The sequence below is a fragment of the Ictidomys tridecemlineatus genome, chromosome 8, assembly GCF_052094955.1.
Source record: "Ictidomys tridecemlineatus isolate mIctTri1 chromosome 8, mIctTri1.hap1, whole genome shotgun sequence".
NCBI lineage: Eukaryota > Metazoa > Chordata > Mammalia > Rodentia > Sciuridae > Ictidomys > Ictidomys tridecemlineatus.
Window position 1 is genome coordinate 117544691 of NC_135484.1, and position 72089 is coordinate 117616779.

At 37.6% G+C, this 72089-nt stretch overlaps 1 protein-coding gene and 2 pseudogenes across 1 annotated transcript; 2 read left to right on the forward strand and 1 right to left on the reverse strand.

Annotated features, from left to right (window-relative positions):
- Positions 1-10246: 10246 nt before the first annotated feature.
- LOC101958566 (HLA class II histocompatibility antigen, DQ beta 1 chain-like) lies at positions 10247-15335 on the forward strand (annotated as a pseudogene).
- Positions 15336-26966: 11631 nt separating this feature from the next.
- LOC101958279 (eukaryotic translation initiation factor 4E pseudogene) lies at positions 26967-27725 on the forward strand (annotated as a pseudogene).
- Positions 27726-30121: 2396 nt separating this feature from the next.
- LOC101957991 (HLA class II histocompatibility antigen, DQ alpha 2 chain-like) lies at positions 30122-36007 on the reverse strand. The gene is given in 5 exon segments (XM_013366267.2): positions 30122-30288; positions 30521-30802; positions 31375-31455; positions 31458-31622; positions 35932-36007. Coding segments are annotated over 5 exon segments (771 nt in total).
- Positions 36008-72089: the final 36082 nt, after the last annotated feature.

A 72089-nucleotide genomic window follows, 5' to 3' on the forward strand; every position in this document is an offset into this window, starting at 1 on the left:
TGTTATTTTTTATGTCTTTTTTTAAACTCATTTTTTTGGTAAATTCACCTTTGTTCCATGTACCTGAATTAATATATTTTTGTTCTAATGAGTCTTGTTTTAATGTAACTGAAGTTTTTTAGTCCTATGTGTTATACTGCTGTCTTTGTTCAGAGGCTAATTATTCAAAGGTGAATTCTCAAATACACCAGAAAAGGAAAGACCCCTGTAGGACCCCTTCACATGGTCCTAAAACAGAGAATAAACAGTGATGATATTGATATAGATCTCCCTCATGGCTGGACAAGTGGCCATCAGAACCATTGATTCAGTGTCCAGGTGTGATTGATGGACCCTGTCCCAGCCATCCCCAACTGTGCAGGCCTCCTCCAGGTCTATGCCCTTTATTCTACAATATATTGATCACTGTCACACTGAGGACATCTGTGACAGGGTTTGTTTTAATTTCTGAAGGGTTAATTTGACATAAAATGTGTAATAAACACCTATAGATCTTTTGTCAATTATCTGTGGGGAGCATATACATGGCAAAAAGCTATGTAATCCCCTATTTACTATTTGATTTCATGTAGGTTTGTGCACCCCTGTCTATTCTATACTATGTCTACACACATGGTGTGTCTATGCATCATTTATATGCTACCCAAACTGGCTTATAGACATATGATCTAGTTTAAAGAAAAATTTTTAAAAAATTGATTCAAATGACTTTTAGTTCTAATGTCTTAAATATACTTTTAACAAAAGATCAATATAAATTACCCAGAAATATAAAAGTACAAATGTCTTAAAAATTACTAATCCACATGTTTTTCTAGGTGGTCAGTGAATTAAGAGTGTTGGTTTCTATAAAATGTTTAAAGTATTGTGTCCAGTGCTTTTAATTTTTTTCTTTGTCATAAAAAGGTGGCTTGAAACATTAGCATTCATTTTCATTGACAATCAAAAGTTAATAATTAAAATGGTAAACTAGATTTAACATAAATGATATAAACATTTACAAACGTGTTTGTTAGAGAAGATATTTGATTAATTTGCAAAGTTAAAATACAGACCATCAACTTCTAAATATAATCTCAAGTAGTCTTGGCTTATTAGCTTCTTTAACAAATATCTGTAAAGTCTTTTAAGTCATCTTTTTTATAACTCTGGCTCTCTTTATGGCATATAATGTTCTGTATCTGAATAAAGGTAACCTGTCATCAATAAGTGATTTAAAAATTTTATGTCACTCTTTTCAGTGGGATGTAAATTTAAGTTTATATATATTTTTCAAATAGTAATAGGAGAATCTGATTCATTGAAAAGTTTTGACTATGTGGAACATAAAATTATTTTGTCACTTATTTCCACAAAAAAAATTAAGAGTGCTCAATTCTGCTCTCTTCCTGCTTCAGATATAATGTCATGTTATGTGAAATTATATTCAGATAGGCTCAGGAAACAATATATGATAACTTTGTAGAATCATATTTTAAAAGAGGCAAAGATCAGCTTCAAAAATAAAAAAATTTAGGAATCTTCAAGAGCCTTGTTTCACCTGAGATATGACTCTGCCTCTCATCCTAATAAGATGAGACAAGTTGAGATGACTCCAAAGTAGACTAGAATTAAACTCATTTGAAGTTATGTTCATCTTCACAAAACTTGGAATGGGACCACCATTTGACTCAGTTATCCCACTCAAATGACTTAAAATCAGCATACTATAATGACATACCCACATCAGTGTTTATAGCAGCTCAATTCATAATAGCTAAGCTATAGTACCAATCTAGGTGCCCTTAAACAGATGAATGGATAAAGAAATGTGGTATATATACACAATGGAATACAACTCAGCCATAAAGCAGAATGAAATTATGGCATTCACCAGTAAAATGGATTGAACTGGAGACTTGCCGCAGCCCAGCTGGCTGGGCAAACTAACCAGGGGGTGACGAACAACTTGTGTACAGTGATACAGCAGGAGTGGGAGCCGTTTATTGTAGGACAGGAGGGGTATATATACATCACTGAATACACAATTTATCTTAATTAACATAAACTAGATACAGCAGTCAACCAATAAGGAATCTCTACACTTAATGGCTCGCTGGCATTACTTCTCAAACCACTCCCTCTGGCAAAATGCCAGGCGTCATCTTGACTTGTTTACAGACTCTAACAGAGACTATCATACTAAGTAAACAAGCCAACCTTCCAAGCCAAAGACTGAATGTTCTCTCTGATATGTGATGCTAACACACATGGGGTGGGGAAAGAACAGAAGTTTATTGGATTAGACAAAGGGGAGTGAAGAGAAGGGAGTGGGGAATGAGAATAAGAAAGACAGTTGAATGAACTGGACATAACTTTCCTATGTTCATATATGAATATCTGACCGGTGTAACTCCACATCATGTACAACCACAAGGATGGAGAGTCATATTCTACATATGTCTAATATGTCCAAATACACTCTACTGTCAAGTATATCTGAAAAGAACAGATAAAAAAGTTAAACTCATAAAAAAATATAGCGTATGTTCAAAAGATATAGTTTTGTTTTGGAGATTACTGAGATCTCAAAATAAAAGGGGATATAATACAAAATTAAGTAAAGGTTTTGGGTAAATTATGAAAGGTATTTAAAGTTTGTAAAGGATTAAAATAAAGAAAACTTTGTAAAGGATTTTTTATGTGACTGAGTTGATAAATATGTGGATTTTTGTAGAATAAATACATGGGTCTTTATGGAGGATTGGTGAAACTGGCCTATTGGATATTTAAAATAAAAATTTGAAGACAAAAGCCAATGAAGCAAAAGGGCAAAGGAAAAAGCAGTCAATATTTGACCCTTGCCCTCTAAGGTCAGCTGGGACCCAGGGAATGATGGGAATACTCTAAGGGACATCAACTCTGGCAAGTCACCTGACCTCCTGATCAGGGAGCTCTGAGGACCCTAGAGAACAGGAAGCAACCAGTGAATATTCTGCAGAGAATTATTGGAGAAGGAGATGTCCCTGATGCTTCCAAAGGAAGCCATGAGTGGTCAGCAAGAGTCTGACCCATCCTGGCAGATGAAATGGCTGGTAGAGGAAAGCTAAAGAGGCCAAGCTTCTTCTCACAAGTTCCCAAGAGTGATCCCAGAGGAATCTCAATGGCCCTGAGTGTAGTACAAGGTCTATTTTTGAACAATTTAGTCTTAAGTCCTGGCCGTCAAGTATAACCAAAGCACAGCCATTACATGGACATTTAAAAGGAAAGACAATCTTGGGATGTATACTTGCATCAGTCCTCCTAAAAGCCAGTAAACTAGGTGGTTATAAAGAAAGGGTTCTTGTGCAGGAGAGCCTAATAATTACCACAAAGGACTCTAGTAGAGTGACAAGTTTGTCCTGAGTCCGTTTGAGCCTAATCTCACAAATTTACCAAATTTCCTCACCTCCTACATAAATAGATTAGACCTGTGTTTCTGGCTTTCAATCTCGCCCCAAGCACAGCATCCATCATAGCTAAAAGGGCTATACCACTCATTCCTCTTCTAGTAGGATTAGGAATAACTGCTGGGATGGATACAGTGATAGGAGATTTATCCACCTTTCTCTCCCGTCATCTAGATTTATCTAAAGATCTTTGTGTTAGTCTAGAGGAAACAGCCACAGGCACAATTACCCTGCAGAACCAGGTGGACTCACTAACAGCAGTCACTCTCCAAAACTGGAGATAATCAGATCTATTTACCACCAAGAGACTGTGTCTCTTCCTGGAAGAAAGATGGCATTTTTCTGTAAACCAATCTGGTATAGTTAGAGCTGTAACAAAGAAATTAGCAGACTGTCCCTCCAGGATTAGGCAGCAACCTTCAGATTCATAAGAATCATGGTCAAAATTTACAGTTGGGTGTTTTGGTGCCATCCTTGGTGGGATTCTTTCTGACGTTCCTTCTAGCTCTGCTGCTTGGATCCTTCCTGTTAAATCTACTGTCACAGTTGATCTCTTCTCATCTAGAGGCTGTCAAACTCCAGCTGGTGCTGCAGCAGGGCTTCAAACCAATCCCACAAATGGACCCAAATGCCCTGCTGTGTCTTTTTGACAGGGCGAGAGGGTCATGGTTCCCAATTAGGCAGGAGAAGGACCTCCAATGTGCCTGAATCAACTACAGGAGGTGAGACCTCCAGCTCCTCAGCCACCCAAAAAGAATTTTGGGATCATGTCTCTCAGGGGAAATGGGGTAGGAGTTTAGGGGTGTTAAGATAGTGGAAGGTAGAAGAAAAATGTGGGTTGGAGTACAGTATGGCTGTGTTATGGTAATAAGTCCCATTACCATGACAATCTCTGCTCTGGAGGGCTTATTGCCCATAGCAACTCCCATCACAGGCTCTGTATTCTAATTAGATGCAAATAAAGTTCCCATTGGGAACCAGCAGGACTTATTCTTCAATCATTCTGTGCAGAGAGAGGATCAATGCACAGCTCAGCATGTAAGAGAAACTCACCAGACATTGAGACCTTGGGTCCTGCTCTAGCTTGGCCCACTCTGCTCTACTTTCGAAGTGTTACTTTCCCTTTCCCTTTCAATATATCTATGCTCTGTTATTTTTGTTTTTCTTGCTCACTTGTTTGATTGGGAAGCCAAGAACCTGGGCCTCATCTGGACATCCCACTAGTAACAGTTTTGAGTCATGATTTTTGGTGGATTGTCAGTGATAGGGATTCCTGGTCTCCAAGACCACATTTATTGCTTTTCAGCAGTGATTGATTTACATCATAATCTTAATAATGTGTGGGTGGACCTAGATCTTCTACATTGTCCTTTCTAGCCCTTATGCCTGGTGATTAGGTCCATGCAAAACAGGAGGGCTCTTACATCTTATCCAAATGTTTAATACTATTAGTATTAAATACATATTCAGTATTAGACATAATCACTATTCTGTAAACTGCCCCTTTCATCTTCTCTTAGAGCAGTTATTCAGCAGAGAACTGAAGAGGGTATTTTCTTTTGTTTTTGGAAAGGTCTCACTTGAGTTATGTATATTTCCTTTCTTCCATCTTGACCAGATTCATTAGAGTCCTCTATCTCTTCCTGTCATCCTGGTGTTTAATACGTCACCAGATAGAATAAGATTCTGTAAACTGCCTCTGAGAGCAAAGATGTCGTTCAGGATTTGGCTTGAAGGTGTACTCTGTCAGCTTATTTCATAAGAAGTTTTCATTTTCATCATTAACCCAGGGAGGTGTGGGGACCTCTTAGGTTTCTGACCCAGAATGTGCCTTGGGAGGAGGAAGGTAAGGTAGAGGAGAGACTGTAGCAGGTCTTCTTTGGCTGGTGTTTTGGGGGGTATAAAGATCTCATCTCTAGTATCCTTACATGGCATATGAGCTAAAAGAAGACGGTTTTCCATGTCATAATGAAGGGCACAGTCAAGATGCTAGATGAAATACTGAATAAAATTCCGGATGAAAGAAGTTTAGAAACTTGGGCTAGAGGTGTAGCTCGGTGGCAGGGTACTTGGCGAGCATGCCTCGCTTGGATCGTCAACATCTTAAAAAAAAAAATAAATAAAAAAAATTCAGAAGTCTAGTCTTGCTCTTGAGTCCTGCTCTGCTGTGCAACTTCCTAGTCATTGCTCCGGGATGCAATGACGCACTTCGGCCAACAGATGGTGACAGAGACCGAAGTTTAAGCTGTTTTTCTTGGGGGGGGGGGGGGCGGCGGGGAATCCGCGTGGAAACCCGACTACTCATAGGGGCTCTCCCCACGCAGCCTTTGCCTCTCTCTTCTTTCTCACTTTACATCAATCTGCGAGGTTCTGACAGCGGTGACGGTGGGATATGGAAAACCAGGGACAAGAGAAGAGGTGATGGGCAGCTTTCCAGACCAGCCCTTGAAGCCCTCCTGCTTCCCGCGGACCCAATTGTAGGGCGTCAGGCTAAGGAACAAGTGTATGACCTGGGTCAGTCCGCGCATCCTGTAGATCCTACTGTGGTCCCCCTAGAGCTGAGCTCCACCCAGGCAGGAATTCGGCTCCTGCGCCGGATCCCCCACCTTTTCTCCACTAATGTATTATCATCACCTAGTGCAGTCCCACTGAAAAAACATTTGTTGAATGAAAGAGCGAAGTAGAAAATTGAGGCCATGCTCCTCTAAACTGTTTATCTGGGTTCCTTCAGGCCCTTAGTGGCAGGGCCAGGTCTAGAGCTCAGGGTTTTTGATTTCTGGTTTGGTTCTCTTTCCACCAGTTTGTATACTCCCATCGTATTTCCATTTAGACTCTTTTAGTCCGAATTATTGAATGAAATACTTCATCCTCCCTTAGAGCAGTTATCGAGAAGAGTACTGCACAGGGTATTTTTTGTTTGTTTTGTTTTTTGGAAAGGCCTCACCTGAATTATATATTTTTCTTTTCCTCCATCTTGACCATATTCATTGGAGCCCTATATCCTTTGCTGTCGTCTTCCCCAGATGAAGAATTCAGGTTCTACATCTTAACTGAATATTCATCTTTCACCTGAAAGTTTATGTGTGTGTGTGTGTGTGTGTGTGTGTGTGTGTGTGTGTGTGTCCATGTCCTAAGATTTTTCTTCTTCTTCTTTTTTCTTGCATCATAATTTGTCATAAAGGTGGAATTCATTGTGATGTATTCATACGTGCATGTAACATAATTTGGTTGATTCCCTAAGGGTTTTCTTAACTCCTAGAGTATGAATCCTACCAATCTGAGAGACGACCAGCATTTGTCTTCTCTGACAAAATGTGTTGCATATTCTATAGCAAAAGGTGGGGTCGGAGTCAGAATTCTCTGTTTGTCTCTGGTTCAGAAAATATTTCGAGCATGTGATTTGAGGAACAGAATGGGCACTACATAGAGGAAACTTCTTGATGATGTGATACAGTTTGGGAGACATGAGTGCATGGCCTTGAAAGGGAAATGCATGGTGATTTTTTATTCCTGATTTCTTTCCCCCTGCTTTACTTCTCTTCAGTTTCTGCTCTTAATTACACTTAATAAGGTTCTATCTCCTTGTTATTGAGAATATAGCCAGGTGCAGTGGCACACACCTGTAATCCTGGCAATTTATGAATTTGAGGCAAGAAGATCTCGAGTTTGAGGCCAACCTCAGCAACTTAGTGACATCTGCAGCAACTTAACAATACCTTGTCTCAAAAATAAATAAATAAATAAATAAATAAATAAATAATAATAAAAAGGAATGGGGATGTGGCTCAGTGATAAAGTGCCCCTGAGTTTAATCCCAGTACAAAACAAACAGATAACCTTCCAAAAAACAAACAAAAAAATTGAGAAAAAGGGGGGAACTAGAAAAAAATACATAGTTTGTCTTAGAAGAAACAACAACAAAACCAGAAAAAAATGCTGTGAAATTTTTCATATTTCTTTATGACTTTTATAAAATGTGACAGCCATATTTTAGGGTAGAAATATTTGATCTAATTACCATTAGGAAGACATTACTCTGTTCCAACTACACTCTCCTTTTTCTTCAAACACAGGACGTACTTGCCGATCATGCCTGGCTTGGATTGCCAACATCTTAAAAAAAAAAAAACAAACGTTCAGAAGCCTAATCTTGCCCTTGAGTCCTGCTGTGTTCTGCAACTTCCCAGTCATTGCTCCGGGACGCAATGATGCACTTTGGCCAACAGATGGCGACGGAGACCTCTCTTGCCTCTAATGCTCTTCTCTGAGATCTTAACACAATTTAAAAATACCTATTTGTCACATTTGTTCAAATCTAAGCTCCATGAAGCAGGGACTGTGCTAGTTTTTCTTCTATGTTACTTTGTAATCCATGGTAGAGTGGTAATGGGAGGCCAAATATTTTATTTAAAAAATATTGTAGCATGTGTATCCCAATGGAATAATACACAGCAGAGCAACTCTTTTATCTGTATTTTCAGCAGGTAGAGAAACACATTTTAGGCATTCAGTAAATTGTTATTAAATCCATATTGAATTGTTCGCATTGATTTTTGAACATTTCAAGTTTGAAAAAACCAGAAAACCAGAATGCTATAGGTAATAGGGAGGGGACAAAATCAAAAGGAGACTATGGACAGGATTTCCTTATCTAAACCCCAAGTTTATCCAGATACAATAGTTGTACAAGGAACATGTCTGATTAACCAGCGTTCTCTGTTCTCCTCAGTGGATTTCCAGTCCTTTGCCATATGTGATATATAAAGAATGAATAAATTTGCCAAATTAATTAATTCAAAGACTGACATGAAGATTTTATTTGCTTAATAAAAATTTAAAGGAATTACTCAGTAATTCGTTAGGAGACTGCAACTGAGGGGGTTAAAATATGAATGTTTGTCTCATTTTCAAACATTATAAGTACTGTGAAAGCACTTGTTTTCTTCTCAGAGAGGAGTCTTGCTGTGCTGCCCAGGCTGGTCCTGAACTTCTGGGCTCAAGCCATTTTGCTTCAGTCTCTTAAGTGGCTGGGACGACAGGTGTGTGCACCTGGTTTGAAAGCTCTTAAATCAGTTAATACCTATCATTAACTAAATTCATATTTGATATTAATATTATCAGAAATTAAAATTTGTTGTTATTTGCAGGACAATTATAGTGTATTGTGGTCACTGTCACTCTTCCAGTTCCATAGATATTCCTCAGGCTTGTTCTTGGTGATGTATTTGATGGATTTACACAAGTTGTGTTTTTTGAAATTATGCGATTTCATTGTTTCAATATTTTGTTCAAACGTTATTAATATAAATGATTAAAGTATTTATATGAAGTTTAAGACCGATAATCAAAGGCACATATTTAAAACAAATGATAAATTGTGATGTTGGGCAAGTTACTCAGACTGAAGCATGGTTTCCTTATATGAAAAGTCAGATAATAATAATCACCCTATAGTCTGTTCAGGTTACTTGTGTCAAGATATTTTAAATGTGCCGTGTCAGGCACATATTAAGATTGAAAAATAATAGTTGTTATTGTTTATACTAATAGAAACAATTGTTATAACTGTAATAATGATTACATATCTATTCTTCTCTGGATTAGATTTAGAATTTGAAAAACTCTTATTAACTTTCAGCTTAACCTGATCTACTCCCTGCTAATGTATGTCACCTTCTGGTTGCTGCTGGAAGTGGGGTTTCAATAGGCTCAGAGGTGTCAAGTCATCCTTGTGCAGCTATTTCCTGAAAGGCTTCCTCTGAATGCCATGTAAAATACATGTGTTATAAATAACTCAGTTGATTAAATAACCCAGGGAACATTTCTCAACTATTTCCTCATCACAGTCTCTGTTTTGTCCCCTTTACAAACACATAACATGGCTTTGTCTTGGGGTTCTAGCTCTTTGCCAGGATCTGTAATTAATATGTCATATCTATAAAATTTTATTTTCTCTGAATATCAATGGTGTCAAAGAGAAAGTATCTACCTGTTAAAGGTACAATGACTGAGGCTAATAGAGATTATGTAATCTGTCCAGAGTAAAAAAATCAATAAATTCTTCAACCGTGATACAAATACATTTTCTTTAAAATCTGTTTCATTTCATATTTTGTATCTTAGTGCTCGTAGTGTTAAGTCAGGGGGAAAAATGAAGAGCTCTTAGATAATAATTTTATGTCTCAAGGAATAGTATTCCACTTCTTCCTGCCTCTGGCATCCTTAGCCACCATAAAACCCCAAACATCAGAAACAGAATTTAAATAAATGTCACAAGAAGACATGCCTTGAGTCATGTACTTGGTTCTGAATCTTCCTAACATATCTTCAGCATTTTACAAAGTTCAGTGATATTTGAAGATGATCTACTACTAGACACTTAGTAGATGATCAATGGATAATGTTTCTACAATTATTTTTTTTATTTTTCATTTATTTAGTTTTTAGTTTTTAATTTTTCTTTTTAGATATACCTGACAGCAGAGTGTATTTTGATATATTATACATACATGGGGTATAACTTATTCTAATTAGGATCCCACTTTGAAGTTGTACATGATGTGGTGTTTACTGGTGGTGTATTCAACAGGAATATTTTTTTGAGTTGAGAACTTTCATTAAAAATGTTTACCTAGAGACAAATGAGGACTTAAGTCATAGGGTTGATTGGTTTATTCCTTAGGAACTGTCCAATCCTAAAATTCATAGGAGATTTCCTACTTTCCATCTCTGTGAAGTGAAATGTCAGGTCAATTGGTAGCAGTTGTGCTGAATGCCAAGTGCTTTTGTTAAATTGCTTCTGTTCCACGTTTGAAAAGATGACTGTGATAATCCCCAGGACCCCTTGGAGAGAAGCTGGAATTGTGATGGTGGTTCTCATGGTGCTGAGGACTCCCATGGCTAACAGAAGAGATTCCCCAAGTAAGTGCAGGACAGCTGCTATTCAGAGCCCAGATTTGGAAATAATTTCTTGGGGGCTCTGGAGCTTAAGCTTGGGTCTGTTGTATTTTCAACAAACCACAGGTAGAATTTGGAAGGACTCTTACAAGAGTCCTGATTTCTCCTTCTTAGAGTTTTGCTAGATTCCTTTTTTCGACCTCTGCAGTGGAAGGGAGCCAATATCTCTAAAGGACTTTGGGATCTCAGATTTGGAAGAAAAAGACAAAGTACATTTCTATACCAGACACAGTACAAAATGCAAATGTGGTACTTGAGAAGCATCAGGTAAGTTAAAAGAACTGGCCACTCTGAGGATTTTTCTGGGCCCAATAGTATTCATCTACTTGGGGCCTTGGGATCAGACAAATTCAGACCAGAGCTATAGTCTCTGGAGCTTCAATACCTGAAGAGCACAATTAATCACCCATGCCTTGGAGGTAAGCAGTGGGGTCATGGAGATGACACTGTGGGACTTGGGAGGAAGAATGGGATAAGGACAGGCAGTTAGTAATTCTGGGTTAAATAGGACTTGATTCATCATTGATGGTGAATGGGTGTTATGACAATGGTTAAAAGAAACTCCAGAATTGATATTTATTTTGCACCCATTAAATCCCAAGCCTGTAGTGATAATGTTACATCAACTGTCACACTCGGTCTTTCTAAAACACACACACAGATACAAATTGATGACTCTGCGTTATGTATTATTATAGTGTATTTTAAACTAATTATTAGGAAAATAACACAACAGATATAATAACACATGCACAACAAAAATTACAAAGAAATATCCAAATAACCACTAATCAAGTTGAACATATGTGAATATTACCAATTCTCCAAATGACTTCTGTGTACTCCTTTCCAACCGGACCCATTTTCACCTTCCAGAAGTATGTTATATTGTTACTCTTTTAATCCTTTTTTTTGCTCATTGTTACAGTTAGCATATATATGAATGTATACTTAAACAATATATATTAATATTTCCTCCTCTAAATGTTCTATAAATGCTGTGCTCTGTCTTGCTTCCTTTCTCAATATTATGTCTGAGAAGACTTGCCACAAATCTCTGATGCAACATTCATCCATTTTCGTTTTTGGGTAGTATATTCTATTTTATGAGGGCAGAGAAATGTAGTTAAACTGTTCTTATGTGGATGAAGGTTTGGGCTGGTCTTACTTAAAAGAAAATGTATCCTGGAATCCTGGAACCTTTGGGTCTGCATTCCTCTAGACTGAAATAGATACTTCAATTGGAACGTCTGCCTATCTTCAATCTGACAAGACAAAGTCCAAATGTTATTCACATTAGTTGTCTCATGAGCTGTTCATAAGAAAATCTAATTCTTGACAGTTTTTGGTATCTTAGACTATTTAATGTTTCCCTGTCTTGTAAGTGTGTAGTGTTATGGGAAATTCAATTCTTTTCCATATTTATCTTTTTCTCATTTATTTCAAAAAGATAAAAAATATACTTCAAATCAAGCACATCATCAGTATGTGCTTTGCAAATATTTGTATTTTTGGCCTTGTGTAAGTCTTTTAATGATGTCTCTTGATAACAGAAGCTGTTAATTTTAATGAATTGAATTTATCAATCTTTTAAATTTATGTTTTGTGCTTTTAATGATTTAAGAAATCTGTCACAACTCCAACATCATGAACATTTTCTCTAGTTTTATCTCTTAACAGATTTGTAGCATTTCATTCATACTTAGGTCTATGTTACATATGGTGCAAGAAGTATGCCCAATTTCTTCTGCTCCTTCTGATGTATATCCATTTATTAGAATATCATTTATTAACAAAAGTATTCATTCCTCACTGACAACCTGTTGTGCCACCCTTGTTGTAAATTTAGTCTAAATGGATGCATGAAACTTATTTTGGAATACATTGTGCCATTTATTTGTCTATGTCTGTGCCAAAAACATGATGTTTAATCATTAGGACCCTTTTGATGTATCTCATAAATTTCATTATATTCCCTTTAGAATTCTTGTATATTTTTATAAGATTTCTTCATAATTTTTCATGCCATTATAAATGGTGTAACTAACATTTGACTTCACATTTGTTGCTCATGTATATGTAGAATATTTAAAAATGGATATTGTATCCAGCCATTTGCTGAACTCTCTCTTCCATTAAATTCTTTTAGTTAGTTAGTGGATTATTTAGGATTTTTGTTATTTATAGATCCAGAATATGAAAATTCTGGCAATTTTGTTTCTGTATTCCAAACATTATTCTATTATCTTCCTTGTTTGGCATTTTTAACTTTCTCCAATAAATGATCAATGCAGGATTTGAGGTAGAGAAATCACTTCATTCATCCTGGGAATAAAATTCTGAGGGTTGAGAGCAAATTTTATTTAGTCACTGGTCTGTGTTGTGATGTCCCTTTACCCCCTGTCTCCCTGAACCAAACACAGGGTTGGTTAGGATGCAAATCTGAGCTAAATTTAATGTGGCCTGGTTCTCCTGCAGAGGATTTTATGTACCAGTTTAAGGGCACATGCTACTTCACCAATGGGACTCAGCTAGTGAGGCTCGTGGCCAGACAAATCTACAACAATGAGGAAATCCTGCACTTTGACAGTGATGTGAGGGTGTTTGTGGCTGTAACAGAGCTGGAAATGTCAAGTGCCAAGAGCTAGAATGCCCTAAAAGAACCCTGCATGAGTATCGGGCCCATGTAGACACCTTGTGCAGACACAACTGTTACCAGACAGCTTCCTTTACTGTTCAGTGGAAATGTGAGTTTAGGACTGATCAAAGTGTGCTCACCTCTAAACTAATGTGGGGCAGGCAACTTTTGGGATTTTTAGGATTTTGGTAAGCTTGGGAGGGCATTTGAATTCACGGGAAAATCTGTTGAAAGACTTGGCAGGACAGCATTGGAATAGTGCATTAGTCAGCTTTGAGTTACTGTAATAAAGTGCTTGAGATAATTAACTTAAATAGAGGAGAGGTTTATTTTGATTCACAGTTTAGTCCATGGTGGGTTGATAGCACTGATTTTGAGCCCATGATGAAGTAGCACAACATAGTGGGGCAATATGGGGGAGGAGAGCATTTTTAGTAAATTATATTCTGTGAAAATCACAGAGTGTACATAAAGCAAGACAACTCGGATATCATTAGGCAGAATAATCTTAAAGGACCATGATGGTATATGCATTGCTGACATATATATTTATAAAAGGGATATTTTATTTATTTATTTTTTTATTTAAAAATCAATGTATACTATTGGTACTTATTTATGAGGTACAGTGTTGTAATTCAACACAATGATCATAATCAGACTGGGGAGATCAACATTTCCATTTACTGAAATATTATCATTTGTATGTATTGGCAACCCAAACTCTTATGCTCTAGTTATTACAAAGTGTGTAATTAATTATTGTAGACTACCCTTTGTTGAGCTGTATAACATTAAAAGTACTCCCTTCCAAGTATGTTTGATTCCCATTATTCACCCTCTCACTATTCCTTTCCTAGACTGTAGTGATTTCTATTCTACCCTCTATTACTATGTGATCAACTTAAAAAAAATCTTCCACAAATGGGTGAAACCTTTGGTATTTGTGGACACTAATATGTGCTGTTTTCTCCACTTTAGTATCATAGGAGGAACTTAAGCTCACATGAGATCCTCTATGCTGCCTCATTCTCTGACATTATTTTTTGCTGTCATTTATCCTAGTGGAGCCTATAGTTACCATCTCTCCTGTCAGGACAAAGCCCCTAAACCACCACAATTTGCTGATCTGTTCAGTGACAAATTTTTATCCTTGACAAGTTAAAGTCAGATGGTTCCGGAATAAAGAGGAAGAGACTTCTGGAGTTGTGTCCACACCACTTATTCAGAATGGGGATTGGACCTACCAGATTCTTGTGATGTTGGAAGTAATACAACATGGAGATGTCTACACTTGCCACGTGGAAGACCCCAGCCTCCAGAGTCCCATCACTGTAGAATGGTGTAAGTGTCATTTTGTTGATACCAGAGGTTCAGCAGAAAGAAGCACAGGCAGGGAGGACATTGGGTCTTGTGGGCTTGGGGTCCCTCCTTTCATCTGCTATTGGACACATTCATACCTTCTCTCCTAAACAACCCCTAGTGTCATTTCTGAGCCTAGAGTCATGGAGGCCTAAGATCTCAAGTCAAAAGGAAAATGCTGAGTATTGACCTCCTTTCTTTCCAAGATATTATTGCTTTATGTAACCTGATCCCCAGGCTGAGATTCAGCTGGGCAGTATATCTTCTGCAGGGGTGAAATTTTGGACTTTGACATTAAGGCTGGTGTTTGGGGATGGTCTCTAGATTTTCAGATAGACCTACCCTGGGGACCCACTCTCCCTTTCCCCCAAACCCTCATCCACCCACTGTTCTCCTGGGGTCTCTGCATGCCCTTCACCCTCCTCTGTTTGGTAGTGGGGCGATTCTGTCTCTTATATCTTGGGTTGGACTCCATGCTTCTGGACGAGGACTCTGTGGGATGTGGGGACAGTCACTGATGCACAGGCTTCTATTTCCCAGGGGCACTGTCAGAATCTGCCCAGAACAAGATGCTGAGTGGCATTGGGAGTCTTGTGCTGAAACTGATCTTTCTTTGCTTGGGCCTTCGTATCCACTTTTGGCATAAGAAAGGCAAGTCACCTTTAGAGAAAATGGGGAAGACTGGTGCTAGGACTAAGTGTTTCAGTTGTAACTTTACTTATCTCAGTGAAAAGGGGGAGCCATACTAGGGATAGAAGTAGATTGCAGAAATTAGGGAGGCCATGAGTCCTTTTTATCCCAAGTCAAGTTTGCTTCATCACCGAGGACAGTGGTGGAGGGTGACTTTTAGACAGAGAAGCTCTCAGTCCATCCTTACCTATGCCAAGCCCTTTTTAACATGTGACTCCCTTAAAGATGCAGAGTCCTTGCTCACTACCTTCAGTGACTGACAAAGTGACTTTGGGGTGATGCCACTTGATGACAGTTAAACCTGAGTGCACATGGACTGGAGTGGGAGAAAAGAGCAATCTGGAATTCTTCAAATTTTCTTTTGGAACTTGAGACATAGAGACAGAGAAGCAACTCTTCTTTTGCCCAGGTTAAGCAGCTTTTCTGTCCCTTTCTCTTTTTATTCTTGCTGATGATAGAACAACCCAAAGCTCCACCCCAAGACAGAGCCCTACTCCTCTTGCCCAGAAATGTGACACATGTAAGATAGATAAAGATGTTGGTTGGGTTTGACTGGACACCCTAATACACTTCAGTTACTTTGTTCTTGGCTTCATGCCACACTCTTTCTCATGTGAGTTTGGTTGGAGGAAAATTTTGGAATATTCCACATGTCTCTGCAGGAAATTTCAGGGATTTTTCTCCAGAACAACACCCAAACTTTGGCATTGAGTGAGGCTTGCATGATGCTCTTAGAGCCCCAGATTACAGAGTGCTGCTAAGCTGGATGTTAGGTGAGGTTACAGTTCCTACCTTTCCAGTTAAGTATGTGACTTGTGCTTCACCAAAGCACTTAGACTGGTGATGGAACTGGGGCTGTCTTCCACATGCCCCTGCAGAAGCTTTGTGTTCACTTTAGCATGGTATCCTCTTTAATCAGATGCCAGGAGAGATGGTGAGGAGTAGGTAGTTGCACAAAATCACCCTTAGTGTTCTGACTTACAGAGAGGCCCCAGGGGTATTGGGCAGGGGGCTGACTTTCTCTAGGGATATAACTTATGACATTTTTTCTCTCTCCTTCAGGGCTCATGCACTGATTCTAACATGTTTCTTCCTGTTACCCCTGTTTCATAGTCTACTGCTGTCTTCACCCTTGTGCACAGTTCCTAGCCTCCCTTCTCTCAGGCCTGTGAGGAATCCACTTCTGCCAGCCCTGTCCCCCATCAAGACCTGAGTCCCACAGTGCCTGAGCAGCAGATGCAAGGCCTTTTTCTTCTATGCATGCACACACACACACACACACACACAGATTTTAGTTGTGATGCATCTTTACTTTATTCATTTATTTATATGTGGTGCTGAGAATCCAATTCAGTGCCTCACACATGCTAGTCAAATGCTCTACCACTGAGCCAAAACCCCGGGGCCCTGGCCCTCTTCTTGTCCTGGTCTTTCCTGAATTTCTGTGACTACTTTCCACCTGATGCTTGGAGCTCTTCTCCCTGTGCTGCCTGCCACATCTGTTTGGGCCACGAGTACTTTCAACATGTTTCTGATCTTGTCCTGTGTTTGAAGACTTCCCATGATTTAAATACAAATTCCTTCATCTTTCAATGTTTTTTTTCAAAATTAAATAGATTTGTGAGTCCCTTGTGTTTCTGACTCTGATTGAGTAAAAGTGGTGGTGGGAGATACTGACACAGAAAGGACCAGATTCTTGGGGGCTAGTTCAGTGGTGCCCCAAAGGGGAGGACACTAGGTGAAGTCATGTGTCCCTATACCTGGTCTAATTCAGGTGCCATGTAAGAATGTGAAAATGTATGAAAACATTCAATTGTCTATCATCCGGGGGCTTGGAGGTTGGGGTTTTGTGAGTCAGTCTTTCCTGGATTCTGCTGCAGCCTGATGCGTTTTACGTTGCTGAGCTATAGGAATCATTTTGTGCCATCATGTTAATTAACAACACCTAACACTATAAGTTAACCTACTCAACCCACAAATGTCTCCTGGCATTGTTGACTATGTACAAGCAGGCAAAAGACAATGATTTTGGGTTGCATCTGAACTACCAGATTATATACTTGCCAGTAGGAGTTTTATTAGAAAGTAATATGTTGATTGCATGTGATGGAAACTTTACTAATACCATTTTAAGAAAAAAAATAATTTTTTTGCATATAATTTAAAAGTTCATAAATTAATTTGGCTTCTGAAAATGCTTAGATCAAGGACTAAGATGAGATTCTTTTCTCCTTTGTTTCTTAGCTCCTTCCTTTCTCTCTGACCTTTTCCTCCTGTCTTTACTCTCTTCTCTCAGTGTGCTTCTTTTTCTACTCTGTAGCTCTTCATCTGTCTGTCTCTCTATCTACCTAATTTTGATCCTGGGGATTAAACCCAGGGGCACTCAACCACTGATCCATATTCCAAGTCCTATTTTGTATTTTATTTAGAGACAGGTTCTCACTGAGTTGCTTATCGCCTCGCTATTGTTGAGGCTGGCTTTGAACTCACAATCCTCCTGCCTCAGCCTCCTATATCTCCATATAGCTGGGATTACAGGCGTGCACCACTGCACCTGGCTGTCTCTTTATTATCATCCATTTTTCTGTATCTCTGTCCATCTGAGGGATCTTCTCTCTGTTAATATATTATATGATGTTTTTCTCAATTTCTTCCATTTGCATTCCCCCATGAACTTCTGTCTCACACATCTTTTATTTCTTACCTGCATTAGAATGTCTTGTTGTCTACCTCTTTTTTCTTTTCTTTCTCAATCCACCCATTGGCCTGTGCTCATGGTGCACATGGTCATTTCTTTCTGTCCTTCTATGGTCCATTATCTTTCTCCTTGTCTGCATTCCCTCTTTATGTTTATCTCTCTGCCTCTCTTTATCCGTCTTTGCCTGTGTTTCTTTCTCTCTTCCTTGTGCTCTCTGTGTTTGTCTGAGTACTACTTTTCCTGATAGTTCTTATTTTCTCCTCTGGAAATATGGGTATGTAGAGGAACATCTCAGACTTCCAGCCTATCACCTGAATAGCAAGAGACCAAACATGTCAACTCCAGTTTAACAATCTGGAGAAATCCCTGATAGAGTGACATTCCAATTTCTCAAACAATCATTTTAGCGATGGGATATAGAACTCTAAGTCAGGCATTAGTTTTGAACCAATTTCTGTGGCAGAAAGGGAGATTTTTTTCCTCAAAAAAAAAAAAATAAAGAAAAGAAAAGTATTAAGAACAAAGCAAGGCTGGATAGATGAGAACAGTAATAATGATAACACAATACTAGTCATATCAATTGTCATTCCCTCTATATATGAAGGTGTCCTTCTCTTTTTCTTTTTATACCCATTAAAAGTTTGTTGCTGAAGGAGTAGCTCAGGGTAAAGCCCTTTCCTAGCATGCATGAGGTCCTGGGTTTGATCCTCAGTCCCCAAACCCATGATGCTTCAAGTATAATTTTTGTAGTTTACATACAACTGAAGATTTATTTCTGCCATTATAGAAAGAGAATTTAAAATCATATCAGCCTCCAAATCCAAGCTCTCTGGTTATAGGAATTTATCTTTATTTGCTTTGGTTATTTTTATTGACCCTGTAAATTATGGTGAAAGGATAAACTCATCTACCTTCAAAACATGAGGAAAAAATAGCATAATAACAATAAAAGTATAATCAGAAACCACTTTTGCTCAGCATAAAGTGGTATTTGATAATCTGGGTGAAGTCAGTTTCCTGTTGCTTATTTATGCTGCCTATTACCAGATGAGGAGGAGGGAAGCCACTGGGATACAAATGCAGGAGCTTCTAGAATTATATGATAGAACATCCCACACTCATTTTCAACATATATCTGCTACAAGTATCTACTTTGGAGGGGTCATCAGGGGAAATTAAGTTTTCAACGTTAGGGCAGGTATTGATACATTTGAGATTTCATCTGTCCATGTAAGTCTGATGGTAAACATTTACAGTATGGATCCCCAGGATGTCCTGCTTCTTGGGTTTTTCTAAAAAAGAGATCATTAGTAGCTCAGGTTCTGCAAGTCCTGCATTATTTATGTTTAGTTAATCAGATCACATACTTTTGAAATGCTGTGTTCTATGGTATTCAGTAAATGCTCAGTAAATATTTGCTGGTTGCCCATGAAGACGGCTATTTCATGGGTTGGCTTATTCCTGGAATCCTTATACATTTTTATCATACACTTTGAAATCTGTATTGTCTCCTTCCCTCACTCATGATGGCAAAATTGTCTTGGTTATTTTTTCACTTTGACGCATATAGTGGTAGTGATGGTGGGGTAGTATCTCCATACAGCAGGATTTTATTTTTTATTTTTCAGCGTTAACTTTTGTGTTTTTATATTTTCCTGTTTGGGGATATGCAATATATTTTTTTAATCTACAAAATATTTCATTCACTACCTCTACTTTTAACATCCTTTGTGTACTTCTAAACATCTAGGAATACTAGATATTTCAAATAAGGCCTTAAATTTGTCCACTATGTACACAGTAGTGTTGAATAAACTACACACACGTAACAATGGTTACATCTGAAAGTGTATTCTAAGTAGGACATTCTGGCCTAGAATCCTTCATCTCTTCCAGTTCTATTTCCTATGTCACATGTATCATATCTGAGTGTCATATAATGTGATATTACAATTTCACTTCCAAAAGGCCCTTTCAGAAGACTGCCTTTCTATGAATTTTAACGTAACATGTACAAATGTGTTAGTTTACTAACTCTACTCTTGTTATACATTGGCAACTTCTTTAATATTTAAAGGCTAGATACTATAAAATCAGGACTCCTTTGTCCAGTATATACAGAACAGCAAAGACAAATGAAATGCACATTGCAGGGCAATGAGTAAGCTGAAATTGTCCAGCACACTCTAACCAAACACCTTTTACAACTTCCCTCCTGCCTCCCTCAACCAAGTGAACAAATATAGACAGTGTTCTGTTCAGAGGTGGTTTAACAATTCCAAGCACAGTATTTCCCATCAGTTTTTAAAAGCTCTTTACAAAAAGATTCATCCTACTACTTCTAAGTTCATCAAGCACTTCTAAATAGGACTAGATATTCCACATAAGAACCTGTCCATGATGCACCCAGAATTGGTAAATAAAATTGCACATATAACAATGGTTATAATTAGAGGTATCTTCTAATATTTTGTCCTGGAACCTTTTCATCCTCACTTTCTTTTCTCTAATTTTAGTCCAGTGGACAAGTAGAAGCATATGTAATGCTTAGAGCTGGTTGAACATATTCATATCCAAAAGTTTATATTTATAGAGGACAAGCTTTCCAATGAATTTCAACACAAAATGTACAAAATATGCTAATTTTACTAACTACTTGGTCATACACTCTTTAACATCTAGAGACTAAATATTGCAAAGTTGGAACTCCTTCTTCCATCACAGATACTAGATACACAGCAAAACAAAGTTCACAAAACATATAGAAAACTGATGTCTGAACATGTCTAAATATGAACACACGAACATATTACCCTTTGCTATTTTTCCCACCCTCCTCCACACCACTCAACAAGTACAGTAGTACCATCCTGCTCACAGAGGTGGTTTCACAGTTCCATTCCCAAAAGACAATATTTCATATGAATTTTAATAAAAATATATTTACAAAGTGATATTTTACTACCTCTATATTTAACATACAGTAGGCACTTCTAAACATCTAGACAGACTAGGAGTTTCAAGTAAGAACTCAATTTGTTCAGTGTGTACACAATAATCTTGAATAAACTGCACACATGTAACAATATTTCTAATTCAAAAATGTCTTCAAAATGTGACTATTTTGCCCCTTCATGGACCCACTGGGCTATAATGCTCAAATTTTCAGAAGACAATCTTTCCTAGGAATTTTAACACAAAATAGACACAATGTGTTTATTAATTCTACTATTGTCATAAACTGACACCCTCTTTATCATCTAGAAATGATGAGATTAGGACTCATTTGTCCTTTATATACACTGCATACAGAGCAAAGTAAAACAAAACCCACAGACACAGGAACAACCCTTGCCACATGGGCATGGTGCTCCTGAGGAGCAGCTAACAATCTGCACCACTCAACAAAGGATTTGGCTATTTCCCCCCAAATCATATATAAAAAGGGCTGGGGATGTGGCTTAGCAGGTAAGTGTTCCTGAGTTTAATCACTGGCAGGAAGAAAAAAATCTTTAATACTGTGTTTTCAACAGAAATAGCATGATTCATCATATAAGATCTTGAAGTCAATAATTTTGCTAAACTCTTATAAATCTCATGAGCCATCTTTAGAATTGTTTGCATTTCCTGTATCACATTTATACTGTCTGTTGAAAAGGTTGTTTTGTTTTCTTCCTTTTCTGCTATTTTAGTTTTGTCTCCCTTTCTAACTCTCTGTAATATTGGGAGACACATTCAATAAACTTCCAAGAGGGTGTTGCTATAGCTGCCATTCTTGTTTCATTCAAAACCAGCCTATTTTGAAGTTATTATTCTAAGGCTTTCTCTTGATTATGCAAAAGGAAAGAGAAAAATGATTGTTTTCTAATTTCTATTAACCAGAGAAAGCATGTTAAAAGAGGGGTTCACTAAGATATCCTTTTCATTATTAATTTAAATTTTATGTGGACTCAGAAGACGACTAATTCTTCAATGTTGCTGAAGTCTTTCATTCAGTGATACAATTAAATACCCCAAAGCCATGTTCTTAAATGTAAAGCTCAACAAAGGAGTTCAAAGTCATAGGTACTGCAGAAGAGGGAGTTGAACTGCCATCAAGGATTTTTTCTTCTATTCAACTGATAGACATGGCATATTGGTAAAAGATCAATGACAGAGCAAAATTTTCTTTAGCTGATTAGGAAGATAAGAGTTTATTACAAGGATTAATATAGCTCAGAGAATTCCCCTAGGAATAGAAGGAGCTGAATAAGGCCACTGAAGAAGCCACTCCCTCTTCTCTAACCAGGGAACCACATTGGTTGGGACGGCCACATGGGGAAGCCCCTCCATTTAGTGTGCTGCTCTGATCAATTTGCCCTGGTAAAGGGGACTTGCTGCATGTTGCCTCTTTACATCCCTAAATTGAGTTATCAGATATGAAGATCTCTCCTCATTTTAATACAGAAAAATAAGGTAATTTTTCAGCTGAAAGAACATCTAATCATGTTTAACTCTCACCAGAATGCTTCTGATTAGTCAATCTAAATGATGCCAAAGGTTACCCAGGAAGCATCCTCTTCAGCGTTGCACCTTCTGGAGTCAGGATGAATGCACTGGAAGAGGTTGAGAGCTGTTTGATTCCAACCCAGTACATATAGGAATAGGGCACTCTTAAAATTGTTTTCACTTCTATTAGTAGCATAAGTAATTTTCAGATCAAATCTTCTTCCATGGAAATTATGAGTGATGGTCTTATTCCAGATTAAATCATGTGCAAATCAATGGCTTTTTGGCCTAACAGGCCTTTTCTATTTAATGTAACAACAACCACTCCAAAATAAATTCAAGTTAATCTTTTCCTTAAAACTCACAGAGCATTAATTTAAATTTAATTCTTTACAAGAAATAATTGACTTGCCTTGTCTTATTCTCTATTTTAATATATTTTTACGATTTGTTTACTTTAATAAATGATGTCCTTCTTCCTTTTTCATCTCTTAAACCATAAGTTCTGGTCTCAGTGGAGTCAGCATTACCACAGTGTCCCTTTGAGTCAGCTGTGGCCAGAAATTTTCAGAAAATAACAGAGTAATCCAAGTAACTTCCTTCACTTTGTCTTTTTCTGTGGTTTTACTCACTCATGAAATAGCATTCTTTTTGTTTCCCAATTAACTTAGGTATCTTGTCTCTCTATTTTTTGCTCTCATATGCAAAGTTGGTCCCTGCTTTAGGAGTTGCACTTACTGTTCTTGTTAACTGGAGTGTTTTGCTGTAGATTTTGAATAGTTGGCTTTTTCTTGTCAGTCAAGTCTCAATTTAAATAGTATATATGAGACTAGCCATACCTACTCATTCCTTCAATTATGTTTTTTTTCCTTTAGGGAGCATTCACTACCATCTAATTTGAAATATTACCTGGCTCATATTATGTAATGAAACAAATAACATATGTAGACATTAATCTCACTAAGACGTTAACCCCAATTTTAGATGACACCAATCACTATAATATATTAGGAAAAAATAAAATAAGAAGAAAGAAATGAGCATTAGAGATATGTGGGACATTATCTAATCATCTAATATAATTAAAATTGTTCTAGAAAAAAGTGATAAAGGATGCAGGAAAGAAAAAGTTAAAGGCAGAGAACTTTCTAAAACCAATTAAAGACAAAACACAGGTTCAAGAAACTCAAATTCAACCATAACATAGGCAACAAAAATATGCCTAGAAATAGCATGAATAACTTGCTGGAAACCAAAGATAAAGGAAAAACTTTCAATTGATGAGAGGGAAAAATGCATTAAAAAATAAGAGTTAGAATTACCTTTCAACAGAAAGAATGGAATCCACAAAACAATGAAAAACATCATTAAAATGCATCAAGAACATCTTTGGCCCCCCAAAAAACCTAGAATCCCAAAATCTTCTAAAACATTCTTTACCAGTAATGCTCAGAATCTTTCTGTTCTGGCCAAGTTGGAACACAGCCAACTATAGTCTCTCTTTCCCAGTAATCATAATGAAAAATATTGAACAGAACGTGTAAAGAGTCACCTATGGACCTTGAAAAGTAACTGGTAGCAGGAGGGAAGTGGAACCTGAAGAAATGGCAGTCAGGGAGGGGGTTCCTGGTTCTTTTCTATTTTCTCTCTTGGCTTTGATGGGGGTAATTGTGGTCATGGAGCAGACAGAGAAATCTCCAAAGGCACTTCCTGTTTCTATCCAGAAGATTGGAAAGGGGAAAGATAAAGAGAGTATGTGGGAAATACACATTGTTTGTTTTTGCTTTATTTTCTTTTTTCTTTTTCTATTCTAGCTCTGTTCTGGGCATGGCCAAAACTATGAAGCTGCACTCAGTTTCTGTAATGGAGGCATTAAAAACCCTGAGAGCAAAACACAATTGATGACCATAAAAACTGTGATTTACAGAGCTTGTGGGTATTTCCACATTATTTTTCTCTATTTTATTTTGCCATTTTGCCTCAAAAGCAGCTATAATTGGGAACTATTACTAGAAACTACTTTGGGAGAAGCTTATCTTTCTGGACTGAGAAACTAGTAAAGGGACCTATAGGAACTGGAGTGTGTGGAGAAATGGCACAGAGGGGAGAGTCATTCTATGAATTCTTCATCATAACTCTTCGGTACCCCAGGCTCCCCAAGCTGCACCTGATTGGCACAGTCTTCCAACAGCTCACCAAATGCATGAGCAAGTGGGCTATGAAATAAACCACCATCCAAGTGCCAGACAAAACACTGAGTGCCATATGCTCAGGGCAGGTAGAGCAGCATTGCAAAGGATTCAGAAACTATACTGACATCAATACTACCATCCACAGAGATGAGACAGAGCTTGCCTTTTAATCCTGATAATGTTAGTTGCCTGCTAAAGCAAAAATTTCAACATTCTCCAGAGGATTTATTAGGACACAGAGCCCACATAAATATTCAAAATGTTCAGAATATAATCCAAACTTATTTGGTACACAAATAATCCTGAGGAAACATGACCACTTCTAGAAGTTTTTAGCAGGGAAACACACCACATTAAAAACATGGAGCTGGGTGTAGTGGCACATGTCTGTAATTCCAGTGGCTTGGGAAGCTGGGAAAGGAGAATCACAAGTTCAGGGGCAGCCTCAGCAACTTATCGAGGCCTTAAGCAACTTAGTGGGACCCTGACTCTAAATAACAAATAAAAAACTGACTGGGGATGTCGCTTAGTGGTTAAGTGTCCCTGGTTTCAATCCCCTATATCCCCCTCAAGTGTAATTTGGAATAAAAAATGACCTAAGGAAAATAAGAAATCACTGACAGATTCAATAGCACAATGGAAATGACAGGCAAAAGCACAAATTATTTTGAAGATGGGTGAATATTCAGTATACAATTGGTAAAACAAAATGAGTAATAAAGAATTGGACAGAGATTCAGGGTCATGTGTGACAATATCAAAAGGTCTAATGTTCATGTCACTGGAGCCCCAAAGAAGAGACGAAAGGTATTAGTTGCATAAAATGTTCTTGGAAAAGAAATAATTCCATGTTCAAATATAGAAATTTACAAACGGAATAATCTTAGTGAACCCTGTAAAACAAGCACCAGAACCATTCTAATCCAATTACTGAAGATTAAAGATAAAACATCTTTAAAAGAGACAGAGAAATATGATAAACTAGATAATAAGTAAACAATGATAGCAAAGTGAGATGACTGAGAAGACAAAACCTGTGGTTCCCCATCAGGGAAGCCAGCTGGGCAGGTTGCAATGCCAGCCCAGGGTGAGGGAAAGCCCAAATGTGTGGTAGAGTCAGGAGAAGATGAATACCAACAGCAGTTTTGGGGCTATCAGGGATTGGAATATCCTTTAATTACCTTCTTTATTAGGTCTTTTATAATGACTATAATCATCCATAAGCATGAAGACTCAGTGATGCAATAGGGTTAATGAGGGTTGTCATTGGATCTTGGCAGTAGAAGGGCTGAAATATGGTCCCTCCACCATGACATTGTGGTCCATGTGATGTCAGCTGCAGTTGCTGTGAGAGGTTATGAGGAAATCCAGACTCCCTCCCTCAAGCATGTCTTGTCCTGCTACTCAGAACCATCTTCAGGGCCCATCTGGCCTATGCTAACATGTAACCTAGGAACTTAGGGGTGTCAGCGCCCCTGGAGGCAGTCCTCAACCAATAGGGGTAAAAGACAATAGGTAAGACTTTTGTCCTTCAGGTGACAGGGAAGGTGTTCTCCCTACTGTGCAGCAATATTATCTCCATTGCCCAGGTAGTAATTTTAACAGCACTTCCCTTTTTGTGTGTGTTTCCCCCTCCTTTACCCTTTCCCTATCCTTTTCCATCATTTCTGTTCCCAATTAAACCACATGTACCTAAGTCCTTGTCTTAGACAGGGAACATCAGTTTCAGATGAGTTAGTTATCTGTGTGATCCTCATTAAGGGCCAGGCTAAATGCCATAGAGAAATATGCTTTACTTTATGTTTTACCAATAATATGGACCTATGCTTAATTTTCCCCCTCAAACTATACTTATTTCTTTTTCTAATATAATTTCTTATCTCAAGATCAGTAACAGGTTTCTAGTAACATTTATTCTTTTGTAAATTTGAAAAGATAAGAAATCACTAGTTTTTTAATATGACAGAGTTGTTGAAACTGTTGTCCTGCATTGCTTATCTGAGAGCCATGTGTCCCTTGTACGTTATTAACAGAACCCTTAAACAGAGTCTAGAAGCAAAGGAATAAATTATCAATCCCTTTGGTATTTTCCTATCAGTACATGCAAGATATCTTTTTTCACAATTTTACAACACAAGAGAAAACCATTTATTTAGATCTGAATCATTTGTTTATTCATTTTGTCAATATAAAACTTGAAGGAAAATGATTCATTCATGCTTTTAAAAATTAATATCTGTAAGAATGAAGTCTAAACCAAACAGATCTTCTGGGTCACAGGATACCAAACCCTGATTTATTATTTTTAAATGCTGCTTTCCCACTTTTTAGGTACTTGCTAAACCACTTCCCTCTTTCTTTCTTTCTTTACAAGATTTTTACTTTTCCATGAAGTACTCACCTCTTCCCTCTTGTCTTGATTTGTGTCACATGAGACCTGCCACTTCCAGTTTCAGGTCTAAGTTTGCCATTTGTAACTTAGCCTCAGACATCACTGGGGAGATTCATGTAGGATGGTGACTGTGGAACTGGGAACCACCCCTATTGCTAATCCCTTGCCTCCAGAAAAGGAGAAAACAGACTCTCATCAGGAGGTTGCTAACCCAGAACACTATGTAAAGCATCCTCTACAGAATAGATGGGCATTCTGGTTTTTTTTAAAAATGAAACAAGTAAAACGTGGCAAGCAAACCTTCTACTGATCTCTAGGTTTGATACAGTTGAAGACTTTGGGGCTCTATACAGCCATAGCTAGTTGTCTAGTTATTTAATGCCTGGCTGTGACTACTCAAATTTTAAGGATGGTTTTTAGCCTGTGTGGGAAGATGAGAAAAACAAATAGGTGGAAGATGTCTCATGACACTGAATAAACAGAAAAGATGAAGTGACCTTGACCACTTTTGTCTAGAGACACTGCTGTGCCTTATTGGAGAATCTTTTGATGACCACAGTGATGATGTATGTGGAGCTGTTTTTCATGTTAGAGCTAAAGGTGATTAGACAGCAACATGGACCTATTGAATGGGAAAACAGAGAGGCTTTTACACATATAGGGAGAGTATACAAGGAAGATAGAGATTGGTTATCAGTCTAATGAAGACACAGCTATTAAGAGAGACTCTACTCTAAAAATAGGTTTATGTTTAAAAAGAGGCCTTCTGAGTGTTCTCAAAGAAGAATGCCTCAAGCAATTGAGATTTGGGGCTGAGGCAAAGCCTATTCAAAAGCAGAGTGGACTACATTTAATTTTGATTCCATCTAAATGTAGATAAGATATAAGGAAGTCTCATTTACCTTTGTCTTGTACTTCAATGCTCATTTTTAAAAAATTTACAAATAGAGTGACTATCCCAATCAAAGAATTACAATCCACACAATCCCCCAGATTCCATAAATGTGTTCCTGGCCCATTTTGTATTAGCTTAGTAGAAATGTCATTACAAACAAGTTTTACCCATTGACAATATTCAAAAGAACTTGCATTTCTATACCTTAATAAGAAAAAAAAAGAGTTTTGTTCCATTGTATGCAGGGCATATTTTGCTGGCTTGAAATAGTATGATGCATATAGTTTTCTAGCAATTTTCTCTGTTTATTTTGACAGCATTATATTTACTGTACTCTGGATGATGGCTGCTAGATTTTAATTTATTTGTTTCTCTACTTGATAACACTGATGTTTCTGATTCCAGTTTTCCATTTATTTTACTTTTGTTTTTTGCCTCATGTAACATGGGTGAAGCATTCAGAAATGTGACACAAAAGTGGAATACATATTAACTTTGTGCATACTTTAATTTGGGGGGTTTTTTCTAACTACAAAAGTTTGCTAAAAATTTATACATTTCATTCAAACCAGTAGCTTATCTTTGTGTGATTTCCTAAACATAATTGTGGATTATAAAATGTAACAACATAATTACATTCCTAAGTAGAATTAGTATGCCTGATTTCATATCTTTATGCTATATTTTAACACTTTATACTACTTAGGTAATTTTGCTTTGGTTAAAAATGGCTCAAGTAAAAAAGCAGTCCCACTCATTTTAAGATAGTGTACAAAACTACAAATAAAATGTATACAGTGATTTGTATTTTAGACAAAAATATCACTGATATATTCTTTTTGAGGATTTTCCACCTCTTCTAAGAAGAACCATCATTCAGAAGTTATATGGTTCTAGTGAGGGGCCATGGGGAATTAGAAAATATAGAGATTCACACATCCATATTTTGGAGATAAAGCTGAGATCTGGTGGAGCATTGCTTTCTGATAGAGAAGCAGATCTAGAGAGTTACACCAGCAATCTTTATTTATATATGTCTCCTTCTATGCAGCTTTTCCACAGTTGCAATCCACACTTGCAATGTGCAATGTTAGGAGCTTTGTGCAGTGCTCAAGAGGATACATTGTTTAAAATTACTGTTAAGCCAGCAGGCTCAGAAGTAGCAGAGCTGGTGAAACATTGTGGTTAATTAGCATGAGAATTCCTCTATTCTCAGGAGATAAAGTGCCTGAGATCAAGGTTGAAGCTGATAAAACCTGAAGAGAGCTTCCTCAGGCAAGGTGTTACCATAGCAACTAGGCATCCTGTACCCTTGCACAGAAACTTTCTCAGGCACCTGGTGTGCCACAGATATAAGGTCATCAAAGACCCCAAATTTCAGTCACTGCTCTCCCATCATCTGTCATTGCTCTCCACAGTTATATACTATTTTTTTTCCATATGCTACGCATATGCATATACCTTGAGCACCTAGACTAGGTCCTTTAGTGAAAATGGTAGGAGTTAGCATCACTATCTCCTCAATAACCTATTTTGAGGTTACTGAAGGGTATACATTTAAAATATTGGGTGATTAACATGTTCAGGAAATATACAATATTTTATATCATAAAAGTGCCTAAGTTATAATGTCCATAAACACAATTTATGAGCTTGAGCATGGAGTAGATTTAAAAGTTTTTATACTATTATAAATGTCCACAGGGGATGAGCCTCTAGCTGCCTCTGCTATAGGTGCCTTTATACATTAAATTGCCTCTCGGTGTTTGTTTTCATTTATGCTACCCACAAAAGGAGCAATGTATGGGGCACTTTCTGGGACACACACAGAGCATTTTCTTATTTTCTTGTTCTCACTTCTATCTTCTGTCTGACTAATCCAGAGAGCTTCCATCTGATCTGTGGTGAATTATGGAAGCAGACATCTTGTACCATTCTGCCATCTTCACAAATCCAACATTTGTGGAGAACATTTTGAATTTATGTTCTTAAAAATCCAATTTTTGACTGGAAAAATATTTTATTTCAAGTTTTTATTTCTTCCAAAGCTTTTAGAATGCTATTTGAAAACTTAAAACTTAAGCATTGCTCTTTCTTTTTTTCACAAAAATACTACATTTAGGGAATAAAGTAGTCATTATTCTCACTGATTCCGAAATGGGTAAAGAAAGAGTGAAAGTAAAAAGGAAATGCAGAATGTAAAAAAAATCTTTGATTATGATACAATATCATTTTGATATTTCATCTGTGATGTTATTTATACAGTCTGATGAAGAAATTAAGTTCAGGACCTAAGAAATATGAAAGTCCAACCCTGAACTCCCAGCCTCCCTATCTCCAGTTCCAGATACGACGCATGTGAGTCCTTACCTGTCTATTTTCTATGTTATCACACCTGAGGTCCTATGTTGGCTGTAAGTTCCACAGGAGTGCAGGACTTGGATGATGAGGATGGTGCCTATCACAACACCCATGAGGTCCAGAGGCAACCCCAGAGCACAGACCACAGTCTCTGTCAGCTCTGACTTAGGGGTTGGAAGCTCAGGTTCTGAGGAAAAAGAAACATAGTCACACGACAGGGTGTGTCTGAGGGGAAAATGGTGCATGGGTTTGGAAATCCACAAGACAACTAGACCTTGGGAAAGAGTGACAATTATTGGACAACTTTGAAATTGTGGGAAATAAAGTTGTGACAATGGGGATTAAAGGGTTCAGGCAAGACCATGTAGCTTGGGGATAGAATTGGAAGGTAGACAAGTGATGATGGGATTTCAACATACCCCAGTGCTTGAGGAGCGGCTCTTCTAGGTCCCAGTGTTCCACCTTGCAGTCATAGAAATCCTCAGTGGAGGGGACAAAAGTGAGATAACTGAACTTGAGGAAGGAATGGTCACTCTTGGGATAGAAGATGGTCTTAGCAATACCTTCTGGAACTAAATGTCCATTGCAAAACCAAGTGATATTGATCACAGGAGGAAAGATGTTACCCACTAGACAGAGGAGGGTGTTGGGAATGCCCAGGGTCACAGGGGATTTGGGGAACACAGCCACTTCAGGGATTTCTACAATGAAAACAGCACACTTACTGACATTTATGATAACTGTGCCTTGAGATTTTTAATCATTTTGGAGGTGCCTAGTATTCCCCAGATACTAATGAGATATTTTCTTGTTCTTTTAGAATAATTTTTATACCAGTTACTGCTTCTATTTTTTCACTTTGAAATACAGAACACATCTCTGTCTTTGGGAATCCACAGGGTGTATGTGTGTGTGTGTATGTGTGTGTGTGTGTGTGTGTGTGTGTGTGTGTGAGAGAGAGAGAGAGAGAGAGAGAGAGAGAGAGAGAGAGAGAGAGAGAGAGAGAGAGAGACGAACTAGCTTAGAGCTTCTTAGGCCAAGAAATTGGGGAATATACTTGTGTAGGAATTCAAGGAACATCTCATGGAACCTAGTAGAGAGATATTTAAAGATGAAAAGAATATGATGTGGACTAAGTATTTGCCAAAACGTGGACTAGAAAGGGGGAAGAATTTATGGTGTAATGGAAAGAACACCTACCCCCTGGGAATTAGAGATCAGACCTGGAATGTGAGGCAGGTGCAGCATAGAGAATCAGAATGTGGACACTTACCATTGGTGGCAGGTGTAAAGTTGGAGTTTTTAATCAAAATGTCCAGAATATTTTTGACCACAACAAGGTTTCTCAGGGCTTCTGAAGTTCAATTGTTATGAAATTGCTAAACTCAGGCTGCCTCCACACAGTCTCCTTTTTTCCCATGTCTAAGTAGAACAGCTCATCTTTATCAAATTCGTATGTAAACTGGCCATAGTCACCATATGTCTGGTAGATATTTGTGCCATAAGTGCCAACATGGTCAACTGGGGAATAACTATTCCACAGCATGAAGCTAAGAGTGGGTAGGTGAGACATAGGGAGAGGAAAAAACTTCATAAACAAGAAGGCATAGGAAATACTGTGAATATTGCAGTGTATTACTCTATTTGGTCGCTATAACAAAATATCATAAACAACCTCTATTATTCTGCTTTTGGAGTCCCAAATCCATGTCTTTCCCAATTGCCTTTATTCTATCTCAAGAGTCTCAGAGGTTTTTGACTTGTTTTGGCACCAACATAAAAGTCTAAAGTCCAAACTCCCATCTAAATATCCTCTAAATCAGATATCCCTGATTCAAGGTATTCTGAGGAAAATTATTCTCCAGTTTTAAAGCTGTGAAATCAAACAGTTGTGTGACTCCAAAGTACAATGGTGGTGGCAGGTGTGGGGCACGCATCAGATAGATATGCCTGTTACAAAATGGCGAAGTAGGAAAAAAGAAAGGAGTGGTAGGTCTCGAGCAAGTCCAAAACCTTTCAGATAGAAAATAATTTTCTTTGGTTTGATGTTTTGACCTCAAGTGTCTTGCCCAGGGTAGTATTTGGGCCTACAAGGCTCCAGAGGATACTGACCCCATGGCTTTGGGAGGCTCCACTTCATGCCAGTTCTTTATGGTGGCCCTACCTAGGTATTGGCTGTGTGTCTGGGTCATACTGCCCTGGATCTTCTGGGCATTACTCTAATAGGGGCTTTCTGCAGTGACTTCAATGTTTCCAGGGCACTTGCCCCCTAGGCCTTTATGAATGGTAGCAATTTCAATGTCCTCTGAAATGCATTCTTCCATTGCCTGGGATAACAGGTCCTGGCTTCTGTTTAGATGGCTGACTCACCTTGCCATTGTCTTCAGACTAGCACCTGGCTTTGGTTGAGATGACTAATCCATACTAATCTCCTTACCAAATGGTCTTTTGGCTACAGCCTGCTCTTTCCCAAACAGGCTTTCTCATTTTTAAAAATATGTTGAGGTTGAGGATTATCCAAATTTTGAAGTTCTGCTTATTTTTTATTACCAATTTCATTTTAAGTATTTATCATATAGTACAAATAGCCAAGAATATTCAAGTTGCACCTCCAACACTATGCTTCTAAATTTCCTTACGCAAGTATACAATTTAATTTCTCACAAGATCTACCTTCTAGGAAACACTAGGATACAAACCCAATTCAACTACATTCTTTGCCATAATGAGGATCACCTTTACCACAGTTCCTAATAACATGCTCTTCATTTTCAACTGAGGCCTCATCAGAATGACCTTTACTTCTTTACTTTACAAGCATTTTTTAAAGGATCACTTTGATTCTTAGGTATTACTTAGCTATTCACTAAGGAGATTGAGGCTCTCTCTTTATAGCTCTCTTCTTTTCCTTTTGGGCCTCTGCAAGAATCACCCTTCACATTCTGTCCATGATTGTGTGGACCTTTTATAGCACACAGCAGACAATCTTTGCAGCCTGTATCCATTTTGCAGTTCCAAAGCTGTTACCATACTGGTTACACCAGTACTGAACCCTTTCCTGGTACCTATTTTCTATCTTAGTCCATTTGGGTTTGTTTAAACAAAATTGTATGAACTGGTTGAATTATAAAAAGCAGAAATTTCTTTCTCTTAGTTCTGGGGCTTAGAAAAACCAAGATCAGGACACCAGCAGATGTCACTTTTGCAGCGTCTATTCTCTAGAAGGCCATCTTTTCACTATAACTTCAATAGCAGAAGGGGCAAGTGAGGCTGGATGCAATAGCATACACCTGTAATCCCAGTGACTCAGGAAGCTGAGGCAGGAGGATTGAAGTTCAAAAGCAGCCTCAGCAACTTAGCAAGGCCTAAGCAATTTAGTGAGACCCTGTCTCAAAGCAAAAAAAAAAAAAAAAAAGAAAAAGAAAAAAGAAAGAATTGGAGATATACTCAGTGGTAAAACACCCCTAAGTTTAATCCCTAGTACAAAAGAAAGAAAAAATAAAAAGCCAGTGAGAATTCTTAGAAATATCTTATATGGGCACTTGTCTCAGTCTAATAACCTATTAAAGTCCCAATCTCCTAAACCATCACCTCAGAAGGTAGGATTTGAACATACAAATTTGGGTAAAGGGACTAATAGCATGTGGTTTCCTACTTTGAATAATCTGATGTAAAAGTCCCCATTTCTGTCTTTTCCCTCTTCCAGTTATTGAGAGATAAGTTTTAAAAATTGACTAAGTTGTAAATTTTAATTAACTAAAAATTAAATTTCTGTTCATTCTTATTGGCTTTTCCACGATATTGTACACTTCATGAGAAATAGGGATGTTATGTCTTATCCACTTGTGTACCTTGAGTACTTAGTAGACTTCATGGCACATAGTAGAAATTCAGTAACATTTGTTAGATAAATAAATAATTGATGATTAGGAAATATTTTAAAGAATACACTGTTTCATTTTTTGTACATTTCTTTGCTTGGATTTTTTGGAGGAGGTTAAAATTTAATGATTGTTTCAGTGTCCATGACATAGCCGTGTAAAGATCTAGAGAGGAGGCTGATATGTACTGGGGTGAGTCACAGATTCTCCGTCTATTCCCTAAAGACCTAATAAGAGCATGCTACAGGGACACTGCTACATCGATGTTCATAGCAGCACAATTCACTATAGCAAGATTATGGAATCAGCCTAGATGCCCTTCAATAGATGAATGGGTAAAAAAAATGTGGCATTTATACACAATGGAGTATTACTCTGCATTAAAAAATGACAAAATCATAGAATTTGGAGGGAAATGGATGGCATTAGAGCAGATTATGCTAAGTGAAGCTAGTCAATCGTTAAAAAACAAATACCAAATGACCCCTTTGATATAAGGGGAGTAAACAAGGACAGGGTAGGGACGAAGAGCTTGAGAAGAAGATTTACATTAAACAGGGATGAAAGGTGGGAGGGAAAGGGAGTGAGAAGGGAAATCGCATGGAAATGGAAGGCGATCCTCAGGGTTATACAAAATGATATATAAGAGGAAAGGAGGGGTAAGACAAGATAATATAAATGGAAGAAATGATTTACAGTAGAAGGGGTAGAGAGAGAAAAGGGGAGGGAAGGGGAGGGGAGGGGGGATAGTAGAGAATAGGACAGACAGCAGAAAACATCAGACACTAGAAAGGCAATATGTCAATCAATGGAAGGGTAACTGATGTGATACAGCAATCTGTATACGGGGTAAAGTTGGGAGTTCATAACCCGCTTGAATCAAACTGTGAAATATGATGTATTAAGAACTATGTAATGTTTTGAATGACCAACAATAAAAAAATAAATTAATTAAAAAAAAAAAAGAAAAAAAAATAAAATGGATGCACAAGAAAAAAAAAAAGAAGGTATTGTGGAAATAGAAAGGAAAAGCAGACAGAGTAACAATGATGTAATTTAATCTGTTTTGCCCTCCTTCTAGTGCTTTGATGGTTAGGTGTGACTGGACTTGGAGTTTGGGCTGCCAGCTGAGACTAACTTATTTCTAATTCCCTAGGTTTTCCATCATACATTTTCCCAGTTTTCTGAGACAAAAAAACAAGATGTTACACTTATAATAATGCCAAACCTTGGCACTTACAGAGCTCTTTATTATTTAGAATACACATTTGATTATTTATTTTATTTGTATGTTTCTCAGAATATTGTTTTAATTAATTATACATATGGGAAATCTGAAGATCAACATATGGAATTGACTTGCTCAATGTCATTCTGCTAATCATTTTAATTTTCCCATTCTTATGATCTTCAGTCAAATTTATTCCCCTTGCCTCTAAAACCCAAATTTGGAAAATATAAATTATGTTGGGAAAAAATCAAAAGTGACATACTATTTTCTGAATGGCAAAAACATTTATGGACTTAGTTATCCTAAGAAAAAGGATAAAATAAGAATAAATCAGCAATCACTTTGGAAAGAGTTTAAAGAGGGCAAGGAGTAGTAGGTTCATAATCTGCTATGAAAAGAAAGCAATATACTTGGAGAAAGATCTCTAATATCAGGAGTTATCATAAATTAAGGTTGTAATAATGCTTGAGTATATCATTTGGTTCTGAGTTTAGAAAGACAATAATACCCTTCGTGAATACTCAGTGAGAGGTAGACATTGTAGAATTCAGTGTAGTTACTAACATTAGGTTTTAGGGGTTTTGGTTCCTTGGAGAGAAAATATGTATAGCAATTCAGATTCAGGGGAACTGTGGTTTCATATACTACTACGGGGCAACAAATTCAGTCAGGTTTTTTCATTTTCTTTCACAGTCCTAATCCTCAACCATGTACTCACCCACTATGTCTTCACCTCCACAGGGGCTCTGGATGGCCAGCAGGGTGAAGGCTCCCAGGATCAGAGCTTTCTTCATGGCCACCCTCCTCCAAGGGAAACTTCAGAAGTCACTTTTCTGAATGGGGGAAGGGATGAGAACTGTGCAAAGAAAGTGACCTAAAGAGAACTCCTGGAAGAAAGCATTAGGAGGAGCCCAGAGCTACCCTGGCTGTCTTGAGTTTCAACCCATTAGAGAAACCCCTGGAGCTGACACCTCAGTTGCCACTTTAAGTACTTTTACAAAGATACCTGGAAGGAGCCTGTGAACTTCCCCTGTTTTGAATGCTGTAGGAGCACAGATTCACAGTGGAACAGGGGGAACTTTCATTCTGTAGATGGAGGAGAGGAACAGCAACCTCCATGGACCCTGGCAGAATGTGCAGATCTAGGGAGGAGCATGGAGGTGGATGTTGCTGGGAAGCCTCATGGATTGCCACAGTCCGGCTGCAGCAAAATAACCGGGGAGTGACAAACAACTTGTGTACATTGATACAGCAGGAGTGGGAGCCATTCATTATAGGACTGGAGGGGTATATATACATTCCACACAGCTTATCTTAATTAACATAAACTAGATATAGTAGTCAACCAATAAGGAATCTCCATACTTAATGGCTCCCTGGCATTACTTCAGAAACCACTCCCTCTGCAAAATGCGAGGCACCATCTTGACTTATTTACAGACTCTAATAATGGATGCTCACTGTGTTGTGTCTATTGAGTCTATATTAATTATTATTGCTCCAGGAAATCTTCATTGTGTCATGTCCCACTCCACCCCACTCCACATTCCTCCTCCTAGTGTTTTTGGTGACTGGGACATTAGAGAAACCAAATAAGCAAAATTTTGTTTTCAATGGGTTTTTCTATATTTTGGGTTAGTTTTATTCTCAAAAAGATCTCAATTAGTAGGAATCAAATACAGTTTATTTGGCCCTACTTCTGTACTTCCAATTAAGCAAATTCTTTATTCATAGTCTCAAAAGCCCCAGAATTTTAAACATCTGTATTTTCAAATACTTAAAAAAATTGTAGTATCAAGTAGAACCACCTACACTGACATGTCCTTTTCTACATCTTCCTGATTTTTTTTCTGCTTTATGTGCTCCTTATGGTCTGTCTGTGTATGGTGTTGAAGTTCGTGGATATGGTCATCAATGATAACTGCCTCCGTTAATTATGCCTTCCAGAAACTATGAGCCACTGTGAAGTTTCACACCTATCTAAGGTTAGCATTAAACCTTTTGGCAGAGATTTTTGAAGCTACTGAAAGTCTTATGCTTCAGTATTACCACATATGCATCTGTAATTAGAAGATGTTTCTGTATTTACTCAGAACCTATTCCATTTATGCTGTAGCTTCTAACTTTCTGTATAGCACACCATAATTATTCTTTTTATCATTCTAACTTATGTTCTGTCTTTACAAGTTTCTTGAGTTTTTAGCAGTAGACCAAACACTTTTTGCAATTTGATCTATTATTTTTGATAAAAAAATTTATTTAATAGCCTGAGAATTTTAATGCATGAGACCTGAAGACCATCAAACAGTGTCTAGTTTCAGAGCTCAGATAAGATAAAGAAAAATCCAGACAAATTCCTGCTAACAGATAATAGATGGCAGATTTGTATGTGCATGCATGCATTTGTGTGTGTATTTTGCATGCAACTTTGAGGAATTGAGGAGATCAGTTACTTTTTCTGTTTTTCTGTCTCCTTTTTCCATTATACATTTTCCCCCTTTTTGGTACTGGGTATTGAACCCAGGAAAATTCTACCACTGATCTACACCCCTAGCCCTTTTTAATTTTTATTTTGACACAGGATATCACTTACTTGCCAAGGCTGGCCTCAAACTTGTGATTCTCCTGTCTGAGCTTCCCAAGGAAGCTGGGATTTTCGGTGTGCACCACTGTGCCCAGGTACCCACTACACTTTTAAACACTTCTTGGATGTTTTGAGTTTAACGTGGTAGCTTTACATTCAGCAAAACAAAATTCTTAACATAATCATCTGAGTAAAAAGAATGAATAACATTTTGAAAAATGACTAACACAAGGTTTTCTTTTTTTTGATGAGGAAAGAAAATGTTTCTCTTGCTAATTTAGTGGAAGGAGATGGAAGGGTAAATCATGTAAAATTTTCTAACAATATGCTAGTATTGTCAAACATTTAGAAGTATAGTGAATGGTATACCATACTCATTCTTCTTTTTTTAATGCAGGTTTTCTGAGTGATTCCCTGAACAACACTCAAGTTAGTATTAGTCAACATGTATAATACAATAAAAATCTGTATTTTTTCAAATGCTGTAAAATCAATATTTTGCTATTAGTTCCATAACCATCTTTATAGTCACAGCATCCACCTGAGGTCGAAGTTCATCATGTTTTGAGTTTTACATGGTAGCTTTACATTCAACAAAACAATATTTTTAACATAATCATCTGAGTGAAAAGAATGAATAACAGTTTGAAAAATGACTAACACAAGGATGCTTTTACATGGTAGCAGAGCTGAGCAAGAATGAGGATAGTGCATGGACTTCATATTAAAAAGACAAGAATTTGGGGCTGGAGTTGTGGCTCAGTGGTAGAGCACTTGCCTGGTACACGTGAGGCACTGGGTTTGATCCTCAGCATCACATAAAAATAAATAAACCAAATAAAGGTATTGAGTCCATCTACAACTAAAAAAGTGTATTAAAAAAGACAGGAATTTAAGTTCTCTCTCATGTATCAGCTACATAGCTTTGGACAATTGATATACTTAATTTTAGCCCAGTGTTCTTATCTGTAAAACAGAAATGATAAGTCTTACTTTATAAATAGTTGATATGTAACCTAAATCATATGTAAAAATACAGCATTCAGTTAGTTGGCATAAGCTCTTCATAAATCTCCTTTCATCACTTTGTTGTCTGTAGAATCTGTAATGATAGACCTACTTTCAATTTTCTTACTGGTAATTTCTCTTTCTCTCTTCTTTCCTGGAAGTTTAGACATTTTTATTAATCATTATACAGAATCATCTTTAGTGTTTGATAATGCTGTTTGCCAGTTTTCTTTTTTATTGGTATCTGATTTTAGTTTTATTAATTTTTCTTATACTTTCTTTAGGTCTATGACTTTTTTCTACCTTCTCAAGGTTGAAACTTATATCACTAATTAAACTTTTCTCAAGTTTCAGTGCACATATAATGCATAAGTAGGGAAATAAATACCAAAATCTATCAAAGCTACATTGGATACTGGTTTAATGACTAATCTAATGGATACTGACTGGAGAAGAAGGTAGTGCATGGGGGGTTTCAGAGGAATAGACAGAAAATCAACCTTGTAAAAACAACCTTCTATTCTGAGTAAAGACATTTTGAAAACTAGCCTGGGACCTAGAATACAGGATGCTGTATTCCGCACTTGTGAAATCTAATGAAAGGGGCTTGAATGTGGATAAAATCAGAGGTGATAGGCTTGGGAAGGTGTTGATCTTGGGAGCAGAGTGGGGACGTCAATGGTTCAGGCTTCTGTAAGAGACATAACAGTAAAAAGAAAAAGGAAGTAAGTGGAGGGATTGAAGTATGTTTAGAAACAAAAAGGTATCACAAAATCAGTCAATTAATTTCTGATACATTATTGAAACTGCACTGCTCTGTCCTAGCATCAGAGGGTGATCTTGAACTAAGAATCTCAGCAATCCACAAAAATTCTTCCCTTAATATACAAATCATTGTGGGAAAATAGCACAGGAAAATAGACTTCACAAAATAAACCAAAAACTGTAGATGTGATTTATTAAAGCCTCTGCTATCTAGCATATAGTGTCTCCAGTATAAGAATAAAGAGAAGTTCAAGAACGACTTCAACACCAGTAATGAAGCTAAAGGGAACTGTAACACTGGGCCCCAGATGGAATCAAGCATTCATTAATTGAAGGAAAATTGAAATTAGAAATGACATGAACAGAATACAGAAATACATGAGTTAACTCAGGAAAGAAGAAAAAGATAAAAATCACATTGAAAATGAAGACTAAATGACAAATGAATAAATATTTGAAATTAAATCATAACAAAGGGCATTGTAAAATGGCCTAAAAACAGTAAAGAAAATGATAATGAAGTAAATAGGCAAATTAGTATCAGCAATTGCCTGAGTTTGTTAATGTTGCAGAACAATGAACAGCAGTTAGAAATAACACAAATATATTTCCTTATAATTCCTGTAGGCCAAAGTCCAGTTGCAACTTCCCTGGGTCCTCTACTTGAGGTCTCACAGCCTACATCAAGCTAGGCTAGGCCACATTGCTAACTGGAGGCTTGACTAGAGAAGAATCCAGTTCCCCAAGCTCAAATATGCAAGATCCACCTACTTAGAGGTGAAGCACTGAGGGTCCTGTTTCATGCAGACTGCTGACCAGGGTCCACATTCAGCTGCTACAGGCTACATGGACTTTCACAGGTGCTAACACAACATGAAATTTATTTCAAAGGCAGCAAGAGAGAATCTCTTAAGCATGCTAATATAAAGTCTCATATAACAAAACACTACCATGGAGCAATATTCTATCACCTTTGCCCTATAACTTCTAACCAAGATAAGGGAAGGACATCCTATTACATTTATCATGTAGCATAGCCTCATCACCTTTGCCACATCATTCTGGTTAAATTCAAGTCACAGGTTCCATTTTTTTCTCTTTTTGAGACAATCTCTTCTCTGTGTGCTCTCTGCTGAGGTGGTTGGGGAACAACAGCTGGGAGGACAGGTGAGAGGATACTTTGTGTGACTGAATTCTCTCACCATTTGATCTTCCTGTGGTGCATCTGCCACCGTGGTGCAGTGATTGGTACAGAGGACAGGAAAAAGAAGTAAACATACACATAGTGAAATCCATAAAGAAGAGAGGAAAGAATAAGACAGTGTTAAGGTTATTTCATTTCTAAATGAAATAACTCTTTAAGGCAGATGCAGAAATACTAATCAGTTATCAATTTAGAGTGTTTGGGTAATGGTGTCACAGTCATGAAAACCAGAGGAGGGCTGGGGATGTGGCTCAAGCGGTAATGTGCTCACCTGGCATGTGCAGGGTGCTGGGTTCCATCCAAGGCACCACGTAAAAATAAAATAAGGATGTCCACCGAAAACTGAAAAAATAAATATTAAAAAATTTTCTCTCTTCTCTCTCTCTCTCTCTTAAAAAACAGAGGATAGGAGAGAAAGAAGAAATTAAAACTAGACTCCTGTTCAATCCGTACTGAAACACGATTAAGAAAAAAAATCGCTGTGTAACATATATTCTAGAAAAAGACACTAGGAATAGAATAGAAAAAAATAATAGAAAACTTTTCCAGAGTAAAGTCTTTGGATGGTCAAGATTCATTCATAATTTAAAGGAATGAAACAATAATAATGAAAATCTGCAGATTCATGGGTAGTGATAAAATTTTTGACTACAAGATCAGAAACAAAAGAAAAAGAAAAAAAATATTTAAAATGTTTTTAAAACTTTCAGAAAGGAAATAGGTCAAGAATTATATGTAAAAGGATAAGAACCAGACAGAAAATATTTCTTTTTTGAAAGAAGAAAAATGGAGCAATGACCATGGGAAATAGTGGGAACAAGTATTGCTAAGGAGAACGTTATTTCAAAACTTTCCTTGTGTGACAGATTCAAAATTCTCATCACACTCTCAGAGTTTTAAATTTCAGTAAATATTTTTTTAGTTATGTTTGGCCTCTCTTTTGAAAAATTGTGCTAAAACTCATTGATTAGCTGGGAGAAGTTCAAGGTGCCTAGGATATTGACAATCTGAAGTGTATTAATTTTAGAAAATGCAGACTAATTTATAGTGACAGAAATCAGATGAGTAACTGCTTGTGGGCTGGGGGTAAGGGAGGTTTGCAAATGATCATAGGGAAGTTTTAGTAATGATAGAGAACATATTTTTTGGAGAGCAAATATATTAATTTTTTATTAATTAATGGCACATGATAGTACAATGACCTTGACATATCATACATTTGAATCAGATGGGATATAATATCTCATTTTTCTGAATATACAGGTTGCAGAATCACATTGGTCATGCATTCACATATATATACATATATGTGAATAACAATGTAATAATTATTACAGTAATAATAATAATGTCTGTTTCACTCTACTATTCTTCTTATCTCCCCAACCCCTCCCTCCCTACCCTCCCCTCCCATCACTTCTCTCTACTTAATCTAGAGTAATGCTACTCTTTTTTTTCTCACATCTTCATACATGTATTTTGTATAAAAATGAGGGTCTCCTTCTACCTTCCATGCCATTTTCTTTCTCCCATTCTTTCCCTTCCACCTGCAAGGAGCCACAGCAAAGTATTATGATGCATGACACCTTTGGTTAAGGTGACTGCTAGCTAGCCATTGAGATGATATGATTATGTTAAGATTTACATTCATATGGAAATTGGACTCCTGCTGTTCACCTTGGCCTGCTACGGAATGGGACTCCTGGAGAGTTCCCATTGGTTGGGGAAGGATAGTAGGAGGGTTTTTCGGGGGAGGTCCTGGGCCCCGGTTCCGGGAGATGCGACCGTGTGAGTGGACCGGCTTGCTGGCCGGATGCGTCCGGGGTATTGGCGGTATTTTCAAAAATAAAGTTTTGATCCTGCTTGAGTGGCTCGTGATTCTGTGCCCAGCCGGGTTGCGGCAATTGGTGGCCTGTACGGGGAATGCCCGAAGCTTAGAGGTGAGTAATATTGCTCGCCCCTGAGGGAAGGCGACAGAATGGGTGACCATTTCAAAAAACTATGTGTTTTTGTTTTGATTTATTTTGTTTTTATTTCAAGCTCCCTAGCCCTAGAATTTTCTCAGGTGAATTGGGAAAAATGGTTGGCTCAAGGTTTGAAGTTATTCGGCCCTGAGAAAGAGAAAATTGATACAACCATTCTCTTCTCCATTTTTGTTTCATTTTGTTTTGGCTTTGTTCTATCCTATCTTATTGGGTTGCATTACCTTTATAGTAGATTAGAATCTAGTAAAAAACAAACCGAAAGACTGTTAAGTAAATTGTTAGAGGTCCAGGCTATGGTAGAAAACATATTAGGTCAAGCAAAAGAGAAGGTCTCTCAAGCTAGTCAGACAGAGGAAAATTTGAAAAAAGCAAGCTTAGAAGAAAAACAGCCATTAGATGGGGAGGCTGCTACTAACTCTGTTCTGTCACCAGAGGGCGTAATTCAACCAACAGCTCCATCTGCAGCTGAGCAGCCCTCAACTCCCGTAGTTGATGGACGGAATCCTGAGGCAGGACCCCAAAGATTAGCATGCCCTGTACTTGAGCAGGCAGAAGGGCAACTAATTCACCGTGCTTTAGAATTCAAAACAGTAAAGCAATTGAAGGAGGCTGTAACAACCTATGACCTGCAAGCACCCTTCACAATAAGTGTGGTCGAATCTATTACCAACTTGGACTTGACACCAGCAGATTGGGCTAACATGTGTCGATCTGTGCTAAATGGAGGACAATATTTGTTATGGAAGGTTGCCAATGAGGAATTTTTCATGGAGACAGCTAAGCGAAATGCAACAGCTGGTTACCCTCAAAGAAATCTAGAAATGTTATTAGGAAAGGGACCTTATGAGGGTCAGAGACAACAAATTGAATATGACCCTGGCGTATATGCACAAATTGCTATAGATGCAATTAGGGCATGGAAAACTTTACAGGGTCAAGGAGATTTACAAGGTCAATTATCTAAGGTAATACAAGGAACTAATGAACCTTACGCTGAATTTGTAGATAGGTTTATTCAGACAGCTTCTAGAATATTTGGAAATACAGAACAGGCAATGCCATTTATAAAACAACTGGCTTATGACCAAGCTAATCGTTGCTGCAGAGAGGTCATTAGACCATGGAGACATGAAGATTTAAACACATATATTAAATTATGTAGAGACATTAATGAACAAGGGCAAGTCTTAGCAGCAGTACAACAGGCTTTAGATGCCAGGCCAAAAACATGCTATAATTGTAATCAAACAGGACATTTTAAAAGGAGTTGCCCCATAGGAGGAGGGTTTAACAAAGCTAGGTATCAAAGGAATAGAATACCGGGTATTTGCCCACGATGCCATAGAGGGAGACATTGGGCTAATGAATGCCGTTCTCAAACCACCATAGAGGGTATTCTGTTATCAAAAAATGGACAAGGACCAAATGTTTACCCACAATATCGTGGAGAAAGGTATCAGGCTCCATTGCCAAAAAACGGACTAGAGGGCCCAATGCCCCGGGGCCCAAAACCACAAATATACGGGGCAATGGAGGAACCCAGCATCATCATCAAAGTAGTGCCCAGGACGCATTATCCATTAAATCCCTCATCAGACAAACTAGAGGGAGCACAGGGTTGGACATCTGCGCCTCTGCCAGAGCAGTACTAACTCCAGAGATGGGAGTTCAAATCATTCCCACAAGAATAAAAGGACCTTTTCCCCAGGGAACAGTAGGCTTATTATTGGGACACAGTTCTTCTACACTAAAAGGACTTATCATAAGCCCTGGGGTAATTGATCCTGATTACGAGGGTGAAATAAAAATTATAGCTTGTTCTCCAAGAGGTATATCAGTAATTTCATCAGGAGATAGAATAGCACAGTTATTAATAATACCCAGCCTGCATGATAAATTTTCCAGTTGTAATGTAGAAAGAGGTTCCAAGGGATTAGGCTCCACAGGTGTAGATTGGGCTATGCTACCTTTAAATTTAAATTCTCACCCAATGCTAAAATTAAATATTCAAGGACATGACTTTAATGGGCTGCTGGACACAGGTGCTGACCTCAGCATCATATCTCTTCAAGAATGGCCAAAACATTGGCCATTACAACAAGCCACTCAAACGCTTTGAGGCCTAGGAGTGGCAACAAATCCCCATAGAAGTGCTATGGTATTAGATTGGAGGGATCCTGAAGGATGTGAAGGAACTATACAGCCCTATGTATTGGACCATCTTCCCGTAAATTTATGGGGACGAGATGTCCTAGATCAATTAGGATTGACATTAACAAATAACATCAATCTTAACGTGCCCACTACTAGGGCTAAACAAGGCTTTAGGAAAGAAAAAAGATTAAGAGAACAAAAACAAGGTATAGCAGCACCAATTCAAATAGATCAAGAAATAAATAGACATGGATTGGGTTTTCAGAAAGGGCCACTGAAACAATCAAAATTACTTGGAAATCAGAAAGACCAGTGTTGGTTCCTCAGTGGCCCCTGACTAAAGAAAAGATACAAGTAGCCCATGACCTGGTCAAACAACAATTAGCGGAAAGACATATACAACCTTCCGTATCTCCCCATAATACTCCCATTTTTGTCATTAAAAAGAAATCTGGTAAATGGAGATTATTACAAGATTTAAGAGCCATTAATAATGAGATGGTTATTATGGGACCTGCTCAATCAGGGATTCCCCAATTGTCTGCTTTACCAAAAACCTGGTGTGTTTTAACTATAGATATTAAAGATTGTTTCTTTTCAATTCCAATTCATCCCGAGGATAGTCCACATTTTGCATTTACTATCCCTGCACTGAATCATGAAGGTTCTGATCAGAGATATGAATGGAAAGTACTCCCTCAAGGGATGGCTAACAGCCCAACTATGTGTCAAATTTATGTTAATAAAGCAATCCAGCCACTTAGAAATCAAAATCCTGAACTACAAATATTCCACTATATGGATGATGTGTTATTGGCACATAAAGATAAAAACACATTGCTAGAATCTTATGCCACACTTACAAACTTACTAAAAAATTATAATCTAGAGATAGCAATAGATAAAGTACAATTAAATCTTCCAATTAATTATTTAGGAGTTCTATTATCCTCAACCATGGCCCGTCCACCAAAAATTTAGATCAACTCAAATCACTTAATGACTTTCAAAAGTTATTGGGAGACGTAAATTGGATAAGGCCTTATCTAGGCATACAAACAGGAGATTTGGGACCTTTATTTGATATTCTAAAAGGTCCATCAGATCCAAATTCACCCCGCATGTTAACGCCTGAAGCAAGAAAGGCATTAAAAATCATTGAGACATATATGGAAAATATTCATTTGGATAGAATTGATATAAGTTTGCCTTTATTATTTATTGTACTACCAACAAAAAATACTCCTACAGGAGTATTTTGGCAAGAAGGTCCATTATTGTGGATACATTTATCTTATTCTCCTAACAGTATTCTTACTAGATATCCTGAGGCTGTAGGACTATTAATACTCAAAGGAATAAAAGTGGCAAAAGGAGTGTTTGGGATTTTTCCCAATAAAATTATTACTCCATATACTATGGATCAAATTGATGAGTTAGCTAATGAGTTAAATACTTGGGGGCAATAATCATGTGTAAATCTAGTGTTTCATTTGATAATCACTTGCCATCTAATCCTTTGTTGTCTTTTTGGTCTAAGCATCCTGTAGTTTTTCCAAAAATGACAAGAAAAATCCCTATCATGAATGCTCCAAATATATTCACTGATGGGTCAAACAATGGTACAGCAGCAGTAGTTACTCCTGATCAAACTTTTACATTTTTAGTACCCAAACAATCAGCTCAAAAGGTAGAGCTTAATGCAGTATTACAAGCTTTTATGATGTTTAAAGATTCTGTATTTAATTTATTTTCTGATAGTCACTATGTAGTTAATGCTATAATATCCCTTGAAGATGCTGGTAGGAGTTCACCTTCTTCTACTGTTTTCTCTTTGTTTTCTGCTATACAAAGTCTAATCTGGGACAGAAAAGATTCATTCTTTATAGGACATATCAGGGCACATACAGGATTGCCTGGAGCCCTTAGTTTGGGTAATGAACTAGCAGATAAATCTACACATGATATATATATTTTCTCCACAATAGAAGAAGCTATAAATTTTCATAAAAGATTCCACGTCAATGCTAATACTTTACAAAAGCGTTTTAAAATAACTAAAGAACAAGCCAGACATATAGTAAAACAATGTCAAAATTGTGTGACATTTTTACCACAAGTTAATCTTGGAGTCAATCCTAGAGGACTGATACCTAACCATATTTGGCAGATGGACGTCACACACTTGCCAGAATTTGGAAAATTAAAATATTTGCATGTTACAGTTGATACTTCTTCCGGATTTTTGATGGGCTCCCTTCATGCCAGAGAAAAAACTAAAGATGTTATAGCTCATTGCTTACAAAATTTTGCCACTGTGGGGGTTCCAAAAGAGTTAAAAACGGATAATAGTCCTGGTTATACTTCTACCTCTTTTAAACAATTTTGCCCATCATTTGGCATTACTCATATAACAGGAATCCCATACAATCCACAGGGACAAGGCATAGTTGAAAGAGCTCATCAAACTATTAAAAGGTACTTATTAAAACAAAAGGAGGGAATTGGGAAGGGGTATATATCCCCCAAAGATAAACTTAAAATAACCCTTTTTACTCTAAACTTTTTAAATTTGGATTCATCAGGGCTTAGTGCTACGGAAAGACACTTGTATCCAAAAAATGTACATAAGCCTAAGGTACTTTTGAAGGATATTCTAACAGGACAATGGAAGGGTTCAGACCCAGTGATAGTCTGGAGTCGGGGCTCTATCTGTGTTTTTCCACAGTAGGAACAGCAGCCGATTTGGATTCCAGAGAGGTTAACCAAAACAATTTCTACAGACCAAAAGGAAAATGATTTGACTCAAATCCATAACAGCTGATATCCAGAACTCCAACTTGACTATTCTTACATCTGTGACAGTGATTAACCAGGATGCTTTTTTCAATATCTATTTTATTATTGCTTTTTCCCACATCATAAAGTTCCATTTTAGTTTTGAGCTCATACAGACCTAAATTAATGTTTTTCTAATCAGTTTTATTTTTTGACTATGGAGTTCTTAAACATTGCAATGGAGATTTCACCTAGGCTAAATCTACAAGGCCTTCACTATTGTCTTATGTGTTGTATGTTACGTGTGCACATTTCTGTTTTGTGTTGTATGTCTGTATGTGCGTATGTCCATATATCATATTTGAGGAGCACTCATAAATATATGTATTCAAAATTTTTTTTATTATTCACGTGATTTTAATGGTTTAATTTAATTTGGGTAAACAGCTGTTGAAGATTGTTTTAATATGTGTACAAATAAGCAGGTTAACAGATCTGTTTGTTTACTTTCACCTTTCCTTTTCATTATATTTAATAATTCTATTCAGGATAATGTAAATTGTTCTAAAAATTGTTTTCTTAATTCCTGTTGAAATGTTACATTTTTTTTTTCTTAACATCATTGTCAAAATCCCTATTTTCATTCCAGTGCCGGTGAAGACAAAGATGAAACCAAACTACAACTTCTTCAATAATTATCACAACAAACTGTATAAACTGATGCATCAATGAATAATAACTCAACAAGTAATGCTCAATCACTGAGTCGATTTATTTTGGGAGGAAATGGACATATTGATAGATTCCTCCACTTTGAACTGCTTACAGAACTTGCCTGGACTATGTATCACTTGTATGCATTGTGCTCTATTTGTTGATACAGAGAATTATGGTAGTGCTGGAGTATCTTAGCTGATGTGTCACCAGTGTTACTATTTTTCCTAAGGAGTCATCAATTGACTTGATGTCGTGGCATTTCTGTATCCTCCTCCCTTCTACTAGTGATGGTCTAATTTTGGGGGCCAACTGAGGTGAGGCAAAGAACCTCACCCTCCCACCGGCACCAAGGCCAAATTTGGGGGCCAACAGAGGTGAGGCAAAGAACCTCACCCCCCCACTGGTGCATAGGCCTATCCACAGGTATGGCTATATACTGGACCAGTAGTCAGTGACGGGTATGATTCGGTTGCAGTGATATCAACCTAAGACAGGAGGCTGACGCCTAGAGGTCAGTTTTCCGATGACGGGTAAGAACCATATGTTGAATTGGACATACCTAACAGGCACAGTCCCTAGCCACATTGCCTCTTGCTTAATTAAACAGAAGGGGGAAGATTCTAGGAGCCACAGCAAAGTATTATGATGCATGGCACCTTTGGTTAAGGTGACTGCCAGCTAGCCATTGAGATGATATGATTATGTTATGATTTACATTCATATGGAAATTGGACTCCTGCTGTTCACCTTGGCCTGCTACAGAATGGGACAACTGGAGAGTTCCCATTGGTTGGGGAAGGATAGCAGGAGGGTTTTCTGGGGGAGGTCCTGGGCCCCAGTTCCGGGAGACGCGACCGCGTGAGTGGACCGGCTTGCTGGCCGGATGCGTCCGGGGTATTGGCGGCATTTTCAAAAATAAAGTTTTTTTCCTGCTTGAATGGCTCGTGATTCTGTGAATATACAGGTTGCATGCATTCACACACACACACACACACACATATATGTATATATATATATGTATATATATACATATATGTGAATAACAATGTAATAATTATTACAGTAATAATAATAATATCTGTTTCACTCTACTATCCTTCTTATCTCCCCAACTCCTCCCCTCCCCACCCTCCCCTCCCATCACTTCTCTCTACTTAATCTAGAGTAATGCTACTTTTTTTTTCTCACATCTTCATACATGTATTTTGTATAAAAATGAGGGTTATTCCACCTTCCGTGCCATTTTCTTTCTCCCATCCTTTCCCTGCCACCTCTCCTTCCCATGTAGAGGTAATCTTCTTCCCATGCTCTTCTTCTCTTCCCCATTTGGAGTCACCCCCTTTATATCAGAGAAGACATTTGACATTTGTTTTATTCTGGGATTGGCTAGCTTCACTTAGCATAATCTGCTCTAATGCCAACCATTTCCCTGAAAATGCCATGATCTTATTATTTTTTAGTGATACGAAATATTCCATTGTGTATATATGCCACATTTTTTTTTATCCATTCATCAATTGAAGGGCATCTAGGTTGGCTCCACAGTTTAGCTACTGTGAATTGTGCTGCTATAAACATTGATGTGGCTGTGTCCCTGTAGTATGCCGTTTTTAGGTCTTTTGGGTATAGTCTGAGAAGAGGAATAGCTGGGTCAAATGGTGGTTTCATTCCCAGTTTTTCAAGGAATCTCCATACTGCTTTTCAAATTGGCTCCACCATTTTGCAGTCCCACCAGCAGTATATAAGTGTACCTTTTTTCCTGCATCCTCACCAGCACTTGTTGTTTGTCTTCATAATGGCTGCCATTCTTGTTGGAGTGAGATGGTATCTTAGAGTGGTTTTAACTTGCATTTCTCTGATTGCTAGAGATGATTAGCATTTTTTGATTGTTTATCTTCTTCTGAGAAGTGTCTGTTCAGATCCTTGGCCCATTTGTTGATTGGGTTATTTGATTTTTTGGTGTTTAGCTTTTTGAGTTCTTTTGTATATCCTAGAGATTAGAGCTTTATCTGATGTGTGAGGGATAAAAATTTGTTCCCAGGATGTAGGCTCCCTATTCACCTCCCATATTATTTCTATTGCTGAGAAAAAACTTTTTCGTTCGAATTCATCCCATTTGTTGATTCTTAGGTTAATTATTGTGCTATAGGTGCCTTATTAAGGAAATGGGGCCTAGCCCCACATGATGGAGATTAGGGCCTACTTTTCTTCTATTAGATGCAGAGTCTCTGGTTTAATTCGTAGATCCTTGATCCATTTTGAGTTAAATTTTTTGCATGGTGAGAGATAGGGATTCAATTTCATTTTGGTGCATATGGATTTCCAGTTTTCCCAGCACCATTTGTTGAAGATGCTATCCTTTCTCCAGTGCATGCTTTTAGCAACTTTGTGTAATATAATGTAGTTGTCATTTTGTGGGTTAGTCTCTGTGTCCTCTATTCTGTACCACTGGTCTACCAGCCTGTTTTGGTGCAAGTACCATGCTGTTTTTGTTACTATTGCTCTGTAGTATAGTTTAAGATCTGGTATAGCAATACCACCTATTTCACTTTTCCTGCTTAGAATTGCTTTAGCTATTCTGGGTCTCTTATTTTTCCAGATGAATTTCATAATTGATTTTTCTATTTCTGTGAGGAATGCTATTGGGATTTTCATCAAAATTGCTTTGAATCTGTATAGTGCTTTAGGTAATATGGTCATTTTAATAATATTAATTCTGTCTATCCATGAGCAAGGTCTTTCCATCTTGTAAGGTCTTCTATTTCTCTCTTTAGGGTTCTATAGTTTTTATTGTATAGATATTTCACCTCTTTTGTTAAGTTGATTCCCAAGTATTTTATTTTTTTGAGGATATTGTGAATGGATAATTTTCCTCATTTCCTTTTCAGAGGATTTGTCACTGATATACAGAAATATCATTGATTTATGGTTGTTGATTTTATATCCTGCCACTTTGCTGAATTCATTTACTAGTTCTAGAAGTTTCTTGGTGGAGATTTTTGGGTCTTCTAGATACAGAATCATATCAGCAAATAGTGCTAGTTTAAGTTCTTCTTTTCCTATTTTAATGCCTTTAATTTCTTTCATCTGTCTAATTGCTCTGGTCAGTGCTTAAAAACTATGTTGAACAGAAGTGGTGAGAGAGGGCATTCCAATCTTGTTCCAGATTTTAGAGGGAATGCCTTCAGTTTTTCATCATTTAGAATAATGTTGGCCTGAAGATTAGCATAGACAGCTTTTACAATGTTGAGGTAAGTTCCTGTTATCTCTAGTTTTTTAATGTTTTGAACATAAGGGGGCGCTGTATGATGTCAAATGCTTTTTCTGCATCTATCGAGATGATCATATGGTTCTTATCTTTAAGTTTATTGATATGATGAATTACATTTATGATTTCTGTATGTTGAACCAACCTTGCATCCCTGGGATGAATCCCACTTGATCAGGGTGCACGATCTTTTTGATATGTTTTTGGATCTGATTTGACAAAATTTTATTGAGGATTTTTGCATCTATATTCATTAGAGATATTGGTCTGAAGTTTTCTTTCTTTGAAGTGTCCTTTTCTGGTTTTGGAATCAGGGTGATATTGGCCTCATAGAATCAATTTGGAAGTGCTCCTTTTTTTTCTATTTCCTGAAATATGTTGAAGAGTATTGGTATTAGATCTTCTTTAAAGGTCTTGTAAAATTCTGCTGTATCTCCATCCAGTCCTGGACTTTTCTTGGTTGGTAGTCTTTTGATGGCTTCTTCTATTTCCTCACTAGATATTGGTCTGTTTAAGTTGTGTGTATCCTCCTGACTCAATCTGGGCAGATCATGTAACTTAAGGAATTTATTTATGCCTTCACTATCTTCTATTTTATTGGAGCATAATGTTTCAAAATAATTTCTACTTTATCTTCCATATTTCTGTAGTATCTGTTGTAATATTTACTTTTCCATCCTGTATGCTAGTAATTTGGGTTCTCTCTCTTCTTCTCTTCATTAGCATGGCTAAGGGGCTGTCAGTCTTATTTATTTTTTCAAAGAACCAACTTTTAGTTTTGTCAATTTTTTAAATTGTTTCTTTTGTTTCAATTTCATTGATTTCAGCTCTGATTTTAATTATTTCTTACCTTCTTCTGCATTTGCTGCTGATTTGCTCTTCTTTTTCTAGGATTTTCAGATGTAGTGTGAGGTCATTTATTTGTTGGCTTTTTCTTCTTTTAAGGAATGAACTCCATGAAATGAATTTTCCTCTTAGTACTGCTTTCATAGTATCCCAGAGAATTCAATATGTTGTGTCTATGTTTTCCTTTATCTCTAGGAATTTTTTAAATTTCCTCCTTGATGTCTTCTGTAACCCATTGTTCATTTAGTAGCATATTGTTGATTCTCCATGTGATGTAGAAATTTTCTTCCTTATTTTATTGTTGTTTTCCAGTTTCATTCCATTATGATCTGATAAAATGCATGGTAGTATCTCTACTCCTTTGTATTTGCTAAGAGTTGCCCTGTGGCATAATATATGGTCTATTTTTGAGAAGGATCCATGTACTGCTGAGAAAAAGGTGTATCCACTTGATGTTGGTTGATATATTCTATATATGTCAGTTAAGTCTAAGTTATTAATTGTGTTATTGAGTTCTATAGTTTCTTTATTCAACTTTTGTTTGGAATATCTGTCAAGTGGTAAGAAATGTGTGTTAAAGTCACCGATGATTATTGGGTTGTGGTCTATTTGACTCTTGAACTTGAGAAGAGTTTGTTTGATGAACATAGCTGCACCATTGTTTGAGGCATATACATTAATGATTGTTATTTCTTGTTGGTGGATGGTTCCCTTTAGCAGTATGTAGTCTCCTTATTTATCCCTTTTGATTAACTTTGGCTTGAAATCTATTTTATTTGATGTGAGTATGGATACCCCTGCTTGCTTCTGAGGTCCATGTGTGAGGTATGATTTTTCCCAACCTTTCACCTTCAGTCTGTGTATGTCTTTTCCTATCAGATGAATCTCCTGTAGGCAGCATATTATTGGATCTTTTTTCCAGCCTACTAGCCTACGTCTTTTGATTGGTGAGTTTAAGCCATTAACATTTAGGGTTACTATTGAGATATGGTTTGTATTTCTAGCCATATTTGTTTATTTTTGTTATTTAACTTGATTTGTTTTTCCTCTTTGATTAGTTTTTTCTTTACTGTACTCACACTGTTGATTTTCACTGTTATTTTTCATTTCCTTTTCATGTAATGTTTTGCCAAGGATGTTTTGAAGTGCTGTTTTTCTAGGTGCAAATTCTTTTAACTTTTGTTTATCATAGAAGTTTTTTATTTCATCTTCAATCTTAAAGCTTAATTTTGCTGGATACAAGATTCTTGGTTGAAACTCATTATCTTTCAGCATTTGAAATACCTCATTACAGGATCTTTTAGCTTTCAGAGTCTGTGTTGAAAAATCAGCCATAAACCTAATTGGTTTTCCCCTAAATGTAATCTGCTTCCTTTCTCTTGTGGCTTATAAATTTTTCTCCTTGTTCTGTATGTTGGGCATTTTCATTATATTGTGTCTTTGTGTGGATTTCTTGTGGTTTTATGCATTCCTCATCCTGTAGGCTTCTAGGATTTGGATTTCCATTTTATTCTTCATGTTTGGAAATTTTTCTAAAATTATTTCATTGAACAGATTGCTCATTGTTTTGATTTGGACATTTATACCTTCCTCTATCCCAATAATTCTTAAATTTGGTCTGTTTATGTCATCCCAAATTTCTTAGATGTTCTGCTTGTGGTTTCTTACCAGCCTTTCTGAGCTGTCTACACTCTTTTTGAGATGATATACTTTGTCTTCATTATCTGATATTCTGACTTTTAAATGTTCTACTCTGCTGGTGATACTTTCATTTGAGTTTTTAATTTGGTTTATTATTTCCTTCATTTCCAGGACTTCTGTTTTTTTGTATAACCTCTATCTCCCTGTAGAGTTGATCTTTGCTTCTTGGATTTGTTTATGTAATTCATTGTCAAAGTGATTTTTCATTTTCTGTATTTGCTGTCTAAAGGCTTCCTTGAGACTCCAGATCATCTGACCATGTATATCTTGAAATCTTTATGTGACATTCTTTCTGCTGTAACTTTTGTCTCCTCTATTGTCGAATTGTCCTGCTTTGTTTATGGTCCTTTCTTTCCTTGTTTTTTTCATGTTGCTCACGTTTCTTTCCAGCTCTGTGTGAATGTTGTGTTATTATTTTTCTCCTATAGATTTGTATTGTTCTTGTATAGTTCTGAGATCTCTCCTTTGTGATGGGAGACAATGTCTAGAGATGTTGGATTCAATTATAATTTAAAATATATTCATTAGCTTCATAAAAGGCATACAGATTCTGGTGGCATATAGAGAACTGAGGGTTGGGTGTAGGACTTTATATTTAGGGGGAAGATGTGAGGGGATGGGGGTTAATATATCTTAGCTACTTTGGAGGAGTACTCTAATGAAGGGGGTTATTAGCAGCAAAATAGACAGGAGGTATTTAAGGGTAGCTAAGTATGTGGGAGGACAATAAGAAGCATAGAAACAATCACCTATTTGCATTTAGTAAATAGAAATATGTAGTAGAATAGTAACAGTTGGGAGGATGGGAGAGGAAGAGAAGGAGGAAGAAAAGTAAAAAGAAAAGAAGAAAAAAGTAGGGGAAGAGATAGAGAAAAAGGAATGAAAAAAGAGAGAGAAAAAAGAGGAGAAAAAGATAAAAAGAAAAAAGGAAAGAAGGAAAAAGAAAAAAATGCACTCTTAGAATTCTGTTTTCTTCTCTTCCAGTAGGTGGCATTGTGCATTCCAGGTTGAGTCTCTGCCCTCAGAGTGGAGGAAGCAATCCTTTTGAGGAGGCTCTCCTTCCACTGCTAGGTGCCTCTCCAATAATGGTCCCCTTGGTTTGCTCCCAGTCTCTATACCCCTCACCTCTCCTGCCCACCAGGCCCCAATTACTGGGACTCTTGTCCGAAGCCCTGGGTTCACTCTGGGCTTGCCGTGCCCTGGCTGCCCAATGCTCCTGATCAACTGAGGGCTATCTCGATTTGGGTAGTCAGCAAGTCATCACAGCTGTGGAGAGAGGGAGTTGGAAATCGGCAACCTGTTCTGTCATATTTCCTCTGATAGCCATGCCCACTGAGAGCTGGCAAGAATGGTTTTGGTTATCACAGCTGGGGGAGGGGGAGTTGGAGATCAAGCACCTTTTTAGTTTCACTCAGCTCTGATATTCACACCCACTGAGAGCTGGTGAGAAAGGTTTTGAGTTATCACAGCTGGGTAGACTCAGGGCTGGGGGTTACCCACCTGTTCAGACACCAATCACGTTGTCTGTTATATCCACCAAAAGCTGATGAGGTAGATTTTCCTAGATGGTGACTGCCCATTTCCACTCCAGGTTGTCCGATGAGGTGGAGGGAGCTGGGCTGTTCCTCCAGTATGTCCAGAATTCAGTCCTCAGTCCAGTGCCTTTCAGTGACACGGGTCACAGTCTGGCGTGCTCCAGCCCTAAAGGATCTGTAATGCTGCATCTCTGCACTGCCAGAACTCTGCCCATCTGCAGAGTGTTCCCTGTCTTCGCTGCTGGCCGGCTTCCACGGCAAAGAAAGTCCCCGGTTTTCCAGTGCTCTGGGCTATGCTTGCAACAAACCACTGTTTAAAATCCTGACACAGGCTCCATGAAGCTTAAATTTGTGAATGGGAGCCCCTATGAGGGAAAGCATCAGACCGCTCACTTGGAGTCATGCCAGTAACGAGTTCTCCTCTATTCCGCCATCTTTGTTCTCTTCTCCTGGATAGAACTTTCTAAAGAACAAGAGTCCCCCCAATAAAAGCCCACTTCTGAATGTGCTGAATCTCTCTAGCCAGCCTCTCATGATTTTCTCTGCTCTCCCTTTTGGGGAGTTTGAGGCCAAGAGCAGAGAAGCTGTCCTGAAATTTGTTTTAAGGTAAAGTGTGTCTTTATTTTATTTGATGTCCCGGAAATTTGCACAAGTGACCTTAAGTTGAGTTGCCTGCACAGGATGGGGGCAGCAGAGGTGCATGGATTTAAAATCTCCAGATGAATTGGCATTCAGCAATTAACCTAAACTCTGCCTCAAGAATTTGGCATTGGGGTTACCTCTCTCACTTCAGCATTTCATGGGTTGGGGGATCATGCTCCAGATGACCTCACCTAAAACTACTGAGAGGAGAAGCTGAGAATATTTTGAACTCCAATGGAAAAATATTCTTTAACTTTTCATCAAGATTTTTTCTTTTTTCATTGTTTAATTGTGGCCTTAATTGTGTGTGTGTGTGTGTGTGTATATATATATATCTTCCTATTTTTTCTCATTTATAGCATTTTTGAAGTCAGTTATTCTTCATAGATTTTTTTTGTGAACTTGGATGTTTGATTAGTGCAGTTTTGTTTTTTATTCTTTTATTTTAATTTTTAATTTTTAAAATTTTTACTTTATACATGTTTGTCCTCCTGTTTCCCTTGATTCTCTCTTTTCTTTTGTTAACTGCTAAGTTCTATTGATCTGTCTTCCACTTTTCCTTTAATTTGTGAATTCTTCTCTCCTTCTCTTTCATAATCATCACATCCTATACCACATCTGTTCTCTCCCTGTTCATTTGAAAATGTAGACCTTTTTGCAAACTTGCTGTTTTTATTATTGTCAATAACTGGTCATATCATTTCTGTTTATTGTGATAATTAATATTGTAGATGCCATAGTAGAAACTACTTGATTCAGTGCTGTGAATTGTTTGCATTGGTTGTCATTACCATTTTTCTCCCTCTAAACATTGAGGTACTGGAAACCTTCAGGGACACTATAAGTCCACAGGATAGAAACTCTACTGCCTCAGGTCCGTATGTTAGATGGGGAGACACATCAACAACATAAACAAGCAAGGGAACAAATCACCCAGACAAACCAAGATACCTCAGTAACCAAATCCACTGACAACACAGAGGAAGAAATGTGAGAGAAGGTGTTTAATATGTACTTACTTAAACTGATCTACAAAGTAAAGCATGGTATAAAAAATGAAATCAGACAGAAAATAAAGGGAGAACATGGCGGTGGGCGTGGAGAGATCAACTCTCTGACCTCTTCAGCTGCACAGGCATAGGGAGTCTTAAACCATCGAAATGCTGTTTGCTCAGGAGCACTAGGCAATGCTGAGCTGACATGGATCTGGGGTGAACAATCTGTGCCTCTCATGACACACACTGAGCCTGGAATGGCTGAATTCAGGCTCCCATTCACCTGCATCTTGCAGACAAATCACTGTGACTCAGCACTAAACAATCCCAATCCCGACGAGACAACTTGTTGGCTTTTCCTGATCCTGCAGAGGTTAATACCAACTGAGCCTCCATAGGCAGTGGCCACAGGATTGAGATGGTGCTTGGGAGAGCCTTTCAGGACCCACCCGTTGCATCGGTCACCCAGCAATGGGAACGAACTGTCACTATTCGTATGGGATATCACCATGGCAGAGAACTGAAGTCACCAGAATGTGGAGGAGGAGATAACTTCATTGAAACCAGCAGTGAAGGTGTGTAACCCCCTAGACCCCCTCCACACAGTGGGGAAACCTCAAGGGCCCCTCCCAGCTGTCCCGTGAGCATGATAGTCAGACCAAGGGAACAGCAGCGTGGGACCCCCAGCGCAAGACCCCTGGCTACTGCTCCCTCCAGCGCTGAAAACTGAGGTCTCTTGCACCAGCTACAAGGGGCGTGGCTACCAGAGGGCAAGTAAAATACGGTGAGGGTTCTCGGCCCCAAGCTCCACAACCTTAGGGTCTGAGGGACTGGCAAACAGGGAGAATGTGCCCAGTCCTTCAAGAAAATAGGGCTCCCAGGAGCAGCAGACCTGGCGTGTAGCCAGTATTGTGGTGAGCGACACCGATGAGCAGGGCCTCGCTGGAGGAAAAGTGGGGAATTGTCTAGACACAAGAAAGGGCCCTAGGCACTCAGGATTGGAGACCTGCCCAGTCTGGGAGGAGGAGCTGCTGCACAGTGATTCGTCCCCGCGTACTGAGAGGAGGAGCTTGGCCCAGTGGGCACAGCGCCACCTACTGGAAGAGAAGTTAATTGAACTCTAAGACTGCACTTTTAAAATTTTTTTTAATTTATTTTTTTAATTGTTTTTATTTTTATTTTTATTTTATTATTATTATTTTTTCTATTTTTAAAATTTTTTTCTTTTTTTATTTTCTATTTTTTTCTGTTGTCTTTTTGTATCTTTTCAATTTCCTTATTCCCCTTTCATTGAATTCTACCTGATTACTCTCATTCTCTTTAGGGACTTCTACTCTTCCCTTCTAATACCTTTCCTCCCAAGCATCACGGCGCTGTTTATGTGTAATTTACTAAATATATATAGGTCAATGTTCCGAGGCATTATATAGTGCTACCAAGTCCCTAGCTACCCCCAAATTCTCCAGACCATTCTCTTGTTAATATCCCTCATTAGTAGAGCAACCTTCCAAGGTTGCCAAGAGATACCAACCTCAATACCATCACATCATTCGACCTAAATATAAGTCCCAAGACCAAATCGCAGATGGCTATATGCCATCAGAATCCATACACAGTTTAGGAAACAAATGAATCTGCATTGAAGTGCAACAAAACTCATCATCTCTAGTCATAGTCTCCCATCACAAAAGAGAGACTCCAGAGATGCACAAAACCAAATAAATTTATAAGAGTAAACAGTAACTGAGCAGTCAAACAGAACAAGAAGTAACATGAGCAGCATGAAAAAGCAAGGAAGAAAAGGAGTACAAACAATGCAGGACAGCCTAAATATACAGGAGGACCTAGAGGCATCAGAAAAATGGTCAAATAAAGAACTCAAGGAATACCTTAGACAGATGGAATGGATTCTTAAAGAGGACATGAGACAGCAAATTCAAACAATGAAAGAACACATTGAAAATGAATTACATAAACAGATAAAGGAAGCAAATAAGCATATTTATCAGGAGATAAAGATTATTAAAAAATCAATCAATAATTCTAGAAATGAAGGAAACTATAAACCAAATTAAAAACTCAAATGAGAGTATCACTAACAGAGTGGAGCAAGTAGAAGCCAGAATGTCAGATAATGAAGACAAAATATATCATCTTGAAAAAGTCTAGCCAACTCAGACAAGACGAGCGACCCACATGGTGCAACGAGCTTAGGAGTGGGCGTGGTCTGCCTGGGCCCACACTGCCCAGCTCCGTGAACCGTGAACCGCTGGCCGCTGCCCACACGTTGCAGCGAACTTAGGAGCGGGTGCTCCCTGCCTGGGCCCCTGCAGGCTGGCTCTGTGAACCGCCACTGGCCTCCACCCTCACGCTACAGCAAACTTAGGAACGGGCGCTGCCTGCCAGGGCCCATGCCTGCCGCGGATCTGTGAACCACCGCCCACCGGCCGCTGCCCACATGTGGCGGCGAAAGTGGGAGCAGGCACTGCCTGCCTGGGCTCTCGCCGGCCAGGCTCTGTGAGCGGCCGTCGGCTGCAGCCACACGCCCGGTGCCCACACGTTGCAGTGAACGAGGGGACTGGTGCTGCCTGCTTGAACCCCCGCCTGTCCGGCTCTGTGAACCACCACCGGCCACTGCCAAGCGGCCGCTGCCTACACCCTTGCAGTGAGTGGAGGAGCGGGAGCTGCCTGCCCGGGGCCCGGCCTGCCCGACTCTGTGAACCTCCTCTGGCGGTTTGGAGCTGCAGACGACCACCCCCCACCTGCCAGCCCGGTGCTGCAAACAACCCCTGACCAGCTCTGTGAAAGGCCCCGCCCACACGGCGATCAGCAAGAGTGGAGACCCGCCCAGTCCGGGAGGAAGAACTGTTGCACAGTGATTGACTCCCGCCTACTGAGAGGAGAAACTTGGCCCAGTGGGCATAGCTCCATCTACTGGAAGAGCAGTTAATCGAACCCTAGGACTGCATTTATAATTTTTTTTTTGCTGTCTTTTTAAATGTTTTTTAATCCATCTGATTTTATTTTATTCTATTTTTTTAATTTCATTTTTCATTTCTACTATTATTATTTTTCTTTAAATTCTTTTAAATTTTCTATTTTTTTTCTTCTTTTCTCCTGTATTTACATTTCTTTTCAATATTCTTATTCCCCCTTCCTTGAATTCTACCTGCTTACTCTCATTCTCTTTAGTGACTTCTTCCCATCCCTTCTAATACCTTTCCTCCCAAGCATCAAATAAATTTATAGGAGTAAACAGTAACTCAGCAGTCAAACAGAACAAGAAAGCATATGAACAGCATGAAAAAGCAAGGAAGAAAAGGAGTGCAAACAATGCAGGGCAGCCTAAATATTCAGGAGGATATAGAGTCACCAGAAAAATGGTCATATAAAGAACTCATGGAACACCTGAGACAGATGGAACGGAACCTTAAAGAGGACACAAGACAGCAAATTCAAGCAGCAAAAGAACACATTGAGAATGAATTACATAAACAAATAAAAGAAGAAGTTAAGCATCTTTATCAGGAGATAGAGATTATAAAAAAGAATCAAACAATAATCTTAGAAATGAAGGAAATTATAAACTAAATTAAAAACTCAAAAGAGAGTATCATTAATAGAGTGGAGCAAGTAGAAGCTAGAACGTCAGATAACGAAGACAAAATATATCATCTGGAAAAGGGTCTAGCCAACTCAGATAGGCTGGTTAAAAATCATGAGAGAAACCTACAAGAGATATGTGATAATATAAAAAAACCAAATTTAAGAGTCATTGGGATAGAGAAAGGGATAGAGATTCAAACCAGGGGAATGAGTAATCTACTAGATGAAATAATTACAGAAAACTTTCCAGAAATAAAAAAGGAAACAGATATACAAATTGTAGATGCATACAGGACACAACGCATACAAAATCACAGTAGACCAACGCCAAGACACATTGTTATGAAGATATCCAATATACAGAACAAAGAGAAAATATTAAAAGCTACAAGAGAAAAGAGAAAGATTACATTCAGGGGTAAACCAATAAGGTTAACAACGGACTATTCAACTTAGACGCTGAAAGTGAGAAGATCCTGGAACAACGTATTTCAAACACCGAAAGACAATGGATGCCAACCAAGAATTCTGTACCCAGCAAAATTAAGCTTCAGATACGACAATGAAATAAAAATCTTCATGATAAACAAAAACTAAAAGAATTTGCAGCCAGAAAACCAGCGTTGCAAAGCATCTTGAACAAAATACTTCACGAGGAAGAAATGGAAAACAATAACCAAAGCCAAAAGTGGGAAGTACCTCAGTAAAGACAGATGGAGGGGGGAAAAGCTAATCATGGAGAAACAAACAAAATTTTTTTTAAAAAAAGAGATAAATAATCAAACATGGCTGGAAGTACAAAAAATATATCAATAGTAACTCTAAACATTAATGGTTTAAACACTCCAATAAACCAACATAGGCTTGTAACATGGATTAAAAAAACAAATACAACAATATGCTGCCTCCAGGAGACACACCTGACTGGGAAAGACATACAAAGGCTGAAGGTGAAAGGTTGGGAAAAAATATACCACGCACACGGTCCGCGTAAGCAAGCAGGGGTGGCCAGCCTCATATGGAATAAAAATGACTTCAAGACTAAGTTAATCAAAAGGGATAAGGAAGGACACTATATACTGTTAAAAGGAACCATTAAACAACAAGATATAACAATTATCAATATTTATGCACCAAATAATGGTGCTGCGAAGTTCATAAAACGAATTCTCCTCAAGTTCAAGAAGCAAATAGACCACAACACAATAATTATGGGTGACTTCAACACACCTCTCTCACCATTGGACAGATCCTCCAAGCAAAAGTTGAATAAAGAAACTATAGAACTCAATACCACAATCAATAACCTAGACTTAACTGACATATATAGAATATACCAACCATCATCGAATGGATATACTTTTTTCTCAGCAGCACATGGATCCTTCTAAAAACTAGACCATATATTATGCCATAGAGCAACCCTCAAAAAATATAAAGGGGTGCATTTTATCTGATCATAATGAATTTAAACTGGAAATTAATGATAAAAGAAGGAAGGGAAAATTCAATATCACATGGAAAATGAACAATATGTTACTGAATGATGAAGGGGTTACAGAAGACATAAAGGAGGAAATCAAAAAATTCTTAGAGATAAATGAAAATTCAGACACAACATATCGGAATCTATGGGACACAATGAAAGCAGTTTTAAGAGGGAAATTCATCACCTGGAAGTCATTCCTCAAAAAAAGGAAAAACCAACAAGTAAATTAGCTCACACTTCATCTCAAAGCCCTAGAAAAGGAAGAGCAAAACAATAGTAAATGCAGCAGAAAGCAAGAAATAATTAAAATCAGAGCGGAAATCAACAAAATTGAAACAAAAGAAACTATTGAAAAAATTAACAAAACTAAAAGTTGGTTCTTTGGAAAAATAAACAAGATTGACAGACCCTTAGCCATGCTAACGAAGAGAAGAAGAGAGAGAACTCAAATTACTAACATAAGGGATGAAAAAGGCAATATCACAACAGACACCACAGAAATACAGAAGACAATTAGAAATTATTTTGAAAACCTATATTCCAATAAAATAGAAGATAGTGAAGATATCGATAAATTTCTTAAGTCATATGATTTGCCCAGACTGATTCAGGAGGACACACACGATTTGAACAGACCAATATCAATGGATGAAATTGAAGAAGTAATCAAAAGATTACCAACCAAGAAAAGCCCAGGACCGGATGGGTATACAGCGGAGTTTTACAAAACATTTAAAGAAGAATAATACCAATTCTTTTCAAGTTATTTCAGGAAATAGAAAAAGAGGCAGTTCTTCCAAATTCATTCTATGAGGCCAACATCACATTGATTCCAAAACCAGACAAAGACACTTCAAAGAAAGAAAACTACAGACCAATATCTCTGATGAACCTAGATGCAAAAATCCTCAATAAAATTCTTGCGAATCAGATACAAAGACACATCAAAAAAATTGTGCATCATGATCAAGTAGGATTCATCCCTGGGATGCAGGGATGGTTCAATATATGGAAATCAATAAATGTTATTCACCATATCAATAGACTTAAAGATAAGAACCATATGATCATTTTGATAGATGCAGAAAAAGCATTCGACAAAGTACAGCATCCCTTCATGTTCAAAACATTAGAAAAACTAGGGATAACAGGAACTTACCTTGATATTGTAAAAGCTATCTACGCTAAGCCCCAGTCTAGCATCATTCTGAATGGAGAAAAATTGATGGCATTCCCTCTAAAATCTGGAACAAGACAGGGATGCCCTCTATCACCACTTCTATTTAATATAGTTCTCGAAACACTGGCCAGAGCAATTAGACAAATGAAAGAAATTAAAGGCATAAAAATTGGAAAAGAAGAACTTAAATTATCACTATTTGCAGATGACATGATTCTATACATTGAAGACCCAAAAGGGTCTACAAAAAAACTACTAGAACTAATAAATGAATTCGGCAAAGTGGCAGGATATAAAATCAACACGTACAAATCAAAGGCATTTCTATATATCAGTGACAAAACTTCTGAAACGGAAATGAGGAAAAACACTCCATTCATAATATCCTCAAAAAAAATAAAATACTTGGGAATCAACCTAACAAAAGAGGTGAAAGATTTATACAATGAAAACTACAGAACCCTAAAAAGAGAAGTAGAAGAAGGTCTTAGAAGATGGAAAGATATATCCTGTTCATGGATAGGCAGAACTAACATCATCAAAATGGCGATATTACCAAAAGTCCTCTATAGGTTTAATGCAATGCCAATCAAAATCCCTATGGCATTGCTTGTAGAAATAGATAAAGCAATCATGAAATTCATATGGAAAAATAAAAGACCCAGAATAGCAAAAGCAATTCTGAGCAGGAAGTGTGAATCAGGTGGTATAGCAATACAAGATTTCAAACTATACTACAGAGCAATAGTAGCAAAAAAAGCATGGTACTGGTACCAAAACAGGCGGGTGGACCAATGGTACAGAATAGAGGATACAGAGACTAATCCACAAAGTTACAACTATCTTATATTTGATAAAGGGGCTAAAAGCATGCAATGGAGGAAGGATAGCATCTTCAACAAATGGTGTTGGGAAAACTGGAAATCCATATGCAATAAAGTGAAACTGAATCCCCTCCTCTCACCATGCACAATAGTTAGCTCAAAATGGATCAAGGACCTTGATATCCAATCAGAGACTCTGCGTAGGCTAGAAGAAAAAGTTGGCTACGATCTACATATTGTGGGATCAGGCTCCAAATTCCTTAAGAGGACACCCATAGCACAAGAGTTAATAGCAAGAATCAACAAATGGGACTTACTTAAACTAAAGAGTTTTTTCACAGCAAGAGAAACAATAAGAGAAGTAAATCGGGAGCCTACATCATGGGAACAAATTTTTACTCCTCACACTTGAGATAGAGCCTTAATATCCAGAGTATACAAAGAACTCAAAAAATTAGACAATAAGACAACAAATAACCCAATCAACAAATGGGCCAAGGACCTGAACAGACACTTCTCAGAGGAGGACATACAATCAATCAACAAATACATGAAAAAATGCTCACCATATCTAGCAGTCAGAGAAATGCAAATCAAAACTACCCTAAGATACCATCTCACTCCAGTAAGATTGGCAGCCATTATGAAATCAAATAATAACAAGTGCTGGAGAGGATGTGGGGAAAAGGGTACTCTTGTACATTGCTGGTGGGACTGCAAATTGGTTCAGCCAATTTGGACAGCAGTATGGAGATTCCTGGGAAAGCTGGGAATGGAACCACCATTTGACCCAGTTATTGCCCTTCTTGGTCTATTCCCTGAAGACCTTAAAAGAGCGTACTACAGGGATACTGCCACATCGATGTTCACAGCAGCACAATTCACAATAGCAAGACTGTGGAACCAACCCAGATGCCCTTCAATGGATGAATGGATTAAAAAAATGTGGCAGTTATACTCCATGGAGTATTACGCAGCACTAAAAAATGACAAAATCATGGAATTTGCAGGGAAATGGATGGCACTAGAGCAGATTATGCTTAGTGAAGCCAGCCAATCCCTAAAAAACAAATGACAAATGTCTTCTTTGATATAATGAGAGCAACTAAGAATAGAGCAGGGAGGAACAGCAGGAAGAAAAGATTGACATTAAACAGAGACTCGAGATGGAAGGGAAAGAGAGAGAAAAGGGGAATTGCATGGAAATGGAAAGAGACCCTCATTGTTATAAAAAACTACATAAAAGAGGTTGTGAGGGGAATTGAATGAAAAAACAAGGAGAGAAATGAATTACAGTAGATGGGATAGAAAGAGAAGAGGGGCAGAAAGGGGGATAGTAGAGGATAAGAAAGGTAGCAGAATACAACAGTTACTAGTATGGCATTATGTAAAAATGTGAATGTGTAACCAATGTGATTCTGCAATCTGTATTTGGGGTAAAAATGGGAGTTTATAACTCACTTGAAACTAATGTTTGAAATATGATATGTCAAGAGCTTTGTAAGGTTTTGAACAACCAATAAAAGAAAGAAAGAAAAAAAAAGTTGAAATTTCTATTAAAAATGCTCAGCTTACTAGAATTAACCTACAAGAGCCTATACATTTATTGGTATTTCCAACCACTTATGCTCATACAGGGAACATATGGCAAACATTGGGAGTTTTTAAGTGGATTTCTTTAGCCCACTCTCCTCAAAAGTCATTAACTCCTTTTCATGATTCTGTTGCTCAATTAGTGATAAAGGGCAGAACAATAGTTTAACAGCTAGTTGGATCAGAACCTAATATTATAATCATTCCATTTTCTGCTCGACAGAATGATTGGCTCTTTAAAACTTCTAACTTTTGGCAAGTAGCTTTTGCTAATTTCCTTGGTCAGATAGAATTATTGGTCCTGATAAAATTATTCAATTTGCATTGGTAATGCCATTCATATTTCCAAGGACTGTATGTGCACAACCAATAAATGATGCACTGACAGTATTCACTGATGGCTCAAGCTCAGGTAAAGCAGGTTTTTATAGTCATGCTCATACAGAGGTAATGCAAACCTCTTATACTTCTGCCCAATGAGCAGAACTGCAGGCTCTCATTAGTGCTTTAAGTCATTTTGCAAATGAGCCCATTATTCTGACAGCTTATATGCAGTTGGAGTTACAAGAAATATTGAAACTTCAATTATTAGGTATACATCATCACAAGAGTTATTCAGTTTGTTTCATACCCTGCAAAGGATGGGGCAAATACAAAAGCAGCCATATTTTATTGGTCACATACAGGCTCACACTAATCTTCCAGGGCCTCTAACATCAGGTAATGGTAAGATTGATAAATTGGTTGCTTTTATCAACAAATGTCTTTGTATGACTGCACAAGCATCACATTCTTTATAACATCAAAATGATTCTAGCTTATATAAAAAATTTAATATTACTAGAGAACAAGCTCATCAAATTGTACGTCCCTACCCCCGGTGTGTTGTACACACTCCATCTTTATCATCTGGAGTAAATCCCCGTGGATTAAAACCAAATCAATTATGGTAAATGGATGTAACTCACATTCCTCAATTTGGTAAACAATGTTATGTGCATGTAATTGAAGATACTTATAGATTTATCTTTGTTACAGCCCATACAAAAGAAAATACTCAACATGTTATTTCTCATTGCTTAGCTGCCTTTGCAGTATTAGGATGTCCTTTACAGATTAAAACTGATAATGCACCAGTTTTTGTAAACTCTTCTTTTCAACAGTTTTGTCAAGAGTTTCATATTAACCATAAAACAGGAATTAATTAGAACCCTCAAAGTCAAGCCACTATAGTACAAGCTCATTTATTTATCAAGCTACAATTACAAAAACTAGAAGAGGGAGATAGGACTAGGACTCCCCAAGATAACCTCAATCATGCTCTGTTCATTTTAAATTTCTTAAATTGTGACTCAGAAGGTCACACTGCTGCTGAGCGACACTTGTCTTCCACAGCATCAAGCCCTTTAGGCCGAGTTTGGTGGAAGGACTTACAGACTGGTCAATGGAAAGGACCAGATCCAGTGATTATGTGGGGCAAGGTCATGCTTGTATTTTCCCAGAAGGTGCTTTTCATCCTATTTAGGTACCTGAACGTGCCATCAGGCTGAAGGACATAGAAACAAGATTCAAAGGACTGAAGATTGATCCAGAGAAGTCTTCCCTCAAAAAGAAGAAATCTCCAAGGAAGAGAAGAAGAATGATGGCCTGAGAAACCAAATGAGGAAGATACCTTCATGGAAGGACCTGAATTGATGCTGCAGGCTGCACAAATGATTCGACAACAAGGAAAAGTTAAATCTCCAATGATGATGCTTGCTGCAATATTAGCTCCATTGAGCTGTCAGGGAAAAGGGAGCCAGGGAGAAGCTTACTGGACATATTTTCCAGATCCACCTCTAGTACACCCAGCAGTGTGGACTGGAGAATCCATCCCAGTATTTACTAATGACTCATATATGATGAGAGAATTTACAGACACTCATATTACTCCCAACCAAGAGACAGGATTTAATTATTCTGGCTATAATGCTCAATTACCTTTGTGTTGGTCCCACGATAAACATGTTGGCTGTCCAAAAGTGTCACTTGAGGAAAAGACAGTGATTGGGAGACATAGACCAACTAATTGTACTGTTACTAAAGACTCAAAACCTTAGATCAGTTACTAAAATGGGACTTTCTCATAACAAACTATTCAGCTCAGAATACTTCCAAGGCTCTTCATAATCAAATAAATATTGATGAAAGGATTGAGACCAAGCTAAATCCCTTAGAGGCTACTGTCATAAATATTGGTAATGAACTTTTGGCTTTGAAATTCAAGGAAAGACTTAAATGTCATGTTAGCTGTAAGTATGCATGTGTTACTGCTGCCAAATACAATGTTTCCCAATGGGATTGGGAGAAGGTTAAAAACCATTTATTGGGTATTTTGCAAAATAATAATAATGACTTGGATCTTTTATATATTCAAGATATACAAAAAAAGTAGAATTGATTTTTCGGATCCTACTTCTTTAGCTAATAAAATACTTAAAGAATTAAAAAAACAAAACAAAACAAAAAACCAAACAAACAAAAAAAGAGTCATCAGGATACATGAAGGTATAGAGGTTCAAACCAAGGGAATGAGCAACCTGTTGAATGAAATAAGTATAGAAAACTTTCCAGATATAAAAAAGGTAATGGATGTACAAATTATAGATGCATACAGGACACTGAGCATACAAAATACTAGTAGACCAACACCAAGACACATTGCTTTGAAGATATCCAATATACAGAACAAAGAGAAAATATTAAAAGCTACAAGAGAAAGGAGGCAGATTACATTCAGTGGTAAACCAATAAGGTTAACAACGGATTTTTTATCAGAGATGCTGAAAGCGAGAAGATCCTGGAACAACGTATTTCAAACACTGAAAGACAATGGATGCCAACCAAGAATTTTGTATCCAGCAAAAATAAGCTTCAGGTACGACAATGAAATTAAACTCTTTCATGATAAACAAAAGTTAAAAGAATTTGCAGCCAGAAAACCAGCATTGCAACGAATCTTGAGCAAAACACTACATGAGGAAGAAATGAAAAACAGTAACCAAAACCAACAGGGGGAAATACCTCAGTAAAGTGAGAGGGCAGGGGGAAGTCTAATCATGGAGAAACAAACCAAATTAAAATAAAAAAGATAAATAATCAAACATGGCTGGAAGTACAAAGCATGTATCAATAGTAACTCTAAACGTTAATGGCTTAAACTCACCAATAAAGCGACATAGGCTTGTAACATGGATTAAAAAAACAAATCTAACAATATGCTGCCTCCAGGAGACACATCTGATTGGAAAAGACATACACAGGCTGAAGGTGAAAGGTTGAGAAAAAACATACCACACACACAGTCCTCGTAAGCAAGCAGGGGTGGCCATTCTCATATCAAATAAAATCAATTTCAAGACTAAGTTAATCAAAAGGGATAATGAAGGACATTATATACTGTTAAAACGAACCATTCACCAACAAGACATAACAATTTTCAATATTTATGAAACAAATAATGGTGCTGCGACATTCATAAAACAAACTCTCCTCAAGTTCAAGAATCAAATAGACCACAACACAATAATTATGGGTAACATCAACACACCTCTCTCACCATTGGACAGATCCTCCAAACAAAAGTTGAATAAAGAAACTATAGAACTCAATAACACAATCAATAACCTAGACTTAACTGACATATATAGAATATATCAACCATCATCAAATGGATATACTTTTTTCTCAGCAGCACATTGATCCTTCTCAATAATAGACCATATATCATGCCATAGGGCAACCCTCAGTAAATATAAAGGGGTGGAGATAATACCATGCATTTTATCTGATCATAATGGAATGAAACTAGAAATCAATGATAAAAGAAGGAAGGAAAAATCCTACATCATATGGAAAATAAACAATATGTTATTAAATGATCAAGGTGTTACAGAAGACATAAAAGAGGAAATAAGAAAATTCTTAGAGATAAATGAATATACAGACACAACATTTCAGAATCTATGGGACACAATGAAAGCAGTTTTAAGAGGGAAAGTCATTGCCTGGAGGTCATTCCTCAAAAAAAGGAAAAACCAACAAAAATGATCTCACACTTCATCTCAAAGCCCTAGAAAAGGAGGAGAAAAACAACAGCAAATGTAGAAGAAGGCAAGAAATAATTAAAATCAGAGTGGAAATCAATGAAATTGAAACAAAAGAAACTGTTGAAAAAATTGACAAAACTAAAAGTTGATTCTTTGAAAAAATAAATAAGATCGACAGACCCTTAGCCATGCTAACGAAGAGAAAAAGAGAGAGAACTCAAATTACTAACATACAGGATGAAAAAGGCAATATCACAACAGATGCTATAGAAATACAGAAGACAATTAGAAATTATTTGGAAACCCTATATTCCAGTAAAATAGAAGATAGTGAAGACATAGATAAATTTCTTAAGTCATATGATTTGCCCAGAGTGACTCAGGAGCATACGCACAATTTGAACAGACCAATATCAATGGATGAAATAGAAGAAGCAATCAAAAGACTACCAACCAAGAAAAGCCCAGGACTGGATGGGTATACAGCGGAGTTTTACAAAACCTTTAAAGAAGAATTAATACCAATATTTTTCAAGTTATTTCAGGAAATAGAAAAAGAGGGAAAACTTCCAAATTCATTCTATGAGGCCAACATCACCCTGATTCCAAAACCACACAAAGACACTTCAAAGAAAGAAAACTACAGACCAACATCTCTAATCAACCAAGATGGAAAAATCCTCAATAAAATTCTGGCGAATCTGATACAAAAGCACATCAAAAAAATTGTGCACCATGATCAAGTACGATTCATTCTTGGGATGCAAGGATGGTTCAATATACAGAAATCAATAAATATTATTCACCACATCAATAGACTTAAAGATAAGAACCATATGATCATCTCAATAGATGCAAAAAAAGCATTCGAGAAAGTACAGCATCCTTTTATGATCAAAACTCTAGAAAAACTAGGGATAACAGGAACTTACCTTAACATTGTAAAAGCTATCTATGCTAAGCCTCAGGCTAGCATCATTCTGAATGGAGAAAAATTGATGGCATTCCCTCTAAAATCTGGAACAAGACAGGGATGCTGTCTATCACCACTTCTATTCAATATAGTTCTCAAAATAGTGGCCAGAGCAATTAGGCAGATGAAAGCAATTAAAGGCATAAAAATAGGAAAAGAAGAACTTAAATTATCACTATTTGTGGATGATATGATTCTATACCTAAAAGACCAAAAAGGGTCTACAAAGAAACTACTAGAACTAATAAATGAACTCAACAAAGGGGCAGAATATAAAATCAACATGCATAAAGCACAGGCATTCCTGTATATCAGTGACAAAACTACTGAAATAGAAATGAGGAAAAATACTCCATTCACAATATCCTCAAAAAAACAAAATACTTGGGAATCAACTAAACAAAAGAGGTGAAAGATTTCTACAATGAAAACCACAGAACCCTAAAAAGAGAAATAGAAGAAGACCTTAGAAGCATGAAAAATATACCCTGTTCATGGATAGGCAGAACTAACATCATCAAAATGGCAATATTACCAAAAATACTCTATAGGTTTAATGCAATGCCAATCAAAATCCCAATGGCATTTCTTGTAGAAAAAGATAAAGCAATCATGAAATTCATATGGAAAACTAAAAGACCCAGAATAGCAAAAGAAACCCTAAGCAGGAAGTGTGAATCAGGCGGTATAGCGATACCAGATTTCAAACTATACTACAGAGCAATAGTGACAAAAACAGCATGGTACTGGTACCACAATAGGCTGGTGGAACCATGGTACAGAATAGAGGACACAGAGACCAATCCACAAAGTTACAACTATCTTATATTTGATAAAGGGGCTAAAAGCATGCAATGGAGAAAGATAGCATCTTCAACAAATGGTGCTGGGAAAACTGGAAATCCATATGCAACAAAACGAAACTGAATCCCCTTCTCTCA